The following is a 72,089-nucleotide window of genomic DNA, read 5'->3' as shown; positions in this document are numbered from 1 at the left end:
GTCCCCAGGTGGCTGTCATTCTCAGTGAGAGTGAGTGGCCCATAACTAGGACCAGGGGAGGTAGGAATGGCCAGTGATACATGTCTGATCTTGTGATCTGAGGTGAAATGAAAATATAATTTCTTAATACAGACTGTGCTATTAAAATGTAGAGATGGAATCTTTTCTTTGTCGTGTCCTCATTTTGTCTTTCTTCACTGCAAATGACATGTGAGGTGGCATCCTGCCTATAGGGTATGCAGATCTGCAGATCATTAAATAAGAAAGAAGACAGCTTTTCATTATTTATTTAGCCAGAACATACAGTACGTGAAATCTGTGGGTTGCAGACAAGGTTTCCATGGAAACTATTCTATATGAAAGAATGCCTGACCAGGCTGGAAGATTTGCTATTACCATCACTGGCCATGGCGACATTTGCAAATCCCACCACCATTTTGACTTTAAAAGTAATCTGCATGGTAAACAGACTCCGTCTATTTTCTCACTGTTCTGGAAATCTTAGGTCAAGCAAAAGTGATGCTTATGTGTTTAGTGCATTTCTACAGATTAATGTGACTTTTATTTTCGCTTTTCGTTTTTCTATCCATAAGAGTTACAGAGCTGCCTGAGTTTGTTTTTCCTTTCTACAATGACTAGTAATTGCACTGATTTTCACATTTTGTAAATTAAACCAAGAAATTACTTTTCAAAGGCTCCTCAGGGAATTACTTAAGTGGATCCTGCAAAAAAAAAAAAAAAAAAAAAAAAAAAATCTTATGTATGGAATAGCCAGATATGGCTCCATCTCTTGCATACATACCCGTTGTAGGTTTTTACAAAGTGGCAAGTGTTGAATATATTCTAGATAGAAAGCTGAAAGATTGACTTGATGTTAAAAAATTGATGGCTATCAGAATCAAGGGAGGAAGGAATGAGGTCCAACAGAAAGGGAGGAAGCAGAGGACACATTACTTTGGTCATTGTCAACCCATTTAAATATTTAAATTCAGGGACACCTGGGTGGCTCAGTGGGTTAAGCTGCTGCCATAGGTTCGGGTCATGATCTTGGGGTCCTCAGACTGAGTCCCACATTGGGCACCTTGCTCAGCAGGGAGCCTGTTTCTCTCTCTTTGCCTCCACCTGCTTGTGCATGCTGGCGCTCTCTCTCTCACTCTCTCTCTCTCTCTGATAAATAAATAAATAAATAAATAAAATGTTTACATTTTTTTTAAAATTCAGAGAGCTACCCTGAGAAAACTTCCAGTAGGTTAAATCTCTACTTTGATCACTACTATTTATTCCCTTATCATCTCTGAGCATAAGGTAAAAGCAGTAGGCAATCCTATTGTTTTTCTATTTTGTTTTGTTTTGAAGACAGTGTCAGAGGCTTGAGTAACTGGAAGGAAGGAGTAGTCTTCAACTCCACTCCCAGTAGAGCAAGATGGGATGAAAGTTTAGAACTCCGTTTCAGACATGTTCAGATATTTGTTAGTCGGGTAGGTAAAGACGTCAGGTGTCCTGTGGATTTCTGAATCTGAGCAAAGTCTGGAAAAGAGATGAGTGTAATTAGAAAATAGAAATGCACCAGGTACAGAGCCCTGTGGCCCTCGCACTGTAAGAGAGGAAGAGAATAAACCAGAACAAAAGACCGAGAAGCAGAGCCACCTCACTGCCTCACCCCGAAGAGATCATTTGTATTTTTGTCCGGGTGAATGGCATCTCTTGGAATTGTGCAATTGATGGCCCATCTGAGAAACATGACCAGTGAGGCAGTATAAACAAGAGAGTCTGATATTCTAGAACCCAAGTGGAAAAAACTTCAAAGAGCAGAAGTTGAAAAGACCCCCAATAATGGGTCCGTGATTAAAGGAGTGAGACTGAATCAAAGCGAAGGTCAAGCAAAGCTTTATTTCACGCCAAGCATCAAGAATCAAACCAAATGTTCAGGGCTGCGCCTCTTACAGAGAGGACAACCCCTCTCTGCTTCACAGACTAGCTTTTAAGGGCAAAGGCCATGTGGTTGGTCCTGGCTACGCACCGGTGGCCAATGGAATTGTAACACACAGAGAAAGCTGCACAGCCATGCTAGGTCACACATAAGTGACCAACTGAATTACAATTTACCCTATAGTAGACATTTGAACTAGCCTATCACCTTGGTCAGAATTGGCGCCCAAAAGGCTCCCAAAGGGTGGGGCCCATACTCCTTGGTAGCTAGGGCAACATTTGCGCCCCCACTGATTGGATGTATCCACCTGGCCTGACCCACCCTTGTATTTGGGCTTTGTTACCTGGGACTAGTTTCTGGGACTTGTTTTTAAGTAAGTCCCCTGGGGGGAAGAGGGGCAGGGACAGTTTAAGTTTTACTGCATAAACAACAGAATGACTGTTTAATCCAAGATGGAATCGCTCTGGCTAAATAGGCCCTTACAAAGTTAAGTGTGATGAAGGCAGAGATTCGACCATTGTAGCTTGCTTTGCAGAGGTCATTGATACCTTTGACAAGAGCAGTTGCCTCTGATCAGTGGGGGACAAAAGCCTAATCAGAACACACTAAGGAGAAAACAGAAGAAGAATTAGAGACTGGGATTATAGATCATTTTTAAATAGATTTTTTTTTTCCCCAAAAGAGAGCAGAGAAATAGGGCTGCAGCAGGTAAATTGGGCCAAAAAAGAATGATCTCTTTTAAATTATAGGATGGAAGAAACAATAGAAATAATCTACTGTTATTCCAGTAAGAGATATTATTATTATATATTACATGTAATATTTTATATTATTCCCAGGGAGAAAAGATTGGTGATGTAGGAGCAAGGAGGGGAACTGTTGGAGCGATGTCTTTAGTAATCAAATACGATGCAAAAAGACATGATATCCTTCAAATACAAGCAGCCTCTAAAGAAGACAATCACAGGGGACTGGAAGAGATGCAGGGTGATAGATGAACATGGTGATGGGAATCTGAATGTTTTGTGAGGTGTCACAGATTGGGTTCTCTGGTGGCAAAACTGAGAAGTTCGGAAGAGTGAATGTGCATTAGGGATCAAGACCTGCAGAAGGGAGAGGGAGGATACAGGATTGGGTTGGAAGAAAAATTCAAAGTACAGTGCACTCTGAACAAAGCCTTAACCAACTCCCAGAGAGAGCTCTGAATTTGTCCCTCGGTGCCTTTATGTCACCCCCATTCCACTGTCCCTAAAGAGGCATTGGATCTGGGGTCCCTCTGGAAGTGTGCACTCTTGGGATCTTGTTAGGTGGACCCCGCAGTGCCTGCTTGCAGAGAAGCATCGCCTCTCCCAGTTCTCCCAGCTGGGCTAATGGCTTGCTTCCTGAAGGGAAGGTGTAGAAAATAATCTCAATGTCCTTTGCATAGAATCCTTTTTTTTTTCCCCCAGAAAAAAAAAAAAAAAAAAAAAAAAAAAAAAAAATGGATACTTGGAAGTGAAGAAGGACAGCAAAATTGGGGGTGGGGGAAGTGGAGGGCTTAGCGCTAGAGACAAGTTGTGAGTGACCCTATTGCCCAGGTGAATGACCGGTGAATGGGTTAGGAATGTATTATGCATTTCCAGGCAGTTTTAAGAGCCCGTTTTATGTTTCGGAGTCATGGTGCTTTAGTTTTCTCTAATCATGTTCAACTCTGTATGTGAAAAGAGTGAGAGAGTGGAAGAGAGGAAGAGTAGAGAAATCACACAGTTTATAGGGGGCCCGGTCACTGAGGGACTTGCAGGCCATTTAAGGCCCGTGTCCACTCTGAATGAGATAAGAAGCCATTTCAGAGTTGTTTTCATCCTTTTTATTTTGAAAAATAATACACATATAGGAAATTGAATAGAATATAAATGGACAGCTCGTTAAATCATCATGAGGGGACCACCCATATAACCCTATCCAGGTCAGAAAACAGCATGGCCAACCCTGTGCAAGGTCGACTCTTGCCCTCTACCAATTATCATTTCCTTCCCTGCTGTTAGTGGTATTGACTCTCTTGACATTTATGGTATTACTTTCTTGCGTTTTCTTTTAATGGTTGTGCTATCAAACCTTGTATCTGTAGACACTAAAGATTAGGTTAGCCAGTTTCTACTTTTCTTTTTTCATCTTCTCATAAATGGCATCCAACAATGTATTCTTTCTGTGTCTGGCATTTCTAGTCAACACTATGTTCATTCATGCTGTTGCATTTGTAAGTTCAGCCAACCATGGGATCAGGCTTGGGTTCGGTTCTCAGAAATTTTCTAAACCTGCAGCTACAGAAGATAGTTTTGTGGAGGGAATTGTTTTTGCTTTATCTCAGGACAACATAGAAGTAGTCTGAGTCCATACCCAGATGGTGAAATTAGAATGAACGTATTTATTTATTTTTAAAGATTTTATTTATTTATTTGAGAGAGACAGAGGGCAAGGGCTAGAGAGAGCATAAGCAGGGGGGAAGGGCAGACGAAGAGGGAGAAAAAGACTCCCCGCTGAGCAGGGAGCCCAATTCAGGGACCCCATCCCATGGTCCGGGGATCAAGACTTGAGCCCAAGGCAGATGCCTGTGGTTCCCCCTTGAGATCAGAAGTTAAAACCCAGAGCTCAATTCTTCCTCTCTCCAAACCCTCAGGTGCAGTTAGAAGCAAATTGACTGCAGGAAAAGACTTTATTCTTCATTCCAGGGACAGTGTTTTATGGCAGCAACTACTTGATCACTTAAAACGTCTCTAAACAGGAGCTAACTAATTGCTATATGCCAAGGGCTACTCCTGTTTTATTGGCCATGACAATAGGTGGGTCAATGTTACCTTTAAATTTTGTTAGAAAAGCAACTCCAGATTTTTATCCTTAAAATTCGATTGCTTCTACTCAAATTCAATCCCATTCAAGGTTCAGTCAGGAAAATAGAACCATTAAAAGTATTATAAAAATAATAATAGCAAGTCACTAACAGGACAGAGGCAAGGATTGTAGGAGCAGGCAGGAAAACTCAAGTTGTATATGTCTAGCCACAGAAGTGGAACCACAGTGGGGGAATCTGTGGATTCATGGGGAGCTACCTCCTCTGAGGAAACTGTAATAAAGCACTTGGTGGCAGCTGGGCCAGGAGCTGGATAGAGCTAGAAGCTGGGACCTATCTCTGTGTCTTTCAACTATGTGTGGGGCCAGGGGGCTAACAGCATTTACCATCTTTCACTTCCCCTCGTCCTGTCCTGCATGACTGCCACTTCGTTCAACTAAAATCCAGAACCTTGCAGAAAGGAGATCCTGGAAAATGTATTTCCCAGGCTTAACTAGGAGTAATAGTGCTAAGTGGACAAGTTCAGCATATTCTGTTTATAGGATGAGCACTGATTTTGCATATAAAATCAACCTTACATTCCTGGAATAAACACTGCTTGGCAGTGTTGTTGTATCTATTTCTTTATATTTGCTGAATTCATGTTGCCAAATACTTTGTAAGTAGTAGTATTTTTAGATCTGTCTTTAAAAATGAGACCTACCTATATTTTTCCTTTTTTGTAATGTCCTTGTCAGATTTTGGCATCGAGTTTATGTTAGTCTCATAAAATCAGAAATTCTCACATTGCTTCTTCTTTTTCTATTTTCTGGTAAAATTGCATATTTTTCCCTATAATATTTAGTAGGAAAAAACAATATCATTAACCCAGGATGAAACTATGGGGTGAGATCTCCCCGGGAAGGCCCCCAGAGCTCTCAGTCATCTGGCCTTCAGTTCCTTTCCAGCTTTTGGGATTGTTTTCCTCCATTCCAGCCATACCCTTCACATCCATCTTACCTATCTGCCTGCTGGCTTCTAAACATGTTGACCTGTTTCACACTTCCGTAGTTTTTCTCAAGTTTATTCCTTATATTGTAAGAATCAGCTCCAGAATCATGTCCTCTGTAAATTATTCCCTATTTTCTCCCTTTCCCCATTCCTACCCAAGGTAGAATTAAGCTCTTTCTCCTCTACGTTCCCACCATACTCTGTACAAATATACACTTGTATGATACAGCACCTGGTACCCTTATTTGTGTATTTCCTACTATTGCTCTAATGGTTGTATCCCCAGCATCAAATGGATGACCAATAATAAGTGCAAGGCAAATGTTTATTAAATAAATAAACAGTTGAAAGCTCAGTGTCTGGGGACACCTGGGTGGCTCAGTCAGTTAAGCATCTGCCTCCAGCTCAGGTCATGATCCCAGGGTCCTGGGATCAAGTCCCACATCAGGCTTCTTGCTCAGCGGGAAGCCTGCTTCTCCCTCTCCCACTCCCCCTGCTTGTGTTCCCTCTCTTGCTATCTCTTCTCTCTATCAAATAAATAACTAAAGTCTTAAAAAAACAAACAAACAAAAATGTTAAAAATCTTAAAAAAAAAAAAAAAAAGAAAACAAAAGAAAGAAAGAAAACTTCATGGCTCTATAACCCCAAACTCCACAAGGGTGGTTAACCTAAAGAAATATTAACAGCAAATTATATGTACTTCTTTATCAGTTGTTACAAGAGATTCACAAGATTTGTGCTTTTGTTTTGTTTTGTTTTTTCACATTTACAAATGAATCTAGTGCATGATCTCAAGCGGCTTTCTCATCCTGAAGCCATTTTACAAAATAGAGAAAATTTGGTGGGGAAAGCAAATCTCTCCGAAAATACTAAGCCTTCTCTTCTTAATCTTGAATTTTAAATTCTCTGGAAACCTTATTATAGATATGCACATCATCCATTATTCTTTGCTATCTATAAGATTAGCTCTCTAAAAAGTATATTTATGGATAGAGCAGCATATATACAATCTTACTGGATGACCAATATAGAGATCAGTCAAAAACCCACAGTAAATATATCATTCTTAATAATTTGATAACCATATTTTTATATCATCTAAAATATGAATTTTAAGCATATTTATTGTCTTGAGAAAAGAAATCATTAATTTTGCTGCCAAAATGCTCTCATTTCCACATTAGTGTTGATAGAGTATTATCAAAACCAGTTCTAAAAACAAGTGAATCCATTTTCTACTGATCTCTCTGGGCCATTTTTGAGGTACATCTGACTTGAAACTCTTTGCCAAAATAGATTTCTGATATCCTGAGAAATAGTTTGAAGTCATTAAATAAAAGAATTATCACTAATACTGTGGCATTCATCTGGAATGAACACAGACAAACCACTGTATTCTAGAAACACAAAAGAGAATCCCACAGGTTATGAATCAGCAAGAAGCATCTGGCAACAAGGTTGAAACTACTCTCTCTTGAATACCTTTTGTGTGCTCAGAATACAGACAGATGTGATCAAACAGTGCTGGTCCTCAAGGAAATTATACTTCGATATGGGAGATCAATATAATCGGTTACAATGAAATGTCATGTGTATTATGACAATGTAAGTGGAGTACTCTATGAGAATTAAGCCTATTATTATACATCATGCTGCGTTCACAAAAACGAAACTTTTAAAATGAACATTTTGAAAGAGATAATGCTGCTGGACCACACTGGGAATGGTCTTTAAGTGCCCTTAGGGTCCAGGGCACTCAGTTCAGACAGCTGTATGTAAATGTATCTAGATATATTATTTGACTAAAAATATATGAAAACTAAAGAAGTATATCAGCAAGCATGACTGAATTCACATTTTAATGAGCAAGCTATACATTTTCCTTAACAAAAATGAATTATACAAATAAAACAGACGGTGATATATAATCTTCCACATCCTCTGTCCTGAGGAAATGGAGAAATGCCATTGCTGATTATGCCTGGACGGTCTCATCTTGGCTTAATCTCCATTTCTCCTTCCAGAAATTTTTCTGGATCATTTTCTGTGTTCCATTCAGGTCCTTCCCTTTTCAATTGTTCCCATGTATGGACATTACAGTATTTGTAGAAATGTCCTTAGACTTTGTTAATTTGGTCAAATTTTACCTCTCATCACAATATGCTTAGAATGGGGCCATAGACAACTAAATTTGTTAAACTAAAGATACTGTGCCTTTCTTGTAGTGTAAGAGTGATTTCCTATCTAGAGTCTAAATCATAAAGAAATTTCCCACTGGGTAGAAACATACATGCTAGATATTTTCTAGACAATTGTTAAATGTTTCCTCTACTCCTGACCATAATCATTTGTAAGTTTTTCCTATACAGTCATTTGAAACCCAAAATTGTCTAAGGCAACTGTTTAAGTTGAGGTCCATAGATAACATTCTTGCAGGTATAAACATTCTATAAGAAATTGAAGGGAGATTTGCATAGAAAGAAATTTAGTTTCATAACTCAATGTTTCCCAAACCGTGGTCTTGGGGATCTACAACATTTTTCTTTTTTCTTTTTCTTTTTTTAAGGTTTTATTTATTTATCTGACAAAGAGAGAGAGCACAAGCAGGGGGAGCAGCAGGTAGAGGGAAAGGGAGAAACAGGCTCCCCCACTGAGCAGGGAGCCTGATGCCGGACTTGATTCCAGGACCCTGGGATCATGACCAAGCAGAAGGCACATGCCCAACTGACTGAGTCATCAAGGCACCCCTCCTCAACAGGATTTGTGCATTATCAAATTTGAGAAGAATTTATATTGTTATATATGTTCTAAAAGGAGAAAACCTTTTGAAAGACTCTCTCTTCATCCTCTTTCTTTTTATATATTACTTTAGAAACAAGATGAAAGTCAAGGACCCTCTCTCCTAGAAAAATGTACATCTCACAGGTTTTTAGTGGGTTCTAGAACACTGGGGAAACAAACCTCAGGTTAAGAACCACGAAGTCTACACTAAAGAAAGTATTTTTCTAACCTAATAGAAAATATTTTAATAGTTTTCTGGACCCCATGGTCTTTTCACAGATTGTCCTTTTAGCAAGACTAGAGATATCTCTGAGAAACATTGACTAACATGAATTTCTGCCAGCTGTCATCCATGACAAATACTTCCCAATGTGTTCTGGTAAGTAATGGTACAGAGATATGGTCTATGAAGAAAAATAAATATGAGAAGCAATTTTATATTTTGTATATTTATATATTTTATAGTCTATATAGACTATATTTTATAGTCCATATATTACATTGAACCCTGCAAAAGGCCTACTGCATAGGGAATTTCATATGGTTCAAACTAACTGTATTTGAATATGTTAATAAAGTTAATGCCATGTTACTATCTTTGTCCCGTAAGTCTTTTTCTGTTCATAATCTTGCCAAACAGAATTCATTTGAGCCTATGTTGTTGCCAATAAATATATTAGCATACAGTATACTCGGTCAAAAAGCAAACTGACACTAAGGAAAAATAATTATTTGCTTTGCATAAATCAGCTACAAACATAGCTTACATAAATAAGCCTCATAGTCCTAAATCCTGTTTAAGATGAAACACTGCATGACGCCTAGTCAAACAGATATTTGCAAGAGCAATGAGATGGGAGAGAGAGCAAATGTTTTCCCAGCACTCCTGTGTGTCATGGGAGCACACGATAAATAGTTTTAAAAGCTGCAATAACAGGTTCTGCACAGTGTAGTGGCTTTTGATGCTAAGAGAACATTTGAGAAGTTCATCTCTATCAACCAAACATCACAGACCACCATCATCTATTTATCACATTTTAATAGGGATTCTATTCCAATAGATTCTCTTCTTTTGTATTTGTTATATTTTTTTACTATTTGGGTCATATGTCTTGCTAGAAACAATATTTAGCTCATATATCCTCGGTATAAATAAGAGGCTTTTACCATGTAAGGTTAGTTTGCTCTGTTCGGGGTGGTGGGGGAGGGTAGGTGTCATGCAGCTAGCTACAAAATAAACCATTTATTCCCTTGTTATCAACGTTTTATGTAGAAACAAAAGGTACTAAAACACACATAATAATCAGGCTTTTTTTGTACTAGCCTTCAAAAAATATACATGAACATATACACATGTAAGTACAATATGCATTTTTTATTGAATGTGCAGAAGAAAAGTTTTATATTTTTCTTCATTGGCTACTTTTCATTATTTTAGTGTTTGATAAACAAATTTGCCCTTTGAATCCAGGGCACTAAGTGACTATACATGTCTAATACACCAATGATAACAATTTAGGTCCAGAGCACACACAGAGTCAAAAATGAGATGCAATTTCACTCTTGCAAGCAGCTCAAAACAAGTACTTTGATCTGATAGAATATATTAAGAAGATATTTCTCAACTTTAATTTCAGGCACACTGTAGTAATTGTTTCCTTGGTTTTCTGGAACATGATTGCCACATAAGTCTGGGATCAGTCTAGGTCTCAGAGAAGTAAAGAAAGGCTTTTGGAATTCTGGTAATTTATCTTCAGAAAAAAAATATATATATATATTTAACTACATTAAATTATAATGTAGAATGTATTAAATCATAAATAGTGTGGCTGCAACATTACCTGGCAATGAATTTTCATAAATAACTCTATTTTATCCAGTCTACATTCTATTAAAATTGTCTTTTTATAGTTATACTGCCGAGCTTCTGCAGTATCAGAAAAGATTTTGTGAATGTATAATGTGAACACACAAATTCATTCTACAAAAATAATTGTTTTAAATTTGTAAATTTTTTTTAAGGATCTACTATTTAATAATATACTAACTTATTTTTCTAGTACTTAATTGAAGGAGACCATAACTATTTTCAAAAATTCTAAATACCCTAACCACATGAAGATAGCATCCTAAGCAAAAAATTTTCTCAAGCCGTGGTGAAAGAGACTGGGAATGGATAAGAAATAGACAGATAAGGAATTATTGCTCTTCCTGTGGTTGAATTCCTTGACTTGTGTCACCCAGAGGAGAGGCAGGATTGCCTTTTTCTACAACAAAAAAGATCTCGGTAATGGTACACGTTATAAACAAACTAGCAGAAAGCACTGAAAGCTGTTATGATTTTTTACATAAATTTTATAGAATTAAATGCAAATATTAACATTATTGTCCAAAAGGACATATAAGTATGATGCATTATGGGGGCACCTGGGTGGCTCCATCCATTAAGTGACAGATTCTTGAGTTTAGGCTTGGGTCTTGATCTCAGGGTTGCCAGATGGAGCCTGGGCTCTGCACTCAGCAGGGAGTCTGCTTGAGATTCTTTGTCTCCCTCTGCACCACCCCTCCACAGTGCTCACTAGTGCTCTCTCAAACAAATCCTTTAGAAAAAAATCCTCTATTTGCCCCTCCCCGCTCTGATGTTCTCTTTCTCAAAAAAAAAAAAAAAAAAGCATTATGTCTGAGATTGTCTCTCCCTAAATCATTATAATTGTTATCTTAAGAAACCTTGTCCTTGGGGCGCCTGGGTGGCTCAGTGGGTTAAAGCCTCTGCCTTCGGCTCGGGTCAGGATCCCAGGGTCCTGGGATCAAGCCCCGCATCGGTCTCTCTGCTCCGCAGGGAGCCTGATTCCTCCTCCTCTCTCTCTCTCTGCCTGCCTCTCTCCCTACTTGTGATCTCTGTCTGTCAAATGAATAAATAAAATATATTAAAAAAAAAAAAAAGAAACCTTGTCCTTCAAAAACACACGAAGAATTTTAGCAGCTGGGGATTTAAAATACCACTTCTATTTATTAGTTTAAAATTATAGTAGACTAGAACTTGGATTCTACTCATGTCTTACTCATCAAATGTTCTTAATTTTTTAATGTACTTAGTGTATACCAACTCGAAGCAAGCAACAACAACAAAAAAAAATGTAGCACATAAATCAGTGGAGGTGGAGGGCAGGGAAGAATAAATTGGAATGTGGGTGGGAAGAGGGAAAAAGAAGGGAAAGCATTCTATACTCCTCACTGACCCAAAACAATGGAGACCTTGGCACACAGGCACCCTGCTTATTCCTTTTATCTCCCCTATGTCCAATTAGTATTGACAATTAGGTCTACTAATATTTAGCTGCACAAGATACATTTTAGTATTTAAGCTTAACAATTAAGTACATGACTGAGACGTTCTTTGGTAGGTTCTGAACTACACATTCTATTGTGTAGAACCCAGTTCTTTCAATAGCTATTTCCATTAAATAGACAAGTCATCCAGTTATCATGAACTTCACTATCCTTTCTGGGAAAAAAAAGGGGGGGGGAGGAGAGATTCATCTTGGTAAAACAAATATATTAGTTTAGGCAATAATTTTTATTTTACCACTTGCAACAACATGGATGGATCTAGAAAGTATAATGCTAAGTGAAATAATTCAGAGCAAGACAAATACCATAGGATTTCATTCATATGTGGAATTTAAGAAACAAAACAAAGGGGAAAATACCAAGAAACACTCTTAACTACAGAGAACAAACTGATGGTTACCAGAAGAGGTGGGTGGGGGAATAGAGTTAATAGGGGAGGGGAATTAGAGTACACTTATCATGATGAGCACTAAGTAATGTATTGTTGAATCACCGTATTATAGATTTGAAACTAATATAAGATTGCTATCTTAACTATCCTAGAAATGAAATTAAAAATAAAATTTAAAGAAAAAAAAATTGGGAAAGCAGAAGACAAAAAAAAAAAAAAAAATCCTAGGTCTTATCTTACATCTACTGAACTGGAATCTGGGAATAAATTTCAAAAATGTGCATTTTTAGTAAGCTTTCCAAACCTTAGGTGATTACTGTGAGTGATTTCTGGGCACCCTGAAGTTTCAAAATCCCTCAAGTATAAGGAGGAAGCATATTGGCTATAAGTATTTAAGGTAGCAACTTAACTGAAGGTGGATACCAAATGGTATCATTCAGTTCTGTTTCTTCAGATAATACATATCTACAGTCAGACACCAGTACTTGAGACACAAAGGTTCCAAGATATTTTTAAATGCTATGGCAATTACAATGGCTTGCTGATATACTATAATTGAATGTTACCATCTCACTCTTTTCGCTCTTGTAGAAAAATTATTTTTTCTAGTACTTCTAGATATAATCTCAAAATTCTAAAAATATTCTATCAACCAGGAAAAAAAAAAGAAGACTTCCATAGACTATGAAAGTTAACTCCTCAAGAGAAACTACTACAAAAACATTTCAAGAAACAATAATAAAGTACAACATATGACGAAATCAACGTATACCAAAGCAAGAACTTCTCAGTTGAGTCCCAGGTACCTTACAGAGTCTCCCCAGCCTCAGGGATGTGAAGGGCCTGGGTGCAACCAGAGTCCATGGGGTTGTGATGAATGATCTCCAGATTACCCCAATGATGTGCATACAAGTATTATTTTCTAAGAGCATCAAGGAATTAAAGATTAGGAAGCAACAATTTAGTAGGAGGTACTGATGTGAGAATCAAGAAAACCAGGTTCAACTCCTTGTCATCCCACTGAGTAATCTTAAATTACTTAACTTGGAACCCTTAATTAGGTTCCTCATTACTTGTTAAATGAGGAATAGTTTAAACTACTTCTAAGGCCTTTTCTAAGACTCCATAATCTCCCTTGTATTTACACTTCGTGATGTAAAATAACACTCCATGGTAATTTAATTAAAAGCTCTAAATTCAGTCAGTAATTCAATAAATACTTATTAAGCACCTAATCTGTGCCAGGCAATGTGAGAATCTGGAAAACAGATATAGGATACAGTGTGCTAATATGGAGTTACATATACTTTATTGGGAATAAATAACATATTTTATTATGAATAACCACTGTGTCCCTTTAAATAAATACAGCTTGCCCATGCATAATCAATGTGAACTTTAATTAGAGTCAGAACATCTACCAATATTGAAGGCTTTTCTTCTCTGTACCCTTCACTTATTTTAAAAAAAAAAAAAAAAAAAAAAAGGTCTGAGCACCTGGGTGGCACAGTGGGTTGATGTCCAACTCTTGGTTTCAACTTGGGTTGTGACCTGAAGTCGCGGAATCAAGCCCCATTTCAGGCTGTGTACTCAGTACAGAGTCTGCTTGGGAATACCTCTCCCTCTACCCCTCCACCTCACACTCACCCTCTCTCACTTTCCCTCTTTAAAAAAAATAAATCTTTTTAAAAAAATAAGACACGTAAGTTTATGTTTTTGCATTAACAATCAAAATCACTTTTCAAAGTATACATTTGTAAAAATAGTTTATTTTAAAGACTCTCAGTAGGACTTCAACATCTTATTTTCAGATAGGCAATCAGTGTGTTCAATAATTTTAACACATGATGACAGTTGCTCCAGATCTATTAGACCTATATACATTGTTTAATTGAGCAGGGATAAGGAAAACAGAGATTCAGTTTCAATTAAATATTATACAGTTGGATTTTCTCCTCCACAAAAGTATAACTTTCATATGGATACAATTTCACAAAGGTTACAAATATATATCAACTTACAACTGAAGGAAATATTTAGTATTTTACAAAAAATCTAGCTCCATAATTGCTTCCTTTTAAAAAAATCCTTCTCATACAATATAAAAAGTCCAGATTTCTCCAGAAACATCCAGTTAGTCATCTAGTAGTAGGATCCAAAATGGGAAGAATTACTATCCCCAGAAGAGGGGGGTGGAGGCAATGGTGGAGGGGGTGGGGGTATAGAGTATGGTAAGGGAATTAATGGATGAGGTGCCATGTTAGGTGCAGCCCACCCCAGGTTTACAGATGCAGGTGGTGGTGGTGGAGGGAGTGGCGGTAGAGGAGGAGGGAGTGAAAAGCCGTGCATGTCAAACACTGGAGGAGGAAAGGGATACTGTGGCATGATAGGATTATCGGGTCTCTGAGGTGGAAATCCTGAAGTGTCCTGAAACACCATATGCTCTGAGTTATGAAATTGTGGCGACTGAGGCCTGCCATGGCAAGGTCGAGGATATCTACCCCGGGAAAATCCTCGTGTGAATTCTCTGTTACGATATCCTTTTGAATGCTCTGAAACGGAGCTATGAACATTCCAGTTCTGATGTACTTCTGAAAAATTTTCACCTTTGAGTGAGAAAAAAAGCATAAAAACAAAATTAAAATTAATTTTAGTATATCAAAAAAACACTGTGGAAAATTTCAATAATGTCTTTTCTTTAACCTCCAGTATTGTCTTATGGTAACTAAAAAAGCAAAAGCCTTAAAATTATCAATTAAAAATGAATCCCTCTCATCAGAAACCAGAGAGAACAGAAGAAAGTGGTACAACATTTTCAAGTGCTGAAAGAAAACTCAATCTAGAATTCTAAATGTAATGAAAATATCCTCAGGAAAAAAAGGGAAACTAAAGACATCTACAATGAAGACAAACTATAATTTATCTCCAGCAGACTTACACTGATATAATGACTAAAGCAAGTTCTCTAAATAGAAACAATAAAGAAACCTGAAACACCAGGAAGAGAGAACACAGCAAAAATTTGAGTAAATACAATAAAATGTCCTTCTCTGAGTTTTCTAAATTGTGTTTGGTGGTTAAAACAAATATTATAGTAAGTAATATGATTCTAATTCTATATATGAACTATTTAAGCCAATTTATGTTATAAACAAAAGAAAACAAGGGACATAAAGAGGTAAAGCTTCTAAGAGGTAAGGTTTCTACACTGCACACAAACTGGCAAAACAATGACACCAGTAGATTGCAATAAGTAACATATATACAATTTAATACCTAGGACAACCACTGAAAAAATTATGCAGAGATACATTCAAATGCACTACAAATAAATCAAAATGGAATTCTAAAGAATGTTATAGTACTGACAGGCAGGCGGATATAAGAAAACAGAGAAAGGAAATACAGAGAGAATGAACAGAAAAGGGCAGACTTAAGCCTTAACATCAATAATTACATTAAATACAAATAGTCTAAATACATCAATTAAGAAACAGGGGATGACTGGTAGAGTAGATTAAAAAACAAAATACTCATTTCAAAGGATCTAGTCAGGTTGAAAGTAAAAGGAGAGCAAAAGACAGGACATGCAAACATTAATCAAAAGAAAGGAGTAGCAGGGTGCCTGGGTGGTTCAACTGGTTAAGCATCTACCTTCAGCTCAGGTCATGATGCCAGAGTCCTGGGATTAAGACCCGTGTTGGGCTCCCAGCTCAGCTGCTCAGCAGGGAGTCTGCTTCTCCCTCTCTCTCTACCCCTCCCCCTGCTCTTCTCCCTCTCCTAGCAAATAAATTTTGGGGAAAAAAAAAAAGATCAGCTACATTAATATCAGATAAAATAGATTTCAGAACAAAGAAAATCATCAGGGAAAGACAGAGACAAGAGAATTCAACAACATACATATGAAGAATTATACACTATGCCCACATCTGGTCTATTCCAGGGATGCAAAGACTGGTTCAATATTCCAAAACCAGTGTAATCTCCTCATTAACAGGCTAATGACAAAAAATGTCATCTTATCAAAGTACTGTCAAAATTTAATACTTATAAATTTTTTTAAAAAGCTCCAAAAAAATAGGAATAGATGGAAACTTTCTTTACTTGACTATATCTACAAAACCCTGATACCTAAATTATACTTAACTATGAAAGACAATGTTTCCTCCTCTAATCAAGAACAAAGCACATTTATTCAACATAGTGCAAGAGACTAGACCTAGTAAAAGAGAGACTAAAAAAAATATATATATATGTATATATATATGATTTGAACAACAAAGAATACCGTTTCTATTTGCAACTGACACAGTTGGCTAAGCAGAAAATGTCAAAGAAAAAAACTCCTAGAACTAGTGAGTTCAGGAAGGTCACAAGACAGAAGCTAACCAAACATTAATTTATTTCTATACTCTAGCAACAAACACATGGACATTGAAATTAAAATATAAAACCAGTTACAATGATTCGAAAAATGAAATACTTAGGTGTATAATAACAAAAAAAATACAGATTAGTATTCTAAAAATGCAAAATGCTACTGAAAAGAACCAAAGATCTAAATTAATAGAGATGTACAGCATTATTGTGCAATGGAAGACTCAATACAGTTAATTATCAATTCTCTCCAAACCAATACACAGGTTTAATATAATTCCTACCAAAAGCCCAGCAAGTTAAAAAAAAAGAAATCCCAGAAAGACTTTTGCCAATATAGAGAAGATTATTACACAATGCATATGGAAAAGCAAGGGAACTAGAACAGCTAAAATAACTTTGAAAACTTTTAGGGAAAAAAAAAAAAACTAGGAAAAAAATTACAGAATGTAGGTCTAGACAAGAAATTCTCAGACTCCACAAAAGGAAAACAATAAACTGGGCTTAACAAATTTAAAATCTTTTGTCCTACAAATGGCCTTCTTTGAGAGGATAAAAATACAAGTTACAGGCTGGAACAAATTATCTCATAACTCAAGAACAAAAAAGCAGAAATATAGTTAGAAAACGGGCAAGAGACATGAACAAATATATCACTGAAGAAGATACAGAGATAGCAAATCAGGACATGGAAATATGTTCAAAATCCTTAGCCATTAAGAAAATGCAAGTTAAAATCACAATTATCACTACACACCTATCAGAATGACTAAAATCAGAATAACTAAAATAAAAAATAGTGACAAAACCAAATGTTGGTGAGAATGCAAAGAAATTGAGTACATTGGTGATGGGAATCCAACTACTGTATAATCCAGCAATTATTCTTAGATACTGATTCCAGAGAAATGAAAAGTTGTGTTCACACAAAAACCTGTACAACAATACATATGACTTAACAAGCCAGATGTTAATGCCTGAGTGGTAAACAACCTGTAGTATATTCATACCATGGAATACTATACCCATAAATGAAAAGAAATAAACATGACAAATAAAACAATCTGGATGAATTATCTAGGAAATTATGCTCAGTGACAAAAGCAATATGAGTGATCCTTTCCTGTGGTGGAAATATTCGGTATCTTGACTGCCTCAGAGTCAATATCCTGGTTGTGATACTGTACTGTATAGTTTTACAAGATGTTACCATTTCAGGAAAGTGGGTAATGGACATGCAAGAAAATCTCAATTATTTCTTACAACTGCACAGGAATCTATAAAAAGTTTAATTTTTAAAAAAATAGGAAAGGTATAATAAACTGAAATGCATGTTAAGAAATAAAATACTCTAAAAATACTTTAATAAATTTATTTATTGATTTTAGTCTATTTATAAATTTATAAAAATACTTTAATAAATAAAATACTTTGAGTTGGGTATTAAGTATTATAGCATTTAATTCTAAACATGGAAGCAAAGAGGTTTCTTAAAAAAAAGTGCCCATATGCACAAATGACTAACGAGACTTAGTTTTACCTCTAGATGCCATTTTTACATCTTAAACTTAAAAAACTAACGTTGAATATTCCTCGTGACTTTCTTCTTACCACATCTTGTACTTTGTAATGCCTCCTATGTTAGATGGATGCCAGGAGGTAAGAGATCCCACATGTTTCCTTCAATTTTATTAGTTATCAGCTTATATAAATGTTAAGTGAAGATAAAAAATTACTATATATTGCATTTACTCACTTGATTCATTAGATTCAGACTTGAATTTTTTCCGGCCTTGAATCTGAGATTTTTTTCTCTGTTTGGCTTCTTTTTCCTTTTCATCATCACTGAAATCTAAGGCCTCAAGAGGAAAAACATACAGATTATGTCAAATGGATTTACCAATTCATTGTTACATACTTGGATGTGAGAAGAACAGATCTATTATTTAACAATGACCCTGAAAGAATATTACTTTTTGATGTGTAATATTTTCTAGTAAATATCTGAATTAACTATATATGATTCTTAATTAACACAGGCCAGAGTACTCAAGGCTTTTTTAATTTTTCCTTAGGAAGTTTCAGATAGGGAATTGTCTATACACAGATGGTGACTTTAAAATACCAATCTTTGGGGCGCCTGGGTGGCTCAGTGGGTTAAAGCCTCTGCCTTCGGCTCAGGTCCTGATCCCAGGGTCCTGGGATCAAGCCCCACATCGGGCTCTCTGCTCAGCAGGGAGCCTGCTTCCCCCTCTCTCTGCCTGCCTCTCTGTATACTTGTGATGTCTCTCTCTGTTAAATAAAGAAATAAAAATCTTAAAAAAAAAAAAAAACTTAATTTGAAAAAAAATAAAATAAAATAAAATAAAATACCAATCTTTAACAACCTTCAGATATGGGTATTCCATAGCCAGAAGACTGCCTTACACTTAGGAATCAAGATTCATCATAGCAGCAGCTACCAAACAATGATAAAGGGAAGGGACAGTGAGGAATATGCAAATAACATAAATGATCAGATCTAATATAAAAATAGAAGAAACTATTACATTCACTCAAAAATTTATACATGCCCATTATATGCCAGGCAGTGTTCTAAACACTTTACAGTTACTAATTCTTTTAATAATATAATGTCAAGTAGAGTAAGGGCTATAAATAAATAATGAAGCAAAGTAAGGGAAGATAAAATCACTGTGGATATGATTTAGACTGGACTGCAGGGAAAGGCTTAGATATCTTCATCATTGTATCTTTAGAAGACAAAAATTCAGATAAATCCCTAAAGATGAATTAGCAAGGCACCAAGGGAAGAAAAATTTCAAGGAGTGGGAATATGTGCAAAGGAATGGTATATTTGAGAAATAAGACTGGTTCTATAAAGCAAAGCAAAAGCTTCCTATATAGTGAAATCAGAGATGATGAAATTGGAAAATAAAGAACTCTATGGCCCAGTCACTGGGCATGTCCTAAGAGTAGGAGAAAGGCATTAAAGGATTTTAGTTGGCTTTTTTTATTTTAGAGAGATTGCTTTGGCAATATTTTGCTATCACTCCCTTAAGTCAGAAAAAAATTTACATGATTCTTGTATACATAATAAATCTGCACTCAAATACACTTATTCAATTACAAATTACATATTCATATATTTGAAATGAATACCAAAATGAAGAAGACTCATGCCTTATACATAATCTATGATTAACATCAGGCAATAATTCTGTACTACAAAATTTCATAATAAAATAAACTTTAAAATTTTCAAAAGTTTTCCCCTATTACAGAATTAAGAGACATTCAGTCAACTACTCAAAAAAAAAATAAAATAAAAACAAAACAAAACCATGAAGTATGCTGGGATTTAATTTTAAAATTAACCTAATCACATCAATTTTATAAACAATTAACATTATTATAATTAGCAACTTCAAAGCTTAGGTCTAAAACAACAGGGATGTATTAGAATATTTTCATTTCCCAAGAAATAAGTTTTAAGACCTTTGTGAATTTTCCCAAATACTTTAAAAACACGTAACTTCAATAATAAGATGACCTAAACATAACTAAATATTAAGTGAATCTTCACAGCCTTAACAGAAATCATGTGTATACATAATATAAATTAGAAAACATAATCCCCTGACAATGTAGATACTAAACTAGGATCAGTCACTGGTTAAGTGACCCTCTCAGTTAGTGTTACCTGATTCATACCTCAGCAAAACTAGAAAATAACATGAATCTTCAGCACTGCTTGAGAACATCTAAAATGAACAAAGTTAAATCTACAAACCCAAGAATTTATATATTGTAAAACTTCACCAGAATTCCTGAGTATCTTTAAAAACTCTCACTTATAATAATTATATTTTCCCCTACAGTGTATAAATTCATACTATTTTAAGAAATGTATATACTCATTGCTACAATTTTTATATTTTAATTAAAAAAAGAGAAAATCTCCATGGAACGTTAAATAATTCCCAACTATTATTCCTGATTATTCCTGGCTATCCCACATCTCTAGAAAAATTGAGCATCAAGCTACTTTAAACATAAAATTAATCTTGTTGACATGGATTCAAGAAAGAAAATCCTCTTCTTAGGAATGTAATTATATTATAAAAAATGGAGAGGCACGTAGATTCTAATGATTTTGTACCTCCAAGAGAAAGCAGCTTATTATAAGCACCACTGAATGCATTCATGTCCCATATGGTTAATATACTAAATTTTAAAACAAATTTTTTTTAAATAATGACAATTCTGTTTTTATCAGCTGTCACCAAAATTGATTAAAAAAAAAATAGGAAGTTACAAGGAAAATGATAAACTGGTAATTATTAAGATACAACAGAAAATATTTTTTTCCTAAAATGATCAATTAAAAACTCTTATTGAGGGGTATAAAAGAGACATCTTGGTGAGGAGGGGAAAGTACATGCTCCCACAGATGGCAGTATGACTGCCAAGCAGCATTAAGGATCTCCTTAAGGTCAAGACGAATTTATAAAATTAAGTTGTGAGGTGTCTGGGTGCCTGTGAGTTTCATGTATGCCTTCAGCTCAGGTCATGTCTCAGGGTCCTGGATCGAGCCCCCCTTCCTCTGTCCCCAACCCCTCTTCCATGTATGCACACTTTCCTCAAATAAATAAATAAATAATCTTAAAAAAAAAAATTAAATCCTGCTTCTCTTCCTAAAAGATTATGTAAAGAGACTTATACTTACTTCTGGTGGGGGTTCCTGATCATTCTTCCATGACGCATCTGATCCCCTATCCCTAGAAAGAGAAAAAAGTCAAAAGAAAACATCAAGTACTTAAAAAGTACTTAAGATTCTGTGTTTATAATTTAACAGTATAGAAAATAATGAAGTAAAAGACATGAGCTCAATCCTTAATTTTATAATATATATGAGAAGAGCAAAAAATAAAGGACTATGTATATGTTCTTCACCTTGTTTCTTTCAGAAGATATAGAAAGCTCGTAAGAAAAACACAAGATATGGATACATACAAATATTAGGACTGGGGTAATCAAAATGAGAAGCCAAGGCTATATGGTATGCAGAGGAAAGTGGTTTTGCGTTCATAACCATCTCTAGATGCTATGACTTTGGTTGATACTTTCATGATACCTGAGCTTGGTTCATAAAACTCAGGTCAACAAATGCGTATTCTGCACCAACTATAGGTCAGACACTGTTTCAGGTGCTAGGGATACAAAAATGACCATGAAGCATTCCCTAAAATTTTGCAAGTTTAATGGTAGAGATAACAACATGAAATTCTTCTTCCTCTATTTAGCTGAGGAGTATCAACAATATTCCATGAGGAACCAAAGCTTATTCCAACAGTATTTCTCAAAGCTGAGAGGGTGGAATAAAAGCTATCTCATTTGGTAAGGAGAAAGAATTCTGAAGAGTCTGAAGGACAGTATAATCACAAGCACTAACTTATTTTAGTGGAAAGTTTTTAACCAACAAAAATACACATATTATTAAGTATGACTATGATTTCTGAAAGTTCATCTTTGTCTTGTTACTCAATTACATTAAAATACTACAAAAAATACTAGGAGTAAATGTGGTCCTCATTGCTTTAAAATAGATCCCCCAAATAAATGAGATTCTCAGGAATTCATTCATTAAAATCATTACTATATTAAACCATAATCTATGAAAATGAATGTACAAATGTCAGGGGACTAACAGAATAAGAAAATCATTAAGTCTGCTCTAAAATTTTGATTCAGAACTTTGACACTGTATATGGGAAATTATCAATGATTTTTTCTATCATTTAAAAAAAAAGCTTTTACTCACTAATAAGCTTACACCTATGCATTTAACATAGCTCCAATACTCTTTCTTGCATATATGCCATCTCATGGCCTATGCTGCCCTTGCCATGGGGTTTAAAGACATAAACAGGGAAAGTTCCCCATTAGTGCATTTACTACAGAAAATCAAAATCTACTAAAGAAAAGATCTAGCAACATTTCAAAACACACTTTCAATAAGAGTAAGCTCATGGGAGGCTAAAATTAAAACAGCCTTACAAGCCTTACAGAGGATAAACTAGAGAGGAGATGACCTTCTCTACCTCAAAGGCAAAGTACTCCACTGAGTGCCCATGTAGACACCATACTGCAGTCTAGAATAAAATAACCTTTCTCAGGTGGGGCTTCTGCCACGTGGGCCTAATTTCCCAATTCATTATTGTCTCTTTCCAGGAAAAAATTCTTATTCTTGCAAATCAAAAACAAAGACTTCGCTTGTTTAAAATCTATTTAATAAATGTCTTTAGAGAAGTTTTTAAAATTTATCTGTTATTAGCTAAAATATTTTGTTAAAAACAAACAAACAAACAAAAAATGGCATATCCGCAGCAACATCCTAGTAAAGCAGAATGAAATGCTACATATTTAAGGCATGATTTTAAAACAGGACTTTTCTATTAAATTTACCTTTCTTTCAGTGGTTGTTTAGAAAAATAAACCTTACCGACCTGAGAATAACTTAGGCAAAATGTTCCTCAGATAATTAGATGGATTCTTAAACACGAGTTTAATGAATTATGGTAAATGAAATTCAGAGACTTGATTTAATGTGTAAGCACTTTCGAGATTTTACACCATGCAATGGGGACTAGTATTTTTGAGGTAGCACTAAGGTTTCCACTGACTGAAGTTCCCCTCTATGTTCTAAAAAAACCACATTCCTAACACTTCAACTACACTTCAAGTTTCCCATCAAAAGAGAGCTAGACCTAAAAGAGACCTGTGTGTCAAACTGAGTGCAAAGTCTTTTTTGGAAACCCATCCCTCCCCCAATCTTTTGAAGGGTTTCTTCCACTCTTACTAAATTTTACAATATTTTTAGTGGCTCATATTCATTACATCTTTCCAAAGCATTCAACTTTCTTTTTTTCTGAAAAAAACTATTCTACTGGAACCATATATCACTGATTTACTATAAACAAATTATATAATTATAATAACAAGTTCAACTGATATAAGCAGCTCTACAGATAACACTTAGTAACACAAATAATACATGGAAAATGCACAATAAATAAGTAGCATAAACATGCAGAAATATTACTATCTGTATGCCACAGGCATCGTTTAGCATCTACAAAAGGGAAAGCAGTAGTTTGTTGGTTAAATCAACCTTGTTTGGGGCACACGGGTGGCTCAGTCTGTTAAGCACCTGCCTTTGGCTTAGGTCATGATCCCAGGGTCCTGGGATGGAGCCCTGCACTGGGCTCCCTGCTCTGCAGGAACTCAGCTTCTCCCTCGGCCCCTTCCCTCTCCCCCGCTTGTGCGCATGCTCTCCCCCTACTCTCAAATGAAATAAAACTTAAAAAATAAATAAATAAACGCCGTTTATCAACTTGATACACAACTTCTTAGGAACACATTTTTGTTGCCCTGTCTATAAATTTGTTATCTATAAGCAATGTAAAATTTACTCATTTTTTTCCCCTTGAGAATTACCAAGTTTTACTAAATAGTTAAGCCTACAATGTAACCCAAGGAATAATTCTATTTAAAATGGAAAAGCGTGGTTACTAATGCTGAAGCAGCAGGTTTATAAAAAAAAGTATGCCATGGAAAAAAAAATGAATTCAGAAACTTTCTATGACCCAAATGTAGTCCTACTACTTGATTATGTAATTTTGAGTAAAAGATACAAATCATCTCAACCTGTAAAATCTGGTAAGAAATTATAGCTTTCAGAGATGTTATTAGGAAAATAAATCAATGCTCTGGAACACAGATATTTAACAAGAAACTACCTTCACTGAAAATTATTCATAAAATATAAACATTAGATAAGCAAACAATAACTAATGTTGTCAGTGACATACTTACTGTTTAAGTTTTTCTGTAAATATGTACTGGGTGAAGTCTTTCATTGATGGAGCAAAATACATAGTGTCCTTTATTTTAATACCTTTACTCTCAATGTGCTCTGAAGAATTAAACCGTAACACATAAAATGGATGTGCAACAGGTCCAAATATCTCAAATATCTATAAAATAGAAGAAATATAAATACCTTTAATATGTGAACTAACTCAGAAAGTCAGTCATATTTTTTTTAAAAACTGGTAATTGTTAAAATAAGGTAAATCTGTCATGTCAGAACAATAAAATTATACTGATCATTTTTGCATACTCAAAGTCTTCATATTTTGATTATAAATGCATCAACTCATTCCAGATTTCCTTTATGAATCTGAAACAAGTGTAACAAATTTGATCCTTGATAAATTCAAATCATCTTGGTGGTGTACTAACTAGATACAAATTATGAAGTTTTTTTTTTAATCATTAATCATTTAACTTGTAAAGGATAAAGAAAAGAATTATAATGTGTAACTTTTGAGAAATAAAATGCAGTCACCTGGAATCTTGTAACACAAAACTTGACAAGCTTCTGCTTTAGTGGGTATTCAATCATTTCTGTTGTTTCTATACAGTAGTTAACATTTTTCATAAAGTTATACCACAACTGTTTCTAATTCAAAACTCAGAAGAGTAGATTTGAACTTGAAGTTATTTATTTCTCAAAAACCAGAGAAGCTTATACAGCATTGAACTTTTATGTAAAGGAACTGTTTTTAGTACAGTCATATTTTATTTCTGAAAATGTTCTATGAACGATTACAGGAAGCCTTTTATTTTCAAACTCTTCTCAGAAGAAATACCTAAATTTTAAAAAAATAATGTTTCTAATAATAAATATATGTATGTTATAGAAATTAGACAATGATCACTGTCAGTGTCAACCTTTCTAGGCTTTTAACAATTTTTTTCTTCTGAGATCATACTGTAGCTTTGTATACTGTTCCCTTTTAAAACCTAAAGTTGCATTAAGTTTTTCCATCTTATACATATTCTCTGTAAGTATAATTTCAGTGACTGTATCACAACCTTTTATAGATCTGGCACTATTTGACTTGCCTAATAGGACATTTACGGAGCTTCAATTTGTGCAATATGTAATAAATGATGCCCTGATAAACATCCTTTTATGTATATTTCTACACTTAAGGTTTCCCAAAAATTTATTTGTAAGGGGCAGAATTATTGGAGCCAAGAGTATGATTATCACCAAAACTCTGGATATAAATTACTAAGTAACGTTCCAAATAGCCTGGACCACTTTAAACCCAGTGCACTGAAAGTGCCTGTTTTAGCACACTGTCAGTTCTTCATTTTTGATGGTAAATATTCTCATTTTGTTCTCTTAAAGTACACCATTTGGGATTTTATTAATTTTTAGTGAGGCATAAAATAGCTCACCCATCATGCTACCAATATTCTGAAAATCTGAGTAACCCAAAAAGAACTCGTAACACTCAATAAAATTAAAATGCCAAAGTATTCTGAAACAGCACTAATAGCATAAAAAATTTAATTTTTTTTTTAAATTCTAAAAGGAAATAGCAAATTTGTTTTGAAAGGATTTAGAAACAAAGAGTAGTCCTCTTCCAGAATTGCAAAGGACAGAGGGATATACTGCAACACAATTCTTACTGGTTCACATTACATAAAGTAATGGATTATCTCACCTGTCACTTTTTAAAAAGTCATGTTAATGGCAAAAGCTAGAAAAATATGTATATTTAACAAAGAATTGGTAAATATAAACATAATATAATAAATAAATATGAATTTATATAATTTATATATAATTTATTATATATAATTTATATAGATATAATTTATGATATATAATATATTATATATGAATATATAATAAATTATATGATTTATCATTAATTTATATAATATAAATTTATAAATTAATAAATATAAATAAACAAATAGTATATTTGTGCAGTGGAAGACAGTAGAATTTTTAAAATGAATAAACTAGACATATGTATACATTTGGGTAAACCTCAAAATTATACTACTGAGTTAAAGAATTTCATAAAAAGTTATGAATGGAATTATAAAGTGAATTTTAAAAATACATTAATAGGTAACTTGTTCTATAGTAATTTTTTTGCATATATATACTTATGTACTGGAAGTATAAAAATCTAGATAAAGAGAATACACAGTATCTTCAGAATACTGGCTAAATGTGGGGATGAAGCGAAGTGAATGGATTAGGAAGAAAGGAAAACAGAGCTTCCAGTTCATGTACTGTATTTTATTTCTTACAGAGAAGTCAGAAGAATACATAGCATAATAAAAACAATTGTTACATTTTATAAATTGTTAAATATGGTGTTTGAAATATTCTCTGGGCGTGCCTGGGTGGCTCAGATGTTAAGCACCTGCTTTTGGCTCAGGTCATGATATCCCAGGGTCCTGGGGTCGAGACCCACAACAGGCTCCCTCTTTAGTGGGAAGCCTGCTTCTCTCTCTCCCACTCCCCCTGCTTGTGTTCCCTCTCTCATTCTCTTTCTGTCAAATAGATAAATAAAATATTTTAAATAAATAAATATTATTATTTGTACTTTATAGTCAACATGACAGTTAAAACATGGTGTCATGCTTATATTTATCTAATGATGATGTAGTAAGTTTTGTCACAGACTTACATGACATTTGCCTTTTTGTTAAATTGCCTGTTTGCATCCGATGCCTCTATTTGTGCGTGCCTATTACTGGCTGAAAATTCTGTTTGACTGTGAATAACAGAAACCTGGAAACAGCAACTGAAGCAAATTGGAACTTTTATTTTTTCTCAGTCCGAGAGACAGAAATCTAAGTTGGGTACAGTGGCTCCATGATGCCAGGGGCAAGATGGACTCCCTGTGTCTTTCTACCAGCCATCCTCAGCACATTCTTGTTTACCCCTAGCATCACAGGATAGCTGCTTTGCTTCTAGGTAGGAAGTGATGGAAATACCACCTGTGTTCCAGGCAGGAAGAAGTGGAAGAAGGAAGAACAAAATGTATATACCAACATGTCCCCCCACAACCTCACACTCGCCCCATACATTCATATTATTTTAAGCCTTCTTGAAAGTCTCAACCAAAAACATCCTCTTTTTTCTCAGTGGCCAGAACTAGGTTAGATGACGACCTCTACTGAGGAACTCATCAGTCTTTGTCTAACCCTTCCCCCAGACTGGTGTACCCTAGGCAGATAGTGAGAAGAAGCTGGTAAGCCAGCTGACAAACAGGGATGTTGACAATTATAACACATGGCATTTACTGATCAAGTGTTTATATGCCAGGTGTGTGAGCTCTGTACACTTCATCTTGCTTAATCTTCACTGCAATCTTAAGAATTAAGTACCTATATTAATACCCATTCAAAGATAAAGAGAGACTCATGGTGGTAGAGTAACATGATGAAGGTCATATAGTGGTGGAAAAGGAAACTTGAGGCTGGGTCTGTCTGACTCCTGGGTTGTCTGCTTTTAGCACTGCAAGTTTAATATCTGAGCACCCATGTTAATCCTGGAATAGTGGGGTCACCCACTGAAGCTCAAACAGTATTAAGGCAGGAGTTTAATTAAAGTTTGTTGAATGGTTTATTTAAAAAATTGTTTTTAATTTAAAAAGTCTTAAAAACAATTCTTTTTTCAATTCCTTTGATAAATATCAATAAATCTTGTTCTTCAAGTTTGGATAGGGATAAAAATTTGTTTAAAAAAAACTCATGTATAATAATCACTGTTTGTAACCTGGTACATAAAGCTGTTTCCCAAAGATTGGTTTCCTGGACAAAACAATTCTGTTTCCTAACTGAGAAATGACTTCACGAAAGAAATGCCTGAAGAGCTCCAGGCTTATGCAGAAACTGGTTTGAACTAAAATATAAGCCGGCATTCAAAACACGTAGTTAAAATCAAAGTATACCTGGTTGACTGTTCTTAAGAGCTCAAGTGTTAATGAGCCATACCTATGATAAAATCATTATAAGGTTTTAAGTAAAATAACTACACATATAACAGGTAACAGGAAGCTACTTTAGAAAATCCATGCATGGCTTATACCAAAACTGAGAAGTATTTATGCTCCTACCTCAAATAGCCATGAAACACTTGACAGAGTTGACATAAGCGATTTAGCTAATCCAGAGTTACAGGGAAAAAAAGGGTTTAACAATATTTTAAACTACTATCAGCTAAAAGTATAGATTTTAGATTGGCTAATACCTGAGAGCTAACTCTGAAGAACAACCTCAGACAAAGCAGAGGTCAGGCCAGCCCACCACATCTCATAGTTTCATTAAACCTTGTATCCTGGCTCACTCCTCAGACCCGCTTTGAGGATTTTGCAAGTTCCAAACCACCTGACTACAGATAAAAGGAAAAGGAAGGAATGGCTGAGACAACAGCGTGAGAAAGGAAACTCAGGATAATAATGTCTAAGATACTTACTTTAAGGTAGGCAAGAAGCTTTCCTTATACTTTAAATAATAGTATATATTCCATAGAAACACTCAAAAATTTAATCTAACTAATGTTTTATACTTGCCCTGTCCTTAAAAGGTAGTTTTCAGGGTCTACAAACTTGGCTCTAGTTTACAGAACTTACCATCTCTTATTCAAAAGCAGTATCTGCTAAAGGACCTTAAAGGATTCTCGTCACACACAGAGAGATCACAAACATACACCACTACCACCTTATACAGATACAGTTTAAGGTCTGTTGGGAAAAAAATGACAAGCACACAAGTAAATTCATCCCCCCAAATTCTCATTCCACAGTATAGTCTAGGCTTAGGTATTCTGTATGCTCCATGGCAAAAGTTCTAGTGGTTGGGGGTAAGCCTGAGTCAGCTGGCTAGACATGCAGAGAGAGCACTCCAAGAGAGAGAATAAGCTGCACACTGCCCTCTCCACACATATGTTATATACTTACTGGTTAGCCTCAGAGGGACTAGGTAATCCTAGTTCCTATAGGTAACAATAAACAGATCAAAGAATCTCCAGGCCCAGGAGTAACGCTGGAACACTGTGCAAATGGAACCAAGATCTGCATACTTCTGCTCTGAGAACAGCCTTCAAAGAATGCCACTGACAAAGGCCTCATGGTTGTTGTCCCAGCTTAGCCTCTTTTTGGCTAATGTACCAAAAGGGCAAAATGGAAAATGAACCCCTCACAGCAATTCAGAATTATCTCTTATCAATCACTTTACACTAATCACTATGTGTTACTATTATTTCACAAGGTGCTGAGGGAAGAGAAAATAAACCATTGTATCAAAATAATATAGAGACTTTCAGAAAATCAACACATCCTACCAACCAAAACTGTAATATATTCTTTTGAAAGAAGATCAGTAAAAATCCCAGCCCAACTCTAACAAACACTGAAAATTAAATGCAAAACAATAAGTAATTCATGGAATACAGGGATAATAAACTGTATAGGCTGGTCAATTTTTAAATGCTAAACATTAAAAATAAAATTTCATTCATCACTTGTCATGAGTAACTCTTCATCATCAGGATTGAAGGGCAAAGGGTAGAACACAAATTCAAGGTCACCTCCCTTAATTCAGTGGGTAAGGGGGAGGAAGGTGGAAGGGAAATGCGTCAGACAGACTAACTAGGTTATAAACTCAATTTTGTTCCTTTTTCAAAGCTTTGTGATTTTTGAGTAAATGGGGATAATTCCACTTGCTTAGAGTTCCAATGAATTTAAACATATATACAAAATATGTATCACTGTGGCTCATTACTACTGTTCAGAGTAGAGGGAAAAGAAAGGATGTACAAAGGCTCAACACTGAAGGTAAACTAATTTAGTACATAGGTAAGATCTAAAACAGATTCAATGTCACTTTCTGGTCATTCATTTGTTTAACTGATAGTTCCAACCCTCCCTATCCCTGCACCATTATTTTGGGAAATCATGTCAAGGAACTTAGATGTCTAATCAAATATATTTTAAAGGCCTGTCACTTCTTGTATTTACAAAGCTCCCATGTAAAATTTAGAAATAGATTTGATTTTTCCCTCTAGACTTATGTCACATAACTAAAGTTAGAGGCATAAATGTAACATTTTCATCTAACTCCTTTCAAAGTCAAGTGGCAAAAGAGCTGAATATTAACATTATTAGTCACAATTAAAAAACTAAAAATTCAAATGTACTGAGGGATAGAAGAAATCTGACTTTAGAGGTTTTTAATTAGCAAAGTGTTGGGTATTTTGAAATCAAAATTGTCTCAGCTAGCTACTTAAAAAGACAACTGTCATGAAAATCATAAATAAAGGAATCATGGAAATAATCAGTTTCAAATGAGTTAGAAAACCAAGAAATAAGTTTCCATTCCCTCTTCATCCCCTCCCATCTTCTACTACTTCCTGGAGGAGAGCAAATAATGCTTTGCCTTTCTTTGTACCAGAGCAGAATACTGGTATTTCCTAAAGAATACATACCAGTCAGTGGGCATGGAGAGCTACATTCATGGCACAGCCACTGACTCATTTCCCATCCCTCTTCTCTCTAAACCTTCTCTGAGATTAAGCCCCCCAGTGAATCTCTAACCACTTAGAAAGACACCAGCAGACCTCATCCTTGAAACAGAAAGACTGAACTTAGGTATCTGTAAGGGAAAAATGTATGATGCCATGCTTTAGGCATTAAAGTCTTTCTTCCCTCACCAACTTTCTCAAGAATTGCCAAAATATATTAGCTCTAGACTCCAATTAATTCTCTTACTGATTGCTTTGCAATCCTAAGTCACTCATTTCTCTTTGGTAAATTAGCCTGTCAATCTAAACAAAAACAGAAACAAAACCAAAAAAGTATGTAGGCAGTACAAGGTAGGTAGGACCCTGATAAAAATCTGACCTCTTTCTAATCTGTATTAGAATAGGACAGTAGGAAATAGCATGTAAAAGGGAAAATTGTATGAATGACCCAATAATATAATTAAAAAGATATGCTTTTTTTTCCTGACTAGATGTAAATGAACTATCTCTTTAGAACAAAAAGCAAAGCAACTGTTAGTTATCTGGGAAAAAGTAGAACCCAAAAAGTGACTTCCCCAAAGATAGCAGCTGGTTTATTATTTTTATTGTTTTCAACACAGTACATATTTACTTAGCACTTATAATTTACAAAGCATTATTCTTTATGGAGTGGAGAATGTAAGGTGAATTAGAACTACCCCTAATGCCGAAAAAGAAATACTTAGTTGGTATTTACAGTCTTGATCTTAAGATGGTTTTAGATCCTCTGCTGATGGCTCAAAATTGCATATTTACTGGGTAAATTGTGTAGTCTTCCCTATTAAAGATGGACATGCAGAATTATTAATAACAACTGAAGGATGTTATTAGGGACATGACTTTTTGGTGAGTACTGAAGTATACATATTCCTAATTCCCCAGAATGTGCTTACAGTGACACTTCAGCTATTACAGAAACCTTTTTCCCCCTTTTACTTTTTTCCACTCTACAGATTCTATCTGAGGAAACCAAAGCCTAAAATGTATTGAGAGGCCCCACTAAAAGGAACTCACAAACCTAAAAAAGACTAAGAACTACTACATCGTAGAACGTGTGCTACACTCAACTTTGAGGACCTGGAGGTATCCAATATGTAGACCCACTACTTCACAAGGTACCTGACAAAAAGGAAAAAACTGCATACCAACAGATATGAAGTACTGAAAAAATCAAGAATAAACTAAAACCAGAGCTCTAGACTGCTCATCTACTAAAATTAATATATTTTTTTAGGACAGATAGGGAAAATCAGAAAAACCAATCAACAAAGAAACAGAATAACTGTAAGATTTGCTTTTTTCTTTTTTTACAAACCTTTCCTGCTGCCTGTCGATCACTTTTAAACAGCACAGTCTCCTCATTAACCGGAGGGAGGTTAGTCATAGATTCAATTATTACTGAAAAATGAAACAAAGGAGATTACTTCAAGATTTAATCAGAAGATCATATAAAATTTGAGAGGGAATTTTTAACATAATTTAAAATGAAATTTAAGATGAGATAATACACCTCAGTAACTATTCCTCTTAAAACAACAGTCTATTTATTATCAAGTGGCACAAGGAAATAGATTCTACATATCTTTAATAGAAAAAGCTACAACTCTAAGAAACAGAAACTAAAGTAAAAATTTTCATAGGAAATTGGTATCACTCACTAAAAAGCCAAAATTTAAGTCATGTACATTTTCCCAAGCAATTTTCACCCAAAAAAGTAAAATCACATTTAGTCACAAACCCTTGTTTTAGGAAAAATTAGTCTTCTTTCTCACTCTAGAAATTGTTTTCTACAAAGCAGAGTACTTACTGATCTATGAAAAAGCTAAAGACTTCCCAAAAGCATCTTCCTCTGAAGAGATGAAGAATGATAGAACTCATGGTAATTTGCCCCAAAATGCAACAGAAGCATCCCACTAGTCTATTATAACCGCCAATTCCTATAAAGGCCACATATGCGAAAACAACCAAGCTACCATAGCAATAGAGAAGACAAACAAACAATAGGCTTAGAAAATTAGAGCAACAAAAGCAAGAATACTTGCTACATTACACAGATAAAGCCATGTCCACTTGAGAAATAAAATGTTAGTTTAGGTTATTAAAATTCATTTTAAAAATTTCAACTATATCCAATTAATTACAATAGTTAGTGCTTCTAAATTCTGAACATACATGTGGAATAACAGATCACAGGTCAACATCTTTTGAGTAAGATATGTTTCTGGGATAAACATGATGAGTAAGGATTGATAATGATAGTGAGCACTAACAAAGCATTCATTTTCAATCATTTCTTCTCCATAATCCCATTCCCAAGGATCAGATTACATGAAAATAAAAGATCACCTAATCCAATTCCCTCATTTTATAGAAAGATGAGAAAACAGGGCTTAACACAGTAACCTTATCACATGGCCAATTACAAACCAAGTCATCATCAGAACCTAGAATAACCTAGATCCCTAGTTCCAATGCTCTGCCTTTAACAACACAACTACTGACTGTGTGTCCATAGTCTTAAAAAACCATTTTTATTAAATTATTCTAGGCGGCACCTGCATACACATCAACCTAAAGTCTGTACCATACATTGATAAAAATTTCCAAGGCTATCAACAGTCAAAGTATCTAGTAGTACAAGATCCTTAACTTCATGAAATCTCTCTACTTCTACCTAAGTGGATAATACTTAACTAGCCTCTTATATTTTCCAAATTAAATAAGAGAGAGAGAAAAAAAAAAAGCCAACAGAACTTGGAGAACAACTACAGAGTACAAAGCCAAATCCTCTCTTATTCTCCTAGGGTTCTTACTTGAACTCACATATTTTTTGCTTTGTATATTAATACTATATTTTCTCTTCTGTAATTTGGTCCAAATCATACTATTTTAGAGTCTCAAAACAGGGTAGCATGTGCTGATTTTCAGTCAATCTTTATTCCCAGAAGCTTGAGAATTTTGTTAGCCTAACAGGGTATGCTAGTCAAAACTATTTTTAAAAAGCATTATCCTATGCATACTGTATGGTTCACATTTTTTTCTTGATAAACATGAGATTTTTGTTACATACATGAAGTCTAATAAATGCTCAACTCACACTATCTAATCAAATGATTACTTATTTATGCAGATTATTAAATGCCATAAGAGAACTCAAATATCAGTAAATACCAATAAATGTAATGACGCAAGAATCACATGAAAAGTTAAATAATAATAAATAACAGAAATACATAATAAATAATAAATCACATAAAGACTTTATGTTAATGTTTAACATAAGAGTTTATGTTAATAAACATAAAAATAAAACTTAATAAACATAAAAAACATAAAGAGTTTATGTTAATAAAAGAACCACATGAAGAGTTTAAATAATAATAAATAATAATAGAAATAAATAATAAATAACAGAAAGAAATAATAATGATTTCTGTTTTAAAAAAAAAGTTTCAGGGGCACCTGGGTGGCTCAGTGTGTTGAAGCCTCTGCCTTCGGCTCAGGTCATGATCCCAGGGTCCTGGGATCTAGCCCTGCATCGGGCTCTCTGCTTCGCAGGGAGCCTGCTTCCCTTCCTCTCTCTCTGCCTGCCTCTCTGCCTACTTGTGATCTCTGTCAAATTAATTAATTAATTAATTTTTTTAAAAAAGTTTCACTTTAATCAGCATTTTTATTAATAAATGGCAAAAGCACAAAATTATATAAGTATAAACTTTGTAAAATATCGCTATGGACACTGTGAGAAAAAGGTCAAAATCCAATTTCTACCACTGATCAGAATGGCAAGTGAGTCAGGTTTTTCTGTGTCCTTTAAATCCTGTAAACTAAGGGGGCTGATGGATAATCTAGGTTTTTTATCCAATTCAAATATCCTTTGACTTTGTCAACTCTGAGTTCTACTTTCAGATGGATCTTACTACGAGAGCTAATGATAGCTACATGAACTTCAAGGCCTTCAGTATACCTACTTCAAAACCTGGGGCTAAAGAACCTATAGTATCTAGTTCTCTTATAACCAACAGCTTTATATTTCATGACATTAAATCACAGAACTTTCTAATTTACATGTCTCTAAAATAAAATCAAAGGCAGTAGGCAGAACAATGTTCCCCCCACCAAAAGACACCCACCCCCTAACCCTGAAACTATGTTACCTTACATTTAAAAAAAAAAAAAAAAAAAAGGGATTCTGCAGATGTTAATAAGGTTAAGGACCTTGAGTTGCGGGAGATTATCCTGGATTATGCATGCAGGCCCAAATTAAGGAGTCCTTAAAAGCAGATAATCTTTCCAGGCTTTGGTCAGGGAGAGATGTGATAAAGGGAGAAGGGTCACAGAGAAGGTATATTACTGGCTTTGAAGATGAAGGAAGGGGGCCACAAGTCAAGGAATACAAGTATCTTCTAGAAGGTTAAAGGGACAAGAAAATGAATTCTCCCCTAGAGGCTTCAGAAAGGAACTCAGCACTGATTTTAGCTCAGTGATACCCACATCAGACTTCTGGCCTACAGAACTATAAAACAATAAATTTATGTTGTTTAAAGCCACTAAGTAGCAACTTAGTAACACTAACGAATATACCAAATCAAAGAGAACTCTGGAGAAATGTCAGTAAAAGTAGACTTTGAATTTTAAAAAAGACACTGCATTTATGAGTTACATATATAAGTAAAAAATAACTCCATCTATTCAAACTGAATGACTATTTACATATGTCACAGAAAATTTTTGTCATAAAATCTTTGATTTAATGAATGCATATCTGGATAGAAGTAATTTTATTCATAAAATTAATTACATACCTAATTGCTCAATAATACTTGAAACCATCCCAAGGGGCTTTAATTCAATATCTTCAGGCAGAATAATAGTGAGTTCTTCAACAGAAGGTAGCTCCTATAATATAAAAAAAGCATTGATCTTCCTCTCAAGCTTCAACAACTAAAAAAAAATAGGACATCATTTCCATTTAAAGACTAAACATTTCTGAAGATGTAACATTAAGCACTTATACCATCTCTTTGATGTTATCCCTTTTAGTGTCTGACAGTATTTCTTCCACCTCCAGTATCTCCCCACGTGAGTGATGCAACAGCATCTATACTTTAATCCAGCTAGACTAAGAACATGGACAAAAGTACCTAGATTTTTCCAATTATACTTGAAAGAGACAAAAAAAAAAAAAGTTATTATTGTTAAGGAATCCTAAGTAAACAAACAAAAAAAGACATTTCACTAAGTGATTCCCAGAGAAATAGTTCTATTGGTCACTATAATGTCTCTCTCTTAGAGAGAGTTCTCTCTCTTAGCTATCTTAATTTGGTTAATTCACTAGATAGGGATTAAGTAGTTGAAAAGAGAAAGAGCAATCTTTTCTGGGGCTGTGTGAAAAAGAGTAAATGTCTCGTTTCTTTAGGAAAAAAATCTAGAGTTCCTGGGAAACAAAACACAGGCTCCACCTGGAAAAGCTGTGAAGTGTCACCTAGTATCTTCTTTCTGTTAAAAACTAAATTCCTTTACATTTAAAAATTCCTCTTTTCTGACCCAACTACTAACTATACCTCAGTTCCCATAGAAACTAGATGTTAAGTAGAGATTAAGTTGAAGAGGTATCTAAGAATAAAACTGACCCATAGAAACTAGATGTTAAGTAGAGATTAAGTTGAAGAGGTATCTAAGAATAAAACTGACCTTAGGCTTTAAGCTAAACAAATGGAACTTTCTATTTTTGACCTTTGCCAAAAGACCACAATTAACTTTTAGAAGAAGTTCTTCCTTAAGAAGGCTTGAAAGTGTGAAGATCCTATTACTGGCATGTTGGGAGTTGGTCTGGGAAGAGAAAGACAACTTTTGAAGGAATGTTGAAAAAGATGGGTAAAGCTGAAACAACACAGTTTATTACAGATGAATGGATCATGGGTAATCATTTTCCTCTTCAGGGACTCAAACAAGGTTTTTAACAACCCATATACCCAGAGTTAAAGTAGAACTTGCTTTTGGGAGATGCTACTTTCTAATCAAGAATTACCTACAAACAACCATACTAATAGTCTCAACCAACTCCACGGAGAAGACTTTAACTTTTGCACGGTTAGTTTGGATGATGTTAGAGGAAATGATTGTATTTTATATGTCAGAATTTTTCTGAGTACTTTTAGAGGGAGAGGACAACCATTTGTCATTTTTGCATATTAAACATGGATAATTCTTTCTTGGTAAGACCATGGTTTGAAAGTGGCCCATGTGTGTATTAGCACAGACAAGAGAGTACAGTTGTTAGAACTGGTAAAGAACACGTGACATGGAACAGCCTTGTTAAGAAGTTCTTAGCAAAAGAAACTGAGGCGGACAGAGACCCCTGGGCCTCAGCCCCTTCCTGTCCACTGCTCTCCATTGCTCCTGCTGAGGTGGAAGAAAAAACCAAATGGTCGACCTGCTTGGTTAAGAAAAGAAAACAAGTTCCCAGGGATGACTTAGATCTCTCCTCTGACGTTTCCATATAGATTATACTTCTGCATAAAGGGGGCCAATGGCCCTGAGAAACCCCGAAAAAAGTACTGTTACCATCCTCCATCACCCGTAACCATAAAAACTCACCTCTAACCTGCCGGGTGCTCAGTCTTTGGGGAACGATCCCACTGAGCCCACCAGTGAAAATAAAACTGTGTTCTCCCAGATTTCCCTGTGCCACTTGAGTATCCCCAACAAAACCCCACTTACAGTTAAATACATGAATAGAGAACTCTAATGTTGGGAGACTGCAGACAGGACAGCTTTCATGACACTTTAGAGAACAAATCACACTCCCTTCTGCTTCTGGAAGAGGTAGCTCTCAGAAGTAGTGAATGGCATTTTCTAACGCAAAAGTCTAGTAATAAAATCTGAAATCTCCCCCAATGACCAACCAAATCACAGTTAAATCCAGAGCAAAAACTTCTTGTACTTTTGGACTATGATTAAGCTCACTAGTTAAATAGTCAGAATCTTGTACGTAGAACAAAGGAAAAGGAAGTCTACAAAGATAAAATGTCATTAGATCTTTTGGGAAACCTCTAAACTGAAGAGGAGGGTAAAGCAAATACCATTAACATGTAGAACACAAAATCAATGTTACTCTCAAATAAATAAAAGCTACTTGGCCACAGAATGAAAAGCCCCTGTTCTATATTTTCTATCAAGAGGAATGGAGGTCCATGCAATATAATTATGTTTTGGTATAGATCTAAACCCTGATACTGTTTGGGTTTTTTTTTAAGATTTTATTTATTTATTTTGACAGAGAGAGAAATCACAAGTAGGCAGAGAGGCAGGCAAAGAGGTGGGGGGAAGCAGGCTCCCTGCTGAGCAGAGAGCGGGATGCAGGGCTCAATCCCAGGATCCTGGGATCATGACCTGAGCCAAAGGCAGAGGCTTAACCCACTGAGCCACCCAGGCACCCCAACCCTGACACTGTTTTAACATTAAAATATAAAATACATGCTCCTGATTTTTAAAAAGGGAAAAAAATTAGTAATACAGAAGGACTCAAAAAAAAAAAAAAAAAAAAGGATAGCAAAAATGCCCCTATCTTATTACTTTCAACCTCCCAACAATTCCAGGGGAACAAGAAAACCAAAGCTGGGGTCATCACACTGACTTTAAACTATATTAGAAAAAGATGTGGAAATGGAAAAGATGATGGAGGACTATTTCAACCAGTCCCCTTAATTTAGATAGATATCTACCAAACTATTCTGAATACCCACGAAACAATACCTCTCCACAGAGGTATTTCAAATATATTTACCATGCAGATATAAACTTTACATTTTTTTTTTTTTTAAGATTTTATTTATTTGAGAGAGAGAGACCTAACAAGAGAGGGAACACAAGCAGGGGGAGCTGCAGAGGGAGAGGGAGAGAGAAGCAGGCTCCCTGCTGAACAGGGAGCCCAACACAGGGCTTAATTCCAGGACCCTAGGATCATGACTGAGCCAAAGGCAGACGCTAAATGACTGAGCCAGCCAGGCACCCCTAAACTTTACATTTCTAATGGTAAAATGTTTTATTTATATTCACATTATAATGCAAGCTACCCTTTTTCACTTATATTTTGTACATTTTTTTACATTAAAACATAAACATCTAATTTTTTAAACTTTCTTACAGTATACCACTGTATGGACTGTTAGTACCAGTCACCTGATAAAACATCTGCCTCTTTTTAATTTTTATCATTACACACAATGATAAAAAGAACTATCCTTTACATACATCTTCATGTAACTTCTGTGATAAATCCCTGTAAGTGGAACTACTACGTCCAAAGATAAAAACATTCTTAACTTTGACAGATACTGACAAGTTTCTTTTCAAAAATGTTGTCAATTAATAATGCCACAAATGAGGGCGCCTGGGTGGCTCAGTGGGTTAAGCCGCTGCCTTCGGCTCAGGTCATGATCTCAGGATCCTGAGTCCCGCATCAAGCTTTCTGCTCAGCAGGGAGCCTGCTTCCCCCTCTCTCTCTCTGCCTGCCTCTCTGCCTACTTGTGATTTCTCTCTGTCAAATAAATAAATAAAATATTAAAAAAAAAAATAATGCCACAAATGAGAGATTTTCTCACTTCTCGCCATCACTGAGAAACAAACTGTAAACCTTTGCCAGTGTGACAGGTCTATGATACAAAACAGCATCTTGCTTTTATTTTAATTTCTTTATTAATCATGAAGACTATGCAGCCTTGCATGTTTCCTGGCTATCCAAATATGTTTATAAATTGTTTGTATATTATATATATTTTTCTTTAAGAGGGCTTATCCTTCTATTAATATTTTATAAGGAACTTTGGGTTAAAAACATTTGACCTTTATCAAATATGAAGGAAATATCCACTCCCTTTCCTCCCAGAATGGTTTTTAGTATTTAAGTTGCTTAAAGAACTTCAGCATTTTTTTATATAGCATATTTTTATATAGTCAAATATATCAAGCTTTTTTTTTTGGCTTTTGAGACTTATGACACAGAGAGAAAGACCTTCACTATTCCAAAATCGCTTTTTGAATTCACTCTATTTTCACTGCTTCTCCAATTTCATTTTTAATATTTGCATATTTGGACCATTCATAATTTTATTCTTGTATAAAAGCAAGACACAGATGGGCTTTATCTTTATCCATATTACTGGCCAATTATTCCCACATTGCAGAATAATCCATCTTTTCCCCCACTGATAAGAAAAATAAACTTTAACACATACTAGATGTACTTATATATTTAGGTTTTTTACTGAAATCTCCTTTCATTTCTACTAATCTATTTCAGTGTCAGTACTAAACTCTTTCAACAACTGTGCCTTTCGTTACATGTTTAATATTTGGGAATAAGGGTAGTTCCTCTATGCATTCCGTCCATATTTTTCCCCATGGAATTTTTCTAACTATTCTCATGTTTACTTTACTAGACAAGCTTTAAAATCATTTTGTCATATCATATTAGTCTTGTTAGTATTGATTAAAATTACACTTAATTAGATTGCCTTAGGTCCTAAATAATCCTTAGGTTTATTTAAAGCCATCTCATACCTTATTTGCTATAATTTTGTAATTATTTAATATTTTTTATTGCTATTATAAATGCATCCTTTATACGGTATCATTTGAACACAAGAAAGCATCATGCTGAAACTTGTATCTAATGATCTTCTTGTGTAATTCCAAAAAAAATAAGTTCTCCTCTTTTTTTTAATATTATATTTTTGACTTTTCAAATTGTATTGACTGGTATGTCCACAATATCAAGTGTCAAGAAACTGTAATGATAGTGGGCATGATGTATGACTACTTATTAGAAAAGTTTCAAATGTTAAGCATAACAATGTTTCTTAATTGAAATTTCTTTTTTTAAAAGGTTTAAAAAGTGACCTTCTATTCCTACTTGTGTTCCTGTTTCTGTTTTTTTTTTTTTTTAAATCAGACTGTTGAATTTCATCTAATACCTTTTCACCATCTTTTGAGATCAATATTACATAATTTACCACAAGCAAAACAGGTCAGCTGCAGGGTCTGATGAAATCCTGACGTTCTCCTCCCCTAAGGATGTCTATGAGACACATCTAGCAATGAGGAAGATAGGGGAAGATATACAAAGCCAAAATATTTGTAGTGACATAGGGACCCACTTTTGTGGTCAAAAGCAGAGTCTGTCAGGATTCCTTAAATCCTGTTATCCTGTTTCCAACCTATGTATTAACAGGACAAAACTGCCTACAAATGGAGAAGACCTCTGTTTCATACACAGCTAAACTTAGAGAAAAAACAGAGAGATACATCTGTGATCACCACCATACCTCCAATCCTAGTTCAGTGATCTCAGTACCCTATAACACTGGAATGTATATACAGTTTTCTAAGCATTCCTAAAAAAAGAACAATGAAGGCATTAAACAGCCTCTTGATAGAAAAAGACCTACCCTGTAAGAGTGGTGTGCATGAAATCTCCATCCCAAATACTTTGCAGAATATAAAAGGTACACAAAGAACTAAATATTGTACATAAAACTTACAAAAAATAAATGAAATCAGCCTAGTACAATTCCAGATCAAAAGCCTATCATGGAATTTACCTCTGAAAGTGCAGTTATGTCAAGCAGTGCATTTGCTTTGAAAATGGCAGACATTTGGGGACTGGATCAGAAGAGATATATTTGTCCCATTTAAGCAAGCATGCTTTCCATAAAGATTTTTGTCAGGCTTGAAAAGGCAGAATTTAAGAAGGTTTAAAAGGAAAAGTTCCTGGGACTACCATGTCAGTATATGATCTTGTGCTAGTATTTGGATGTCAAGATTACTTTCTCTTCCCTAACTGTGAAATCTGAAATACTATACCTCCACCAAGCCTAGTTACTCTTTATTAAATTATCCTGCTAACTTTCTTTTTTGTAAACACATCACTGTCTAACATCCCATGTGTTTTCTTGCCTAAAGTCCACTTCCCTAACTAGACAATAAATTCAACAATAAACAGGACTTGGTCAGACTTGCTCATTAGCACAGCACCCACAACAATGACTAGCGCATCCTAGTTGTTTAACATATATTTATTAAATGAAATGACTTATTAGTCTGAGTTAAACAAAATTCTCAGAAGCAATCACAGTCTTTTTCAATTGGAACAAAATCAGATAATGAATTTATAATTCCCAGAATTGAAGAGAATCCTCAAGGAATTTAAGTTAAAAAGGCAGACTTCTAAGGAAGCTTCATTGCCCAGGACTAATGCACAGATACCTCAGGTTTGCAGCGGCGAACATTATTAGAATTATTAGATTAACACCTGGCTCCCTGATAACATGGCAGCTGTTTGACAGCTGTTCCAGTAAGGTAATGAATAAATCTGCTCAGTCGCATACTCTCTTTCAAGAAATAAAAATCTAACACTTTACTTTTCCATGAGTAAGGAAAGGATCACAGCAAAGAGGAAAAACATACAAACTCCAATAAAAAAAAAAAAAAAGGAATACCCAGAAAACATATTGAAGGACATTACCACTCTTGACAGGACACACAGGATATAAAGATAGAAGTAAAAGCCACTCTAACAAACTAAAAAACTGAAGGCAGAGGTGGTAAGGGAAACCTGGGATATAAAGACCTTCTCTATCATATAAGCAAGATCCCAACTGTCCTGAAAATAAAAGATAAGAAGGCTATTTACTGCAGGTAAGGAAGATTAAAGTATGAGCCTGGATTACCCTACAACCCTCATGGAAAGATGGATGGTGGGTAAGAAAGGCCCCTTTTATTGTGCTTATCCAATACCAGACACTAACTACATTTGATTACTTAAATTTCATTAACTAAAATTAAGTAAAATTTAAAAGGCAGTGTTTGGTTAGATTAGCCACTTTTCAAATGCTCAGCTGCTGCAGTATTAACACAGTGTGGATATAAAACATTTCCACCATTGCAGGAAACTCTACTGAACAGCGCTGCTTTACATTCTCATGCATCCAAAAAGCCCTCCACTACAAAACATACACCCAGGTATTAATAGACCACTCTATTTTCAGCCATTAATACAAATATAATTCTAAGGCCACATCATACACCATAGTCCTACAAAATCTTAATGATAACCTGAAAACTTAACCTGGGAAATGAAGATTTGTGATGAATCTCTATTTTTACCACTGTTACTTCCCCCAAATTAAAAAGAAACTAAAACCTATCTTGGGTGTGGAGTATATACAACTAAGATATAAACATCCATGCTATCATTTAAATAAAGTTAATACTACGCTTACTGACTAAAAACAAATGTTGTATGTAGTAACAAAGAACAGGCAAGGAAAGGAAGAAAAATACTTCATTCTCTTCTTTAGCAAAAGAAAAGACCACATGGAAATAAAAATCCCCAGATACATAATACCATTTGGCAATAAATTACTAAAATTCACCATACTAAGGAAATTTAATCACGTATTTTCTACAACCTACAGTTCTAAGTCAAAGGCTCTATTAAAAGACAATATGGTCCAAACATGCAATTTAAGAAATCTTACATTATGATACAATCATCTATCACCATGACAAAATACACTACATTATTCAGAAACCAAATAATCAAAGAAGTTCAAATGATCAAATTCAAATTCTAATGCTGCTAGGTACACATGTCTATGCAAGTACTAAAAATACAGCAGACTGCAATCTGCTCGCCCCTACTCAAATACTACCTCGGGCAAATCACTTTCTTTCTGGAAGTCAGGTTTCTTATCTCTAAACAGGGAGAAAACTGAGCAAAAGTTCTGAATATTTCATGCAAATGTCTAATACAATTTTAAAAATATTTCACTGCATGTAATGAAAAAGATAGCACATTAGGATAGAAAATTATGTACCAGCCTCAAACACAATTACGATAATTCTGGATAACAGATAACTCCTAACTATGGCATTAAAGAAATGCACAGTCCTACCTATACTTCTGAGATATCCATGAAAGACCAATTATTGTATTACAAGAATATTACATTCTGATTCCTGAACATCTGAACATCTGGCCTACAAGGTTGTTCAGTTAGGCAAAACATCCATATGAGTACCACATATTAAAAATCTTCCCTATTAAAAAATTAAACTGTAGACAGACTAGTTAAAAAATGGATGCCTAAGACTTCCAGTGCAAAAATGGAAGGAGCTAATGGGTCAAAACGAACCTCTGAAAAGATAACATTTGTACATTACAATTACCTTGCATTTCCTAGCTCTTTGAAGACTTATTACTGGGCAAGGAAAAAAAATCAGTAATTTATGATTTTCTGAGGCAAAATTATCTAAAGAACTTTGATTTAGGTTTTCACTCACAAATCTACAAAAGGGGGGTGGGGCGCCTGGGTGGCTCAGTGGGTTGGGCCTCTGCCTTAAGCTCAGGCCATGATCCTGGGGTCCTGGGATCAAGCCCCACATCAGGCTCTTTGCTCGGCAGGGAGCCTGCCTCTCTGCCTACTTGTGATCTCTGTCAAATAAATAAATAAAAAAAATATCAAAAAAATCTACGAAAAGGACAACAGGGGGTAATGGGGAAAGTAATCAAATACTGCAAATGGCAACTAACACTTTCTGGTGCTAGACTGGGGAAATTTTTTAAAAGTGAGGAAAGTGGAATAAAATTACGTGGCCACTTTCCTTGCATTACCCAAGAATAGAGGACATGCATGTGGCAGCCAATTACCTGATCCTATTAGGTGAGCCTTCACTTTTCAGATATGGTTGGAAAGAAGGATCCAATCCCTGGAGTATTGAGAGCCATGATTGGGAACTTTTTTTTTTTCCCCTATAGCTGGTAAAACATATTGGAAAAAAGAATGGATTAGATCTGTACACTGTGTGGTAACTAAGACCACATATAACACTTAGTCTACTTCATCAACTGAACAATCCAAAAGTACTTTTATAATGTCCCATGGACCTCAATACACTTTAATTGCCCTTATTAATTATACTAAGGTGTATGACACTAAACTTAAGATTGAGATTAGCCCATTAAATATTTTCACCTAAAAAATAAAAATGAATACTTCTTGGCAGTGTCTTTGTATTTTTTTTTAATAAATATTACGTTCTTACCCTGTTTTTCTCTAAAGCTACTGTCAGAAACAAAGTTTACAAGATTATCTTTAGAAGGTGACTCACAGAAAAATTATAATCCATCTCAATAAGAAAAAAACCAATGATATAATACTAAGCATTATCTTTTACGTTAACTGAGGAGTCCATATTTCATCAAATCCAAGACCGTGACTTTATTACAAAGATAAAAGCACTGCCAAATAACTGTAAAATGTTAACAATTACTAGTTCCGAATTTTAGAAGGGACAGCATCAGGTGTATGGATGATGTATGAACAAAGAAACCCTCCCTGAGCCCCTACTATGTAACCAACACTACAAATACAACCGTCATGCAACAGACTCTAGCTAATCAGTGGGAAAGTTCATATTCTCTTCACTTGTCACCTTTCCATACCTATCCTATCCATCTTGCAATCTAGGATAACTTCCTTGACCCTGCACTGCAAATTATCTCTTCTTCCACTCAATCCCACAATTTTTTATGTCCAGTACCATTCATCTTGCAGTCAATCATTAACTTTCTGGTGTTACTTTGCTATTAGCAAAGGTGTGTATGCTTACTCTCTAGCCAGATTTCCTTTTAACAGACATTTGTCTTTAACCTCTAAAGCAAACAGAACTTATTAAAATCTACTGAGGAATGGAGGACTCTAATAAATGGAATGCTTATGTATAATATATGTATGACACACACACACACACACACACACACACACACACACACACAGAACATACATGCTTACTTGACTAATAAAACAGCCAGGGAGCCTGGCTGCCTCAGAAGCCTCTGCTTTCAGCTCAGGTCATGATTCTAGGATCCTGGGATTGAGTCCTGCACCAGGCTCTCTGCTTAGCAGGGAGCCTGCTTCCCCCTGTCTCTCTCTGCCTGCCTCTCTGCCTACTTGTGATCTCTGTCAAATAAATAAATAAGTAAAATATTTTTTAATAAATAAATAAAACACTATCTGAAGTTTAAGGGATCATTTCTGTTTGCTATAAGCTTTACTAAAATAATTTTGTTTAATGAAGCACAAAATTCTAATTTTTAAAAAAATATGAGCACTATTTTTAAAGATCACCAACTATTAATTTAAAAATATCTCCTCTCAAGTACATAAGCCATAATGTCTTAAATATCACATTTTGAAAAGAATGTTAAAAAGCGTCACCAGTATTCTATGATACAATGCAGTAATTTCAAATACACTTAGAGTCATAAAATGCTGAAGATGAAAGAGGCCTGCACTTAGGGCAAAACTTGTACTAGGCCTTGGAAACAACATATTTAGTCAGCAATTATTAAGTGAAGAGACCATGGTACGTTGTAATTTCATGGACAGTGGGAGATAAAAAAGTATGAAAGAATCCGCTCTAACTTCTGACCACTTCAGGTGGTCCAGTATTTCCATATACTCAAGTTAGATGTTTTATGATATGGGTCTGCATTGCCAAAATTAGGAACAAAATATAGTGTAGTCAACCTAAGTATAATTACAAAATGCATTTCTTTTATAATATAATATAGGCAGTCTCCAAATTACAAAGGTACCTACCAAGAACTGCCTACAAGCCTTCTATTTTTTCTTAGTGATGCTATATTATGTGTATAAATACACATTAAAATGCCTACTGCAGTATTATCCATTTTTTATCCCCATAAGCACTGTAGCCATAACTTTTAAATGTTACGAAAAACCCTTGAGGTTTTCAGAATAGAAAATAATAGGCATTAATTTATAAAATTCATTTCTGATAAAGGTTCTGAAATGTCACAATCCCATTAATGTTTTTATGATTCTAGATTTTTAATTACACCTGATTTATTTCAATAAACAGTTCAGGGCATAAATTGCTGAGAAAATTTCTCAAAAAGGACCTGATTTTCCAATTCACTGAAACACTGAATAAACCCTGTGTGGTTTAATGTAGTTTCAAAGCTGTAATACATATGCTACTTTACATTTACTGTGTAGGTTATATATAAATCTTCTCAGCATTAAAGAGGAGTTTATGATCAAAAGAATAATTCCACTTGGTTAAATTTAACAGCATGTATTATATAACTGTGACATTATAAAAAGAGCCAACTAAGACTAATCTCCTTTTCTATGCCTCTATAGCAAACCATTCCCTTTTTTTTTTCTCCTGTTCTCCTCACCCCTTTTTCTAAATCAAGATATAACATATCTTGTCATCCCAAGGGACCACTGCAACTCTCTAAGGTTTAATTCTAAAAGAACAATCTTGAGATTACTTCACTGAGGCTCCCATATACTTACCGTTAAAGATCTGCAATAGTTAGTGGTTAGATCACCAGAATCTAACTTTCCAACAATGTGAAAGATTAAAAAACTAGATCTAGGGTGGGTGTGTGTGAGGGGGGTATTCTTGCTTGATAAACAGACTAATTGGAGGTAAAAATTAAGCTCAGCATGCCTGAACAGCAATAGGAAACAGTACAGAATATAAGACACTTTTTTAATAAAGACCTGGGACATAAAACTGGGTTAAACTGGACATGCCTATGTTCCAGACATCTCTAAAGAACCAGCACAAACTCTGAAATTGATAGAACTGCTTGGCCCATTTTAATTTATGCATAACTTTTTGCAAAGACAACATGGATACAATGTTTTACTAATTTTCCTCAGCATTTCATTATAAAATTAAAAAAAATATATAGATCAAACAGCTCCAAGCACAATCCCTGCTAGGAGGATATACCAGTATGACCTACACAAAATGGTACATTTGACACTGGCTAGAGCTGATTTTAACAGGAGGGGACAATTCCCAAGAAAAGTGGATTGTCATTTTCAAATAACAGTCAAACAAAACAAAAACAAAAAACAAACACACAAAAAACCTAATCTACTAAGTAAAAGGATTGTCCCAAAAGTCAGCAAAGAAATATAGCACTAACTGGCTGGCTTAAAGGGAAGATCAAAGTAGAAGACACTCTATTTAGAGCCAGGGTCACAGCACTCTACATGCAAGCTAGAATTTAAAAAGATTAATCTAGAGTTAAACAGAAGAATCTAGAGTTAAACAGAAGAAGTCAGCGAGTAAAGAAAGAATAAAATGACACTCAGAAAATCATGACCCTATCTAAGAGGCATGTAAAAGAAACAGCCTGACTGTCCTCACTAGCTACCCTAATTCCCCATGGTTTCTTATCCAAGTAAGTTTACAATGTATCCTCTTTCTCTTGAGGTAAGTGGAGAGTCTTCATTGCTCGCAACCACAGGAGTCCAATATAAGACACATGTGATAACCCCTCCCAAGTATTTCCCTTTTACACTCTACACAGGATTACTATTATTACTGACTAAACAGATCCCTTTCTGAAATGGACAGAAGACTTCCTGTGACAGAGAAGCCATTCCTTGTGGTTTGCATGGGGTTGGTATCACCCACCCAACCCTCGTGCTCCTCAAAATACACACACATTCACACTCCCTTTCTGTCAACTGGCTTTTACATGTTCCCGCCCTCACACTTGCCTATGTGCTTTCTCTAAAGTACTCACTTTCCTACATACTCTCCCACACAAATAAGTGACTATGTGACTCATGCCCAAGCAATCCAAAGACACATTCCACTAGCCTCAATGATGTGTTCAGGACTGGGTACCAGGCCCCAGGTAAACCAGCACAAGTCCTCCCTGTGACTTTCATACAAGAGTATCAATGGCCAAACTGCCAGCCCCATGGAGAAAAACCTACTAAGCAAGAAAGCAGCAGAGTCCTAAAGATACTGAATACATGTAGCCTTATCATCCTGGTCTTCAGGGCCAAATTATTCTCTTTCCTTAAATCCTGAAGAAGTCCTAACACACTCTATTATAGCCCCAAGTCCCCCAAGTCAAAGATTTATGGCAATCCAGGAAACTCATTCCTCTACCTAACTCTAGCAGCACTGGTCTAAAGGACTAGGAACTTCTAGTAACTGACTTCCTAATTATGTAAATGTAAAACAAAGTGAACAGCTACTCAAGAATTGGGACACCTGGGTGGCTCAGTGGGTTAAGCCTCTGCCTTGGGCTCAGGTCACAGTCTCAGGGTCCTGGGATCAAGCCCCACATCAGGCTCTGCTTCCCCGCCCCCCCGCCCGCCTGCCTCTCTGCCTACTTGTGATCTCTGTCAAATAAATAAATAAAATCTTTAAAAAAAAAAAAAATCCAAAGTTGAAAAACAGAGACTATATATAAAACAGAGACTATACTTCTTCCATCCTTCCCAAAGATCCAAAGATCCCTAGGAAGTGGCACAAAAATGAACAGATTGGCCCACTGTTCAAGTTTCAAAAGCTAAAATACCTTTGCAGCAAAAATGTAATTTTCTGATATAAGCCAAAGATACACTCTCAAAATTCAAAAGCACTTCCAAAATTATATCTGTCTTTAGTTTATTTACTGTCTGCCTCTCTGCACTGGGTACTACGAGAGTAAAAACTTGAGGGTCTTGTTTACAGCACCTAGTATATGGCCAGTGTGCTATAACAGTTTAAGAATAAAGGAACGTAAGATGCCTGTTGTTCTCTCACTCCTGTGATCATATATCACTGCTGACTGACAACTTATTATCTGTCAAGCATTCTACTGGACACTAGAGAACTACAAAGATCAGATATAAACTCAGCCCTCCAGAATGTGGTTCCTGGCCTCTGCATGAACAATGACCCTTTTAGTTTTCTGAGGAAAATATGATCACTCTACCAAGAAAAATACTTAAACATATAGACTAAGATTTTGCATTAAGTTTCAAGAGATTCAAAAGGTATGAATTCTAAGTCAAGTAAGATAAATAAGAAAATGATACATATAAAAAGTACTGTGGTCCTCTCTGAAAAACAGAGTGGAGGTTCCTCAAAAAGCTGAAAATAGAGCTACCGTATGACCCAGTGATTGCACTACTGGGTATATTCCCTAAAGATATAAATACGGTGCTCCAAAGGGGCACGTGCACCCAAATGTTTATAGCAGCAATGTCCACAACAGCCAAACTATGGAAAGAACCTAGATGTCCATCAACAGATGAATGGATAAAGAAGATGTGGTATTTATATACAATGGAATACTATGCAGCCATCAAAAGAAATGAAATCTTGCCATTTGCGATGATGTGGATGGAACTAGAGGGTATTATGCTTAGCAAAATAAGTCAATCGGAAAAAGACAACTATCATATGATCTCCCTGATATGAGGAAGTGGCGATGCAACATGGGGATTCGGAGGGTAGGAAAAGAAAAAAAATGAAAGAAGATGGGATCAGGAGGGAGACAAACCATAAAAGACTCAATCTCACAAAACACGCTGAGGGTTGCTGGGGGGAGGGGGGTCAGGAGAGGGTGGTGGGGTTATGGACATTGGGGAGGGTATGTGCTATGGTAAGTGCTGTGAAATGTGTAAACCTGGCGATTCACAGACTTGTACTCCTGGGATAAAAATACATTATATGTTTATAAAAAAATTTAAAAATTAATTTAAAAAAAAGAATTCTGATAAACCATCATACATCTTGGGCATTTTAAATGTGGGGGAAAAAAAAAGTACTGTGGTCCTGTATTTGTTGATTTTTATAGTCTGAGAAAACTTAAGTAGAAAGATGACCAAGATACATGAGAAAGACCAAAGAAGTCTCCCAATAATTTAAAAGTTGGGAAAGCCTTTGTATAAAAAGACTAGAGAGGGACAGCAATGTCTGTAGTATGAAAACAAGAATCACTGATGAAGCTGCATAAAATTCAAAGGGTTTTCAATACATAAAGTGTGAGTGAGATAGGGAAATTCTCATTACAAGTAAAGAAGAAGAAATAATTTTGGTAGAATCCAGGCACGAAAAGGTGCCCGATTTGCTCAACATTTTTAAAATATTTTCAAACCTTGCATTAAACTGTTTCATTGATTTAAACATTACATAATAGATGTAATTAGTGATCATTAAATTTTTAAAAAGCATTAGTAGTAACTAAAGTACATGTGGGTGTAGGGAGAATAAACATGTGGCAATACAGTCTATATTCTGAAATCCTGAGGAGATGTGTCTCTTGGATCATGAGGTTTCAACCAAACTACCATCATTGTTCTAGGATAAGAGGAGGAAATTACTATGTAAGAGTCAACTTTACAAACCAACCCTATCAAGTGCCAATAAATACTATTCTATAATGAAAGAGTTTTCTCCATCTGCAACAAAAATCCTTCGAAAACTTCAAGTTAATAAGAGTCCTAAGAAACTCAACCTATCTAATTTTACTTCCTATTTCCCTTAAACACAATCAATTTAAAAAGATTTCAATTACTACTGAGCAAAATTTTCTGACTTGTGGACCAAAAAACTCCAAACAAACAAACAAAAAAAAAACCAAGGTTGTAAATCTACATGAGAAATCTTTGTAGCAAAGATAAAAACCGAAAAATAGCAAGCTAAAGTTGATGTCCATCAAGAACAATTATCAAATATTAGAGTTAGAAGCAACCTTAGAAACCTTAGCAACCAGATCAATCTTCTCTTTTATTTAAAATAAAAAAATAAAAAAAAAAACAAAGCATAGAAAAAGTATGCCCAATAAGAGGCTGAGCTAAGGAATCTTCAAATTTACAGAACCAGATACAGGCCAAATTACATCAATATTAGTATCATAACATATATTTTATAATGTTCAAATCCTAAGTACTTACATTAAGGAGTAACTCATCTTTTGTTTTAAGAGGAAAATTCTTATTTTCCTTCTCAGTTTGTAAATCATCTTCTCCATCTGACAGCAATGGAGGAAGTGATATACAAGAGGAAGATGATGACGAAGATGATGAGGATGAGGAGGAGCTTGAACTATCTGAATCTGTTTCACTGTAGGGAAGAAAAAGTCAAAAACTTAGTAATATTATTACTGAAGTATTAAATTATAATTTTTCAACTAGGAAGTATCTATATGTAGTTATTGTTGCTGATATAATTCAAAAGCTAGCATTTCGAAGTTTACTATAATATTTGAAAGTAATCTTTAATCCATTGATAATATTTTCAAAATGCCTGCTATAACCCAAATTCTATTATTTTAAGTCTCATACATCACACAGTTGTCTTAATATAGTTAAGCACATGACAAATCACTGACAAAAGAGAGATCTGCCAAGACACCGTTCTTATTAGTCATCAATGAACCAGATCACTTAATTGCCAATAAAATGTTCTGTCTTCATACAACTTGGAAACTCCTGAAAGTTACCAACCATGTTGACCACTCAACTCTAAAAATTCCCTTAGCCCTTGGCTTCACAGCAATTGTTATCAGTAATCCTTAGTTTAAATTTTGTTTGCTGGCTTTCTCCCTTAGCCCATTTTATGTGCTGTTTTTAAAAGTCCCACCCTCATTTTCTCTTCTCTCTATCCTCTTCCCATGGATAACATCATTCACTCAAATCATTTCAATCATCAACCATATTGATAACTCTAGGCTCCACCCTAATCTCCAGATGCACACTAACTGCCTCTGTATGAATAACCTACACTTACCTAATTCTAAGAGCAAGTTTAAAAAAAGAAAATATTCTCCTTACTGAACCCGCTTCTGTCCTGCCTCTATTTTATTTCATTGCTTAGTCTTCAATCCTGTCACTATAAGTGAAAAACCTGAATCATTTTGAGCCAATGCTGTCTCAGTCAATGATAAAATCCTACCTTCAAATGGCAAACATCACTCCAGTTCCATTTCTCAATCCCATTTCCACTGTTATTATGACCGTATTTAGGGAGGAATCCTCTTTCTCCCCTATTTTTCAGTAATAATTGTATAACAGAAGTCAATACTCGTAGTCTCTTCCCACAACAATCAACGCTTCCTCCTACTGCTGCTACCTTCCTTCACCCTCTCATGACCTTCCATCCTAATCAGTTTACACACTTGCTTTAAAAAAAAAAAAAAATCCATGACTGGACATTAGATATGAAGGAATTATCAATTTTGTTATGTGTGATAACTATGATTACATAAAAAAATGTCCTCTTAGAGAATGCATTCTGAAACATTTAGGGAGAAAGTGTCATCATATCTATAAATGACTTTAAAAGGGCTCAATAACATACATATGTGAAACTAAGTTCTAAAATGTTATTAAGTGTTAACTCAAGGAGATGGCTATATGTTCACACCATTCTTTCCATTTTTTATTAAGAAAACATTAAACACAGAGAAAAGCTTTAAAAAATTCTACATAAAGCTATACTGGGTACCAGATAAAGGCTAACTCAGAGCCCTTTGCAATCAGGTTCCTGGTAACCTTCACAATCCCGTCTTCTGCCACATCTAGCACAGAAGCATATAAAATATCCCAAATTCTGTTTAATTTCACTATCTCATGCTGCTACTTGTGCTATTTCCTCTGAATGGAATGTCCCTAGGGCAGAAAAATTCCATTCCTCTTTATAAGCTCAACTCAAATATTATCTCCTCTGAAGTCATCCCCTATCCACTGAAAGTAGATTTACTTCTTTCTGTATCTCCCAGAGCATTTTTTTCAAACTGCCTACTACAGCCTGTCTTGTACTATCCATAATTCAGTGGAAAACATGTCTTTTCAGATGGATTATGAAGTGCTTGAAACAAAGGCACTAGTTTTGGCAAGTATGATGTTTTTCTACTACAGGGGTAAATGGGCATCCCATTCACAGTCGGACTCCTTACTATTATTACTTTATTATGAGTCTTTTCCTCTTTCCCATATCATTCCTACTGGCAAATTCTACAGTACCTCTGCTGAATTCCTCCAGCAATGGTCTCGTTTCTCTCCTTCAAGTTTCTTGACAGAGTTGTTAACATATGCTATCTCTGCTCCTTTATTTCCCAATCTTTACCCCAAAACTGGCTTCCATCACCACCACTCATTTACAAGGTCACTAACAATATCCATGTTATCAAGTCCAGTGGACATCTTTCTGTCATCTTAACTTTTCAACAACATCTGACATGATTCCCCCTTCCTTCCCCCAAAAACTTCCCTATTTTGGAATCCACTATGCTACCGTGGTATTCTACCCTCACGTATCTTCTGTTCCCCTCGTTTTAAATATGACCTTCACTGAAGAGACTAAATCAACGTAACATCCAAATGCACTGTTTGAGAATCTTGTTTGAATGCCAATTCGAACAAACCAACTGTTAAAAGACAGCCAGAGAAATGTGAATGCTGACTATTAGGTGGTATTAAGAAATTAGGGTTAATTTTACTACGTTTGATTAATAACATGGTGGCTACGTAATAAGTACTTTATCGGTTAGAAATGTAAAGAACATATAGAGAAGGTGACATACGTTTGAGATTTGCACTAAAAATCTCAGGTTAAAAAAATGTCCGAGGGACGCCTGGGTGGCTCAGTGGATTAACCCTCTACCTTTGGCTCAGGTCATGATCTCAGGGTCCTGGGATTGAGCCCTGCATCAGGCTTTCTGCTTAGCAGGGAGTCTGCTTCCTCCCCCCACTCCCCCAACTCCCCTCCACCTCCCTCTCTACTTGTGATCTCTATCAAATAAATAAATAGATAAAATCTTTAAAAAACAATGTTAGAAATACTAGATAAAACGAGATTAGAAAATACTGTAAACCATTTAAGTGTGGTGATGAGTACACTTATTTTATTATTCATTGTTATAAGTATATTATATTACTCTCTACTTTTAACGAATTTGAAAAAGTACATAGTAAGAAGTTAAAGCAAATCCTATCTGTAATCTGTACAAATTTATATCTCCAGTCTAGAATTGTCCTCTCAACTTTAAACTCATTATCCTATTATTTCCAATTAGCTGTCAAAGAAATCTCAAATTAACTGCCCAAATTAAACTCTCCTGTTAGTCTCCAGCCCTCATCCCAGATAGGTTACTCCCCATTTCCTTAAACAGTACTGTCATCCACCCAGTTGATGCCTCCCTATCAAGCCCACTACCCCATCTATTATGGTGACTTCAAAATACTTAACCCTGACAACCATGGTCACCTGATGGACTCATGCAGCATCTCTCCAACTCTCTCCACACTAAGCCTTGTTACACTCGTGCTTCTCTGCTTTCACTCTTGAACCCAGTTCAATTCCTTCTCTACAGAACAAAGCTTATTAGAATATTAACCTGAGCATGCCATTTCTCTGCTTGAAATTCAGTAGCTTCCCTAACACTCAGAATTAAAACTGTAACATGGCTACACTGTCTTACACGGCTGGGCTCTCCTATTACTTTCTCCATGCCTTGTCTGTTCCTTCATTGTAATTTTCACCACCTCTAATCTATGCATTGATGTATTTAGTTTTATTTTTCATCCTTCTCACTAGTATCTAGGGCAGGGATATTTTGTTCATCTATTCAGTATCCCACGTAAAACACTTAAATATTTGTAGACAACGTTCAGTGTGATTTAGTAACATCCTACGATTTTAAGTCCTCTCTCTCCATAGGATTCATATTCAAAAGACACGACGGCGTGGGGCTGCCGTCTATAAAACTTACCCCGATGATACAGCTATGCGAAATAACAATGTTTCCCTAATTTGGTGAACACATGCTCCCTGCAAGGATTCTACAAAAATTATCAGGAGCCAAACTAGAAACGTATGAAATCCTTTAACTGATCCTTAATTCATCTGGTTTAAAAAACAAGGCCACACTCTAAACCTGCCTTTAAAAAAAAAAAAAAAAAAATCTGACACAAAATTCAAAGTTATAACCACACCAAGACACGTCAAATTGAGTAGTTATCGAAATAATCCAATATCCTCAGGGTTTGTTTTTGTTTTTGCGATCTATACGTAAGACTTTTCAGACTACCAAACTGAGGAAAGAAGAGGAATCTGATTATCTCGGATTCGCAACGCGATTTGCAGAGTGAAGGCGAGGAAGGGGCGGTCCAAGCTACTAGTCAGCACGTGCGCAGCGAGCTCCAGCTACCTCTCCTCTCTCCCAGGCCCACGCGGGCACGCTCTCAGTCCCCGATCCCGGTCCCCCCCCCCCAATAGCTCCAGGACACCCCAGGCACCCGACCTGTCCGAGTCTGAATCCGAGTCCGAAGTCTCTATAGAGTCTGGGGTCCCCGCCTGCTCTGCTGCGCCCGGGGCGGTGACGCAGTTCCCGCCGGGAGGAGGTTCCGGCCTTGACTGCGGCGCGGATTCACGCGGCTGCTCCTCCGCGGGCTGAGCCTCCGCGGCCTGTCCGGTGTCCGGGGACGCCGCATCCGACTGCAGTGACGGCCGTGGCTCTGGAACAGGTACAGAGCCCGGGGACTGCACCGCCTGACCTTGGCCATCCCCCAAACCGGTGCCATTAAATTTAAGAGTTTCCAGCTGAGCGGCGGCGGCCTCCACTACTTCCATGGCGTCGCTCCACAGACCCAGTCAGGCTCACGGTCAGGGCCCTCAGACAGGCTCGGGGCTCGCTAGGGAATAGAACAAACACGCGGGTTGTAACCACACCTGAGCCCCACTTCCCGCGTTTCTCCGGTAACTGCACGCTGAGCTGCCTGGAGACACGCCCCCGCCGCTGACACAGCGGCACTTCCGGGGGAGCGTACTGCGTGACGTAACGCGCTTGCGCTCACTGGGAGTGGGGGGGCAGGACTTTTGGAAACAAGATCTCGCGCGGTCCTAAACCCGCCGATTTCATTACCTCTTAGAGCTGCGGCAGGCGTCGTGGGGTCAAGTGGCTAGGCGTTCCTCTTGCTGAATGTATACTATGTATACATGTATAATGTATATAATGGGCCAATTATACTCGAAGCGGAGATTTGAAGGAGGGCTAGTAGACCGGGGAGAGTCTCTTTGTAAGAAATTTGAGCCAGGAAATCTTCCAACAGACACTTCTAGTAAACTTCATTAAAGTTAAATGAAGTTAAATCGGTAGATAGCAAGCACATTAACTTTTCATTTCAGAAAAACTACAACTATTCCTTGTGTTTTTCCAAAGCATTCTCAAAAAGAGCAGTAAGAGCGGACGTAATGCTGCCGTTCGTTGATATTATGGCAATGTCTATATGCTAGTTGACGCCACTTCATAGAAAGGGTGGTGGGATGGAAGTAAAACGATTACTCTAGTTCATAAGGTTGGTAAGCAAAAATTTCTTGGGAATGAGGCAGAGATCAGAATTTTACCGTTCCCTTTTAAATCTTCAGTTCGATGCATCAGCCCCTCCAGCAGTAATAAATAATAATTCTCGTTACATTTATTGAGCATGCATATGTGCCAGGGACAGTACTAAAGATTTTATCAGTTATTCACTGAGAATGTATTCTGTTCACATCACAGTAGCAGACTTTCATAGAGACTTAAGAGTAAGGCATAGTCTTTTATTTTAAGGAGCTTCTTCTCTGAAGTAAAAAGGTCCAAAGCCGGGGAGATAACTAGATATTTGAAATGTAGAATACGGGATGCAAGTGCAGCCGTCATAGGAAGTTAAGTAAAACTGGTGGGCTGTGTCTTTGTAAGCCCCAAAGAGAAACAGGAAATTGAACTCGAGATACCAGTCATTAATGCAGTTATTAACTAAAGCTCAGTGTTCCCAGTTAAACAGGCCTATGTTCAAATTTCAGCCCTACTATTTCCTAGTTGGTGTAATTGTAACTTTGAGCAGGTAAACTAACATACCTAATGCTCATTTTCCTTATCTATAAAATGAAGATAAAAATACTGTGTTGTGGGCACCTGGGTGGCTCAGTGGGTTAAGTGGCTGCCTTTAGCTCAGGTTATGATCCCAGGGTCTGGGGACAGTGCCCCACATGGGGTTCCCTGCTTAAGGGAGAGCCTGTTTCTCTCTCTACCTGCTGCTCTGCCTGCTTCTGCTCTCTCTCTGTCAAATAATTTAAAATTTTAAAAAAAGGAATGTAAAAAAAAAAATACTATCTTGTTTAGTTCATGCGAGCACTAATTAAGGTTTTATAGAAGAAAATGGCACCTAACATACACAAATTAGTGTGAGAAATGGTTGATAAATAGAAAAATGAATGACCTTATCAATAAAATGATAGTTCAGCAACAATGATCTTGCAAAGATATGCCGTATGAATGCGAAGAAAAAAGAAATTTAAGTCAGAATATCTTTCCCTCTAGGTAAAAGTCTATTGCATGTTTCCAGGAATTAAGTGTAGAAAGTCTGAACGAGAGTTAGAGTCAATGTAATAGAGTAAAGGAAATCCCCAACATCAGAAGAACCAAAGTACTCTAAAATTTCTAACCAAGAAAACCAGAAAGAAGTTGGTATTACCAATAAATACAGAGAAGTTGGAATGAGATGATGAATTTGTGGTGTTGAGTTTGAAGAAAAATTGGATAGTTAATTGAAAATGCCAGGAAGCATTTGAAAATATGAGACTAGAATACAGTAGAAAGATTACATTCAGAAGCATAAATTTGGGAGCAATTAAAATATCCATTTGTTCATTCAGAAATGTATTATAGTAAAAACATGTACTATAGTAGGGAATGTATAAATGGGAATATGAAAGAGAGAAATCACATGTAATTTTCTGTTTACATCACTAAATATTTGCAGTCACTCAGAATAAAATCCAGCCAGACTCCTTACCCTGCTTGATCTGGCTGCTGCTTCTCTCTCCTATTTCCATCTCCTACTGCTTTTCCCTCCCTTATGCCACTCATCTCACTAGTCTTAATCTCCTTTCCACACACCAAGCTGATACTTTATATATGGTATTTTCACTCTGCTCTAATTATTTCTCTTCATATTAATATGGTTTATTACCTCATTTTCGTCATTTCTCTACTAAGATATTACACCATAGATAGGGTTTTCCTGACCACCCAGTCTAAAAATACCACCTATTACCAATCACTCTACTTGGTTGCTCTTTTTTTTTAATAGTACATATTAAAAACTATCACATTTACTTATTTCTTCGTTGTCTGTTTTCCTATAAAACTAAGTCTGATGAACTCAAGGTATTTATCTAACTCACAGCTGTCAGTGTCCAGAAGCATAACAAATCCTAAAAAGATTTTTTAGATGGAAGAATGAAAGAGAAAACAAATAATGAAGTTTTATGAAACAATCACAGTAAAAAGAGAAATGGCTTACAGTTACCTAAGTTATTCATTCAACTTAAATGAATCTAATGATATCTAAGAAAGGCTAGTGGTTACGAATAAAAATCTCTTTTTTGTTTTCCAGTTGGGCTGCTCTCCATATTTTGGGATAAGAATAGCCGTACCAGGGCACCTGGGTGGCTCAGTGGGTTAAAGCCTCTGCCTTCAGCTCAGGTCATGATCCCAGGGTCCTGGGATGGAGCCCCGAATTGAGCTCCACATCGAGCCCTGCATCAAGGGCCAATCAAGCCCCACATCCACCTCTCTGCTCAGCAGGGAACCTGCTTCCCCCTCTCTCTGCCTGCCTCTCTGCCTACTTGTGATCTCTGTCTGTCAAATAAATAAATTAAATTTAAAAAAATAGCCACACCTCTGCTTAGATTCAGATATGTTATTATTTTGTGATTGATATTTTTTTAAGCTCTTGAATGTTTCAAAATACCTTGAATTTTATCTACTTCCAGAGCCTGCCCCTCTTACTGCCAACAGCTGCTAAACAGCCTGAAATCTTTAGCCTGAAGCTAAAAGCTTAAAAAAAAAAAAAAAAAAAAAAAAAAAGTCCTAGAAAGAATAAGTAGTTTATGGACTATTCAAATTAAGAAAGTTTGAATTATGAATTAAAAGCTGTATTATATTTCAAAGCGAACTTGTGAAATACCTAAACATATTCTTTGAAGTACAAAACAAAGTTTATGAGAAGAAATTCATTTGACTCAAAATTTTGCAAGCTCACCCGTCTCCACTTATAATGAAGATTGTAAAATTTTACAAAAACAAAAAATAAACTGATAACCAGCTCTTAGTGCCATTTTCACTGATTTGCAGTGTCTTGCTTCTCAAAATGTAAATAAGCAGCTTTGGCATCCTGTGGAAATTTGTTAAAGATGGCCAACGCTCAGGCTCCGCCTTCTGAGTTAGAATCTGCATTTTAACAAGATTCCTCCTGTGATTTGCAGGCGCAATAAAGTTTAGGAAACTGCTCTGGTGGCTACATAAGTGTGGGAAACCTTCCTGGACAAACATAGTACTTAAAAGTAAAATGAATGAAAGCCTTTTGCAAGAAGAATTGAAGTGCTAGACCATTGAGTCTAAGTTAAAAAAATGATCAGGGGCACCTGAGTGGCTCAGTCCATTAAGTATCTGATTCTTGATTTCAGCTCAGGTCATGATCTCAGAATCCTGAGATCAAGGTCCATGTAGGGCTCTGCACTGGGTGTGGAGCCTGCTTTGGATTCTCTCTCCTTTCCCTCTGCTCATCCTCCTCTAATAAATAAACAAGCAGACTGAGCAGTTTGTTGTCATTATGTCTACTTAGATGCCCCAAAGGTACCTCAATCTCTAATATCCAAGATTGATCACAGCATCCTTTTCCCTATATTTCTTCTCCTTTATCTCCTATTCTGGTAATGCCACCGATATCTACCCAGCCACTCATTATATACTAAGTCTGACCCTCATCAATTTGCTGTGTGACTTAATCCAAGTCACCTAATTTTTCTCTGTCTAATATTTACTCATTCATTCACTAAATATCCACCAGACACCATGTTTGTGGCAGGTGCTGCACTAAGTATTGGGAATAAAGTGATAAAACAGGAAAGGGCCTAGAGCTCATGGAACTCACAATATAAAATTTCAGTTTTAAGTGATGAGTGATCACAAGAACATAGCTCAACAGACCTTTCAGAGTGTATCAGGAACCAAAGTGAGAGTTAGGGAATCAGAAGTGAACATTCCAGATTGCTTACATGTTTTGGGTTTCAAGTATGATTTCATTTGAAGAAAAGATTTAATGGTAAAAGAAAAAAAAACAATAATTGAAACTTAAGACCTTTTCTAGAAATGTGATTTTATATAGTCATTGGTTTTTATTTTAAAATTTATTTATTTATTTATTTATTTTATTTATTTTGAATTCAAGAATTTTTATAGAATATCCTGACACAGTGATTGATCTGTTTATTTTTTTGTTTAAAAAGACATGAATATACATATGCATAGTTAGAAGTGTACAATGCCCTTGTTAAATGGATATAGATTTCCTAATATTTGCAATATAATGGTTAGAAGCACTGTTTATCACTCCCTCCACTTGTGGCATTTGTGATATCATTCTTATATTTCTCCCCTTTCTGTGTTATTTTCGTTTTCTTAGTTTTACTTTTGGCTTTTTCTCCATTCTCTCTTAACTGTTGATGTACTGGTTAGTCTCACCTGTCTATAACCTATCCTCTACTCTTGCCAGAATAAGATATCTGACAGGCAGATATGATCATATAATTTTTCTGGTTTAAATCTTTCAATACTTCACCATTGTATTAAGATAAATGAAAACTCTTAAATATGGCTTTAAAACATAAAATTGTAAATCAGTCACCCCAAGAAGTGATGATGAAAATGAAGAAGATGTTGTCAGAAACTATTTTGAGCAAAGTGTGGAAACAGGGAAATAGAAGTTGGGCTGGTTTCCCTTCTCTTGAACTGGAAATTTTGTGATTTCTACATTCAATATACTGTTCTCAGATATGATAAAATATACAGAATGTGAGTGCCCTTAAGATTTGGAACCATAGACTTTATCGTAGACCACCTTCGGAACTCACATATTTTTTTGTTTGTTTGTTTCAGGGGTAAAATTTAGTGATTCATCACTTACATATAACACACAGTGCTCATCACAAGTGTACTCTTAATACCCATCACCCATTTAGCCCATGCCCCCACCACCTCCCCTTCAGCAACCCTGTTTGTTCCCTTAACTAAACAGTCCCTTATGGTTTGCCTCCCTCTCTGTTTTTATCTTATTCTTGACACTTGAAAATAATCCCCTGATGATTGTGTTAGATCATCCTCTCACCCGTTTTCATGGCTGTTATTTTTAAGCCCTCCAAACCACACTGCATTTAAAAATTCCAGTTGATGTCAGTCTTTTCAGGGACTCCTCAAAGCTCTCTTAAGACAAATAGACACTCCCACTGCCCACTGCTACTAGAAAAACTAGATGGACTATATAACAGGTCCTTGAAAAATGTCTCCAGGGAAACAAATCCTTTAGACATGATTATAGGATTACCTCTTTCCCTGGAGACAGAATTCATGTATACCTGTTGCTGTAGACTAAATGTTTGTGTGCCCCCAAAACTCATAGTTGAAACCTAATCCTTGATGTGATGGAATTAGGAAGTGGAGCCCTTGGGAGATGATTAAATCATGAGGGCTTGGATTAAAGACCGGAGAGTACACCTCTGCTTTTCTAGCCACCTGAGATTTTAAAAAAGCAGTGAGCATTCTGCAAATAGGAAGGGAGCTCTTGGGGCGCCTGGGTGGCTCAGTGGGTTAAGCCTTTGCCTTTGGCTTAGGTCATGATCTCAGGGTCTCCATTCAGCAGGGAGCCTGCTTCCCCCTGTTTCCCTACCTGCCTCTCTGCCAACTTGTGATCTCTGTCTCTGTCAAATAAACTTTAAAAACCTTAAAAAAAAAAAAAAAAGGAAGGGAGGTCTCATTGGAACCAGAGCATGTTGGCACCCTGATCTCATACTTCCAGCCTCCGAACTATGAGAAATAATTTTTTTGTTTTTAATAAGCCCACAATAGTTCATTCTAGCAGCCCAAACTAAGATACCAATACTCCATGGCATACTTCTAACAGGATATTAAATTGGAATTTTTGGATGAAGCAGCAGAATATAGGTGGCGCTGCATTCAAGAAAGTGCTAGACTCCCTTGAAGGCGGGATTTCAAAGGAAACAGCCAACATTCATTTACAAAAACCTTAAATTCTCCTTACTCACATCAGAAATATGAAAAAGTAGAAAGATGGACAGGGGATTTTAGGAAGTGGTTTTGATGGAGAAAGTTGATGGATGGAAAGTTGGGGATTGTGATTCCCACCCCACCCTCAATCTGCCTTCCTTCTTCTCTCTGCTTTTTCCCAGCAACACAGGAAAGACCAGAGAAACTAGAGTGATAGCAAGCTGGAAAAGGAGGAGAAATAGTAGGGCAGAATAAAAGAGAAAAGGAATACCATGTCCCCCTTCCTACTGTCAGTAATCAGCTCAAAGTCTTCATCTTCAGGGAAGTGTGAAGATTTGATGTTGAAATCAAATTTAGAGGTTTGGTTTTTATGTAAGAGACATTGTTATTTCTGTTTGCCACATTAAAAGATCAGGTACACCTGGGTGGCTCAGTCAGGTAAGCGACTGCCTTCGGCTCAGGTCATGATCCCAGAGTCCTGGGATGGAGTTCCACATCAGGCTCCTTGCTCATTGGGAAGCCTGCTTCTCCCTCTGCCTGCTGCTCCCCTTGTGCTCTCTCTCTCTCTCTGACAAATAAATAATATTAAAAAAAATCGTAGGACTTTCTTTTATAGCAGTTACCAGGAAAGTCAGAAGAATTGAGTATTCACACAAACAGAAGGATTGCTCCCATTGGGCAGATTTAATGGAACAATGGAAGAAGTAAGATTTGTTTTCTGGATTATACTGCTTGAGTCCATTGTGTTCAAATTAACAGTTATATAGCCGTGAGCCTAGACTCTCCCAGCCACTTGCCCTTCCAAACCTAAAAGAGCTCCCCTACTGTACCACACTCTTTTATAGCTAAGGCCAAACACCCCCAAAACCTCCCAGAAAGACATGCTCTGCTGAGAGCTGAAGGTAAGTCAAAGAAAGCCTCAAACTGCTGCAAAGTGAGTGACCAGGTTCTTGGTCCATAACAGAGAACAAGTGTTATTAATCTCATCATTTTCTTGCTTAAAATCCCTCACTTTGTCTATCAATTTCATATTTCTTCATTCTTTACATTTCTTCATTCCTTACATTTCCATATGGTCTTATTCCTCTGTCTCAAACTAGTCCTGACATTCAGCTTTGGTCACCCGGTAGATTATGGACCTGAGGGGGCATAACTAGGGCCCAAGCCCCCAAAAGCACCGTCCAACCTAGGCAATTCTGTGTTTATAGCAAATAAGGGAAGGGATAGGAGTGAGAGATTATACCACTCCTGGCAAGGCAATTTCCACAACAAGCTCATGGCTTTAGGTTAGAAGAGTCTCAGAAGGTTAACATTTTACTATATATTATCAGTTTCACCTCATGTGTCTACATATACATTTGTGTCTGTGCATGTGTCTTATGATCACAGCCCATTTGAAAGTTAGCAGCAGACATGATGCCTCTATACTCTTAAATATTTCAATGCATAGTTCCTATAAAGAGAACATTTTATGTGTGAGCAAAATTATCAACTGTACACATTAATCAATTATTTAGAGAAGGGGGCAGTTATTTTGAAGATTGTCCCTTAACTAGGGTTTCTCTGATGTTTTCTCATTATTTGGTTCATGTAATATATTTATTTTGCAAGGATATCACAAAGGCAATGCTATGTTTCTATCAGCGAATTACATCAGAAGACACACAAGTTTGCATTTTGCCATTATGGTGATGTTAATTTTACGTGAGCTGGATAAACAGTCAATGGGAGATCTTCATACTATTCTTAAAGCTACTCTGAAATTGTTCCAAAAAAATACAAAATCTAACTATATATCAGTATAATTTTAAAAACAAAAATTAGAAATAAAGGCTTAAAGAAATTTTCCAAAAAAGGGAGTGGTGTCTGAAACATGTTGAATGGCTCAACACAAACCATACTCAAACCCAAACTATACTATAAATCTCTTGTTTAACCCTTTATTCTGCTGGTGAGCTAGATATAATTTTTTTTGTAGTCCGGGCTCATCAGACTTAGCTTTCGTTATTATATACCTATTTACACTTTCGAACCTTTTAAATGTCGTCTCTTTATTCCATCAACACAGCTCAAAGCCACCTGGGCTAATATTGCTTCAGAATCTCTACTTAACCTCAAATGACCTCTAACCCAGGGACACATTCATTGAGCAGTGCTGCCACCAATTTGGTTCATCTGTGCATCAAGTTGTTAAGAAGAAATGATAGGCCCCAAATGGAGTCACTTATGCTAAGCCCATGTCACCAAACCAATGCTTAATATCTAACCTAATTTTACTTTCAACCTTCTCCTGGGAATTTAGTGTTAACCAGTCAGTCCAGAATTTTCTGGTCAGCAGTGATGAGGTAATCTGCCACATAAAACCTTTCCATTCCCCAAAAGAAGGTAAATGAAACTTCTCTTTTCTAATCCCTTCCCCCTCTGCCTATAACAGCTTTCCATCTTGTACAGCTCCTCAGAGTTCCTTTGGCTTGCTTGATGTGATGACGCATGATTCATGAATCATTGAATAAAGCCAGTTAGATCTTCAGATTTACTTGGTTGAACTTGGTTGAATGGATTTGCTGATGTCAGCTGGATCTAAAATGAACTTCTGATGGCATTCAGGGACAATGAAAAACAAGCATGGTACTCTGTGAACCCTTTCGGGTTCACAGTATTTCTTGCTATTCTTGAAGGCTATGGGCAAGCCCACTTGGTTCTGAGCTCCATTGTTTATACATTGAGCTCCTGACCTCATTGGTTTTTCCGGTTTAGGGCTTAGGAGACAGTTTGAGCTGTCAGATGATTCCACCTGGGATCTGCATCCCTAACCCTTGGTTCCATCAAAAATTCCCCAGTTGTTTGGAATCTCTTTTTTCCAGTTCTGGTCCATAATCTCCATTTACTGAAGTCTGCTAGTTTAATCTATGCTGGAATTTGCTATTGGTATACATAGGCTATTTATTCTCTTGGTCAGGAAATGATAACATCTCTCAGTTACTGCTTGTCTAATTGGGATTTACATGTTTGTTTGCCCTATTTTGTGTTGATAAAGGCTAGTTGCTAATGGGAATCTTGGGAAGGAAAAAGCCACAAAAATTAGCAGGCAAAAGCTGAACACTTAAAGGCAGTCTTAGAGTGCTTCTCAGCTAACTCCAAGACTCCCATGTGGGGATTAGTTGGTCACAGAATGGGTTAGATTGACACTAGGCCACCCACCAACCTGAAGATAATTTGTGTCAAATGAGGTACATTGTGAAACACCACATAACCCCAACTGGGTGACACATCCTCTTACGTATTAGTTTGGCTTGAGAGACCCAAAGGCTTAGCTAAAATGACAACAACAACAATAATCGTATTCACAAAATTCAACAAGTTATGCCCACCATCTTCTAGCATACCTGCTTAGTTTAGGTCTAAGAACTGTGTTCCTGGAAGCTATTAATATTTTCCGGTTTAGGGCTTCCGGTTTTGCCACAAAAATGGCAAAATTTTACTAACGACAATCTAAAATTGAATGGCCATTATGGGGAATATTCCTATTAGATAGGATTGTTTACTTAAGAAGTACACTAAAAAGTAAGAGCTCCCATATCAAACAAACAGAATGAGATTCCTGTTTTAATTGGTATATATATGCTTCCAAAGGCTTCAATATTCTAAAATACCTTAATTTAAAAAATTCATTTGCAAAGAAAAAAGAAATTCATTGCAAAAGACTAATGGAAATTTAAAGACACAAAATCATAAACAAAAGTCTGCCAAACTATTAGTTTTACAGCTACAACAGCTTCAAGGCCAGACACCTAAAATAAAATAACACCTGCCTCTCCAACCCCCACATACCAGTCTCCTAGGGATCCATCCTTAAATGTTGGCCCAGGAATCCATGTCTCAGTTGTAATCAGTTGGAAAAAAGATTGTGCTCAAAAGGCTTACGCAAATTTTTCAATATCAATTCAAATGACTTCAGATACATTCTTAAAGCTGGGCCCTTTATATGGGTCCCTCCCAAAGCTGACCTGACTCAGAGGGATTTTCTGATAAACTGCTGTGTTATTCTCTTAGAAGGGAAAACTAAAATTAAAAGTGATGAAAAACCTTGCCAAACTCTGGTAAATACTGGGACAGATGGGATCCTAGCAAAATTGGCAGAAGCAGGTTAAGGATGAGAATTCTTACCAGAGTCAGCTCTCCTGGATCTCTGCTATAGTACCCAGTAGAAAGAGAAAAATAAAATATCTTTTTCACCCTCTTTGAGAACACCTTTTCAGTCCAAGGGGTTGTTCAATACTGTCAGAAACGATTTTCATTTGTTCTGGCTAAAAACTACAATGTAACTCTGTGGTCAGAAAATTGGTCTATTACAGAGCCTGATAGGAAATTTCTTTTTTAGGCCTTCTCCCCAAGGTAAAATAAAACTATAAACTGAGAGGGAAAGAAAAACTTTCTAAAGCCGTTGTTAAAAGATTTATGAGTGGATCAACTTAGGAGATCATTTAAGTTGCAACCCCATTCCTTGAGGAATTAAGAGGAACAGTCTTTATATTACAAATATTTACAAAACCAGAAATGCAACTCTAGAGGCAGTTCAGAATTTATCTATTGTTATTTTACCAAGGGCAAATCTTCCCCTATTTATCTTAAAAGGCTGGTAACTTTCATTCTTCCTGACGTCTCTGAGATGTAAACGTTAAAATACAAACTCCAGGGAACTAATTCTTGGCTGGTGGGGACGTCATTTGGAATTCAGGCTAATGGGAAATCTTAAGTGTATGGAAGTTGTAAGGTCTCTGTGTATGTCTCTAAATATCTATTATCTATCTATCCCTCTATCTATCATATGTGCATGTGTTGTAGGTGTGTGGTATTTTCTACCTCTGAATGGTATTGTCAAAATTAATTTGTAAAAGCATTCTATTTCATTATACATATATATAAAACTATACATACAATACATATATTGAATATTGATATTGATATCTATCTATTTATAGATAGAGATTCAAGATTTATTTATTTATTTATTCGAGAGAGCTAGAGAAAGAGCGTGAGGGGGGACGGGCAGAGGGAGAGATTCTCCAGGAGACTCGGGGCTGAGAGACTGACATGGGACTCTATCTCTCAATCCACAGATCATAACCTGAACTAAAACGAACAGTCGTGGCTCAGCCAACTGAGCCAGCCAGGCGCCCCTCTATTTAGTTAGTTTAAAAAAATCAGAACCTTACTTATATAAATTAAGTACTCAAAAAAACCTTCAAAAATGATAAAAACTAACTCAACTATTTTTCATGTTCACACAATCTGGGATAATCTTTGGCAAATAAAAGATAGCTTAAGTTTGATTTAATTAAAATAGGCATGTCTTCAGAGTCACCACCATTAACTATAATGAGGACATACAATGTCTACCTAGGTTTGCCAGTCAAATAAGTTCATGTTATCTCATAAATTTTCTCAGAAAAAGGAAAAAAAAAAAAAAAAGAATAGCTTGGGATGATGGTTGGCTTTGTCTAAAGTCTCATAAATACCTTGTATGTGCAGAGAGCAAAATGCAGCGTCTCCTGTCAAGCAGGGGTGGGTGCTTGACATGGGTGAGTCGAGGGTGGGTGGGTGCAGGCGGTGACGCAAACAGTTAAGGTATGGCAGCTGCGAGATACCGCCAGGACCAGCGTCAGCTGACACCTCAGAACAGATAACAGACAGGACCAGAGGAGGACTGTGGGGACCCGAAAACAATCACATCAAAAGAGGAGGATCTGGGGAGCAAACTGTCAGACTCTTCAGACATGACCCCTCTGTCTGACTACTTAAAAAGGGCAACTGCCACCTGAGGCTCTGCCTGGTTGATCGCCCAATAGAACCGAGATCCCTCCGTGCTTGAACATCAGAAACAGCAAGCGCTGAGAGCTGACCCAGACCAAATGGAGGTTTTATCTCAACTGCACGCCCACAGACTGACTTCCAATTTGGTTCGTTAACTTCCTACACCCTTCCGTTATCTTTTTGTGTGGCTCGTTTTCTGTCCTGCTCTGTGTGCTGTGTAAGAGAAGCCAGGCTTAATCACATGGTGAATTGAGTCTGGAATCCTGAACCTGCTTTATAACTGTGACTTAACTTTACTTTATGATTGAATAAAGCTGTCATTGTGGAAAGACAAAACTTTTGTGTTTGTCTTCATAGTGTGCCCCTGACAGTAGGTGATCTAAACACAATTGTTAAGAAGCTGTGTACTAAATACATGTAAGTAGGCTAAAACGGTTTAAGTGAGCTTCCCAAATATTTTTGATAACCTGAAACCTTTAGGTTTTGCTAAATTTAATGATGGATGATCTTTAAACATCTAGATCATTTCAAAACAAGATAAAATATTAGAACATTAATTATTAAACATAAGCTTCCTTTTACAGAGAAATTAAAGATATTTGGGCTTATTAATTAACAGTCCTGTGCCATAGCAAAAGTTTTTACATAAAAAAATGTCTCTAGAAGTTATAAAAAGTATTTATAAATCTGCCAAGCTACAGAATGCTAATATAAAAAGCAGTTCATAATTGTTTTCTTCTTTATTGTCACTAGAAATAAAGGATTTTAGGTTAAAAATTCTAATATACAATTAAAACTACTAAAAAGTAAGAAGAGAAACATCTTCATATGTGAGAAAAATAGGGTGCACATTTTTGGTAAAAAAGGCATGAGAAATGGAAATGCAATATATGTTGAGAGAAAAAAAAATGTAGTAGGTTTATGGAATTGGAATCTTCAAAAGGGATTTTATGAGTGGTCAGGGCTTGCTAAGATTGGGATGAATTTAATTAAGTTATAAATTTTATATCAAAGGTAAGCTGGTGCAAATTAGAATTTGGCTTTCCCTCTGTTTAAAAGGACAACATTTGGGGTGCCTGGGTGGCTCAGTGGGTTAAGGCCTCTGCCTTCGGCTCAAGTCATGATCCCAGGGTCCTGGGATCGAGCCCCGCATCGAGCTATCTGCTTACCAGGGAGCCTGCTTCCTCCTCTCTCTCTCTGCCTGCCTCTCTGCCTACTTGTGATCTCTGTCTGTCTAATAAATAAATAAAATCTTTAAAAAAAAAAAAGGACAAAGGACAACGTTTTCTTGAACTAGTGGTCTGCTCTTCACAAGAGACTGTAAATAGGTTTTCTTTATCTTTTAAGTAATCTACCTAACAAAGAAAGATTCTGTGTCTTGTCCAAATAATTTCTGCTATCTTTATCAAATTTTTGAATACTGAACCAAGCTGAGTCTTCTCTATTAAAGGAGCCAAGTATTTAATGTTGGCTCCTTTATGTTTTTAAAGAATTTATTTACTTGAGAGAGAAAATGAGCACAAGAGGGGTAGGAGGAGAGGCAGAAGGAGAAGCAGACTCCTGCTGAGCAGGGAGCCAGATATGGGGCTCTGTGGGGAGGTGTGTGGGGGGCTTGACGTGGGGCTCAGTCTCAGGACCCTGAGATCATTACCAAAGTCAAACGCAGATGCTTAACTGACTGAATCACCCATATGCCTCTGCATGTGAAATGTCACTATGGGTAAATGGATAATAAGCATTGTCTTACAATGACCTATAATTCTATTTGACTAAGTGTTTTAAGACATATTGATGTTTTCTACAAACTTCCCCCAAATCAACTTCTAAAGTCTTTTGACCTCAAACTTAGGGACTTTACAAAGGGTCCTTGGAACACCTCAAAAGATCTGTTTTCTATCCTTATAAAAAAAAAAAAAAGGCATTAAACTAATCAGGTTTATTTGGTATCTTAAATTACATGAGAAGCATTGTAAAATAGGTGGTTAAAATAGTTGTAAAATAGGCTAAATTTTCTTATATTTGTGTGAATACATGTTATTAATAGAAATATTGCAGAAATTGTATGAAACTGACATGTCCTGGTATGTCATCGCTTGTAATTCTAGTGATCATCTTGAAATGTCATGTTTCAAAGAAATAACCAAATTTCTTTGCCAGTTGCATTACAATGAATTCTCATTAGATTCTTAAGCATAACTATTTTTAAGTCTTTGTCATTTACAGAAAGTTATTTTACCCTGATGCTTTATAGAAGTGTTCCTACCAATTGCTTCATCTTCAAGGAGACTCATGGAAAGGACTCGATAACTATTCTAGAATACAGGTCTCTAATACCTTTGAGATCATAAAACTGAACTGGATGAGAATTTCCATAACTAATGGAAAAAATTGGATTCAAGAAGAATAAATATTAATGGAACTACATGAACTGAGGAGGATGATTATAACGTTTTATGACTTTTTGCTTAAAACATTGCTGGTTCTTTAATATTTTATTTTTCTAGACTTAAGAAAACCTCTGTTAAGCAATAGATGACATGTAACAATTCAATGAAAGCATACCTTTGTAAGTGAATATGAACCATTTACTTTTTCTCCCTATCCGATTCCTCCAGAATTCAGAAACTCGAGTATTCTTTTCATAGCAAAACAGTTATTTATATAAGTTCAATAAGAATCAGTTTTCCCTATAAGAGGACACAATTAGACACATTGGTTATATTACTAAGGCTTTGACTGCAATGTCTTATTTAAGAGAGGCGAGCATAATAGACTCAAATATGACCAGACAGTTTTAAGAAGCTAAGGTTGATTTATTTTTTTAAAGATTTATTTTTTTAAAGATTTATTTATTTATTTATATGAGACAGAGTGTGTGAGAGAGCCTATGAGTTGGGGGAGAGGCAGAGGGTGGAAATCTCAAGTAGATTCTCCACTAAGCACAGAGCCTATCTTGGGGCTCCATCCCAGGACCCATGAGATCATGACATGAGCTGAAACTAATAGTCAGATGCTCAATGGACTGAGCCACCTAGATGCCCCTAAGGCTGATTATATATGAAACCAATAAAGTCCCACAGAAAAATTGACCTGGTACCATGCTTAAAAGGTTCCAGCAAAGCAGTCTTTAAAAATGCCTATATAGTTAATCACTATTCTTGCTGCATTTAAATAAATAATTTGGCCAAGTTGCATGCAAACAAATTAGTTTTACCATGATTATCTTTGGTAAAA

The 72,089-nt window shown here is 36.0% G+C and overlaps 1 protein-coding gene across 1 annotated transcript; it reads right to left on the bottom strand.

Annotated features, from left to right (window-relative positions):
• Nucleotides 1–13,562: 13,562 nt before the first annotated feature.
• Nucleotides 13,563–56,747, bottom strand: NAF1 (nuclear assembly factor 1 ribonucleoprotein). Its single transcript, XM_059394026.1, has 8 exons — nucleotides 56,238–56,747; nucleotides 51,889–52,057; nucleotides 35,896–35,989; nucleotides 32,409–32,491; nucleotides 24,526–24,686; nucleotides 21,377–21,428; nucleotides 18,404–18,506; nucleotides 13,563–14,876 (listed from the first exon to the last, which is right to left on the bottom strand). Exons 1-8 carry the CDS (start codon nucleotides 56,564–56,566, stop codon nucleotides 14,413–14,415), a joined length of 1,455 nt encoding a protein of 484 aa, XP_059250009.1. The 5' UTR covers nucleotides 56,567–56,747; the 3' UTR covers nucleotides 13,563–14,412.
• Nucleotides 56,748–72,089: the final 15,342 nt, after the last annotated feature.

This window comes from Mustela nigripes, chromosome 1 (assembly GCF_022355385.1).
Source record: "Mustela nigripes isolate SB6536 chromosome 1, MUSNIG.SB6536, whole genome shotgun sequence".
NCBI lineage: Eukaryota > Metazoa > Chordata > Mammalia > Carnivora > Mustelidae > Mustela > Mustela nigripes.
This window is presented reverse-complemented; position numbering and strand designations above follow the sequence as displayed.

Coding starts and splice junctions, on each gene's coding strand:
- NAF1 (XM_059394026.1), bottom strand. CDS start 56,566: ATGGAAGTAGTGGAGGCCGCCGCCGCTCAGCTGGAAACTCTTAAATTT. Junction 35,990..51,888: donor AAGATGAGTTACTCCTTAAT/GTAAGTACTTAG, acceptor TTTATATTATAG/GAGCTACCTTCTGTTGAAGA. Junction 32,492..35,895: donor AAGTATTATTGAGCAATTAG/GTATGTAATTAA, acceptor TTCATTTTTCAG/TAATAATTGAATCTATGACT.